The following is a 60948-nucleotide window of genomic DNA, read 5'->3' as shown; positions in this document are numbered from 1 at the left end:
TTCAGTCATGCCTCAGACAAGATGGCCATTTCCTCCACTGAATCCTCACTTCACCCTGCGCAGCCTTCTCTTATGGAATCTACAACGGATTGACCATTCATTCCCCAGCATGAGTTTCTCACTTGTTAGTTTGCAATTAACCTTAGGGAAAAGGCAGGCTGATTTGGTTACATCTTCAGTGCCTCCGTTTTGATAGGTACTTAACAAATCTTATCTGTCTAAATACTCTTTAATCACAATGCGAAGCGAATTTTCTAACGATTATCTCTAATAAGAATATGCAAAAAAAAAAAAAAAACAAATCTAGTGATTACTGAAGGTAAATCTTATCAGAAAAAGATTTTTGGCTACACACCATCATCTATTCAGATTTTCTTAGGATAGCTAATTGCTACATAAATTTCGCTACATAAGTGGGAACAGAGAATCTCCTTGGTTTAGTTAGTGAGACGATTTCTAGTGTGGGATAGTCTATTTTTCGGAAGTGAGTAAAGTCTTTCAAAACAGCCATCATGAGAAGTAAAGCACACTGGGGTGGCGGGGAGAGGAGAAGCGCCAAGCCCCACACTCCGGGAATGGGTTGGCTGCAGCCATCTACTTAATGCATCCCCAGACCCAAATGTTTGCAAGGTGAATTAACAGTTTCTTTGGGGATTAATGTGACAATTTAACAATCTAAACTCTTTGGAGCAATGATGACTGGAATTCTTAATGATAATCTTGGGACCTCATAAAACTCTAACAATTCCCCCCAAATCATAGACAGTTAGATTGTAGCTGGTAGTTTTGGCATTGAGCATACTATCATGTCCTCATTTGAATAAACATTTGCTCATTGAAAAATTCGACAGATATTAGAATAAGATATGCTCCATGTATGTATAATAGGTCAGAATATTCTCTATTGCCGTGTATATCTAAAAAGAACAAATTTTAAAAAGAGAAAAAATAAAATAAAAGGATGGATCCTTAAATCTAACCATGTGCAGGTGACTGAAGGCAAAAAATGTGGGGGTGAATGGAAGAATTGATCAGAAAGCTAGAAAGGGAAAAAAAATGTTTGAGGCACCTGTGTCTGTTCTGCAGATGCATCTTCATTTTGCCCAAGACATTGTAAAGTCTCCGATCACAGAAGCACATGCAGATATGAACACAGAGTGCATACCCAAAAGTCAATGATGATTTTGGATTATCCATGCCCATATGTGAGCCTGTGTGATTAGAGAATACTTTCAGGAAGACCAATGGAGAATCGCCTCATGTCTCCTACAGCAGGGATCCCACCCATGCACACTCTCCTACTGGGGGGTTTTCTCTGGCTCTTGCTGTACCTGGTGCCATCCCAATATCCCTCACTCCACTTCCATGATCTGATGGTGTGTCATCTGAGATTCTTAAAACGCCTCCAAATTCTATAGCTACGACATGGGTAACGAATGAAAAGAAGAGCCTTTGGTTTCTATCTGCATACGGCTTCAGTCTTTTCTCTAGCAGGGCTTGCATGCACAGTTATGAACTGTGCACATCTTGGCCGATGGCCCAAAGAAAAAGTTTATCAATAATCTGCACAATGAATATCTTCAAGTCAGTTGCTTTCTTTGATCTTTGACCATGCAACTGATAAGAATATAATCGAGTACCATCAACATTCCATGTAGGTAAAGGATATCTGAGTTTAGCAATAGGTAATTACCAACATTTCTCTGTCAAATAATCAAGTTCTCTTTAAACAGACCTACCTAAAATAAGTAATTTAAATTGAATTGCCAAGCAAGCCACTCACAAAAACAATCCAGTACTCACCCCTCACCCCAATCCAGGGTCTGGCACTTTTCCTCTTTAATTGACTCAGTATCTCTTTCAGTTGATTTACTCCAAATCAAAAGGCCTGCTTCATCTCCAAGTTTTAGGGCCTAAGGTTTCCATTTTTAGTGATCCATTCATTCAAAACATTTTCTTCACCATAAAATGATCATAAAAAGCAACCAGTAGTTTTTGCAACAATAGTAATTCTACTTTCCAAATCTATTAAACTGTCTTGGTTTCCATAAAAACACGACAGGTTGTTGTTTTGGTTTGGATGTGAGGTGTCCCCCAAAAGCTCATGTGTGAGACGATGGCAAGAAGGTTTAGAGGAGAAATGGTTGGGTTAGGAAAGCCTGAACCCAATCAGTGAATTAATCATCTAATGGGATTAACTGGGTGGTGACTGGAGGCAGGTAGGGTGTGGCTGGAGGAGTTGGGTCCTTGAGGGCACACCTTTGGGGTGCATATTTTGTATTTGATGAGTGGAGTCTCTCTCTCTGCTGCCTGACCATCATGTGAGCTGCTTCCCTTTGCCAGACTCTTCCGCCATGAGGTTCAGCCTCACCTCAAGCCCCAAGGAATGGAGCCAATTGTCTATGGACTGAAATCCTCCTCTACAGTTGTTCTGCTCAGGTTCTTTGGCCACAGCAGCGAAAAATGCTGACTAAAATGGTTGTCTTTAAGAGGAAATCAAATTTATGCAAGAGTGAAAATGTTCCCTTACCAAAAAAAAAAAAAAACTTTTTAGATTGAAATAATCACACAAAAGAAAGAAACAATATACAATTTGGGATCTCAGTTTATTTTCCATGTTTACAGAATAAAAAATGTTTTATAGTTAATTGAGATGGGGGAGGGCTATCACTGGAGGACCCAAAAGGGAACAAAGTAACTTGGAGACCAGCTATACCGTGACCACGACAGATGCTAACACTGCTACTAACATCACAATGAGAAGAGGCCTCGTAGCATAAACTTGGAGATGTAAATGGACTTGCATAGATGGTTGCTGGTGTCTAATTCATTCCTTTGCACATTTAGGAATGCCCCAATAGAGCCCACCACCCAGTTAATGCAGCAGCCCACACTCAGGCTGTCTTATACATAGAGTGACCAGTGACCTTCAGCAAAGCCAGTTTGCAAAACTGTCCCTCCCAGTTACAAAGTACGGAACTAATTGGAAAGAACATAAAAGGTTACTGACCACGTTTTTTTGCAATTGACTCCATCAGAAATAGATAGAATGATTTTATCACTGAACTTTCTGTTTGATGCTGGAGTAGAAATTTAGAAATGTGGAGTCCTGCTAACAAAAGCAACTGTCAATTAATCTCTTCTCAAATAATCCCTGGCCCAGGCCTCTCTGGGCCTCTCATTAGCACCGTTGTCGAGGATGTGACAACCACAAAGTGAGTCAACTACCCTGGGGAGTCAGTATATGTCCTACATCTTCCTTGCTGGTGTTCTGCCCTCTATGCAATAGTTGTATATATAAATGACAGCTTAGAAATCAAATCTGGTTAAACATGTCAAAATTTAGGGGGTCCCAGAGTAAATTCATCGTAAAATAAGGAATTATCATTAAAGTTTAGTTTTTCGTATGTTCCCCCCTAAGTACTAACACATAAGTACTAGTACTGACATAATGCTAAGTACTTAGTACTAAGCACTTAGTACCTAAATACTAAGATATAATACTTCAATTTTCTGTGTATGTCTGAATATTTCTGTATTTCTGGAACTGAGGGGCACTTGCACACGAAAGCCACGGCCACCTCTTTCTTCCTGGTCCCTAGAACAGTGATGAATGCGCATCTATCTAAATCTCCCACAATAAGTTGAACTAGACTTGTCACCTGCAGATCAGATGCCCAGGTCCCATAGATAATTCCCTGAGCCATAGTTCCTTGTCCTCTCAGATGAACCTTTCCTAGACTTCTTAGGGTTTAAAAACTCCTAAAGGATGAACAACTTCACAAATGAAGGCTCCTGGCCACAAGTGAAATTTCAGATACATAGAAACACAGGTAAGTCCAGGCGGCTGTACATTCAAATACTGCGGTCCACATCCAAATCCAGTGCCAAAAGAAGTACCTAAGACACAGTTCAGATAATAGCTTGGGGGCTTGTTGCATTTGTCCTGGGGGCTTAAGAGGAAAGTCTTTTATTCTAAGATTAAAAACACTGATGTTTCTGAGGGAGACAGAACTGGTAGGCTGGTCGTGCCATATTGAAAGCAAACTCTTCTGTGCTGCCTCAGGCTTTAGGAATCTTGGGGAGACTCTAACAATGCATTAAAGAGATTTATTTCGCAGGTGAAACAAACTGGGTTATCTAGGAAGAAACGGGACAGGACCTAGCCAAAAGGACTCGCAGAGTCCTAAAGTCTGATTTTATTCAGTAGTTTTACATTTCTTACCCACCCTTTGAAAGCTCATCTTCTTTCTGTAGGAGAAGCAACCCTGAGGGATGAGCACCCCACCCTCCATCTCCTGCCTCCCACGGAAACAAGCAGCTGGGCAGAAAATGGTTGACGCACAACTGAATCCAAAACTTAAAAATAGTTCCCCACCCTAGTCCCATTTTCTGTCTGTTTTGTCAAGTCCTGAGGGCAGGTGTGGGGAAGTAGTGGGATGCAAATTGCTTGCTGAGAACACTTACGTCAAGGAGCCAAGATCCCCAGGCTCCAGACCTCCCAGGCTGCCCTGCAGACAGCCTCTCTCCCACCAGGGCTGAGCATAATGGTGTCCTTGCACCAAGAAGAGGCCAGGCCAGGTGCACCGAAGGCCCAGATGCCCATTCTGCACCCAAGGCCCAGATGGATTCTGCCCAAGCCAGCAGGGAGGGGAGGAAGGTGGGGAGGCAAAACTCCAGGTGGCTGCTGGGACCCACAGCACTCCTGTGTCTGGCAGCAGCTGCAACACTGGCTGTCTGGCAGGCTCTCCAGCAAGAAGGGGCCTTTTTGAGTTCTTTCCATGGACTACCCCAGGAAACCTTCCGGCCTAAGGGAGAAAATTGAAGGGATTATATAGTGCAAACCCCAAGTTGAAAGAAGTGATCCTGGCTCCCAAGCAATGCCCCACTGCAGGTTCTGATGCAAGGTGTGTCTCTAGGTCCCTCCTCCACATTCAGAAATGCCAAGCCACTTGGGTCATGCTTTGGGGTATAGTGGACAGAGAGGGACTGGTATCAAACACCTCTTTGAAATTCCACCTACTGGCCATGGGTCCTTGGGCAAGTACCTTCCTGTCTGACCTTCCTTTTCTCTCACCTGCAAAACTGAGTAATTCTTATCTCAAAAGAATGTGGGGATTGCAAGACTGTGCAGAGCAGGATCTGATATACAATACCTGATAAATATGTGTCAGTGTGATTCCTTTTCATCTGTGACCAACACACATTTTGTCAAAAAGTGACCCAAAATCTAATATTCTGGGCATCCGTGTGATTAAAGCTAAGAACAGTGGTTCTGATGGAGGATCTAACCATTCAAGAACTGCACTAGGGGCTCAAGAACAATCCACATTTTATTTATAATGGAATATGACATGGTGACATAGTCGTAAATTCACAGTCGTGATTTATTCTCTGTATGTAACAAGATCCATAAAGCAAAAACACTACTCAGAAATACTTAACATCACTTTATTCTAGCAGGGTCTCTGCTGCAGGCTGATTTAAATAAATATACTAATATTTCTGTGCTACTTTTAGTGACCAATCACTGGTTATTTTTTTTTCTTTCTTTCTTTTGGTAAGTTATATTAAGAAATAGATAGTAAGGCTTCCAGGGTAGTGAAATTTGAGTAGTAATTCTCTTAGAGCTTGACCTTTCTTTGTTTCTTGCCGTTTTCAGGTTATAGGATCCCCATGCAAGAATCTAGCTGCTAGGAAATCTCTCAAATAGGGCATCTGTAGCAACACAAACACCCTCAGGCATCCAGCCATACACACATTCACAAGTATCCGCTGAGACATACACCCACCTGCTACAGGTAAGACGGAAATTAAGATGGCTATGTACACACACATGCCATCTGCCTGTTACGCAGAGAAATGCTCACATCTATGGGGAAAAAACATCCGTGTGTGTGTGTGTGTGTGTGTGTATACATACACACCTTGTGTATACACACACACACACATACATATATATATATATATATACACACACACACACCATGTAGGGGCCTTTCACAGCAGAGATCAGGTGGAAAAGGGTAAACCAAGGGCTTGACTTTGCTGGTTTCACTGTGTGTCTGGAACATTCACTCGGTCCACAGGGTGGTGGTGAGGGGAAGCAGGCAATCCATTCCTATCATCCAAGGTGCTGGTGGGATACCAGAGGTACAAACTGTGTAAATATGTGCACTTGAGAAGATGACAGGCAAAAAAGGAAACAGGCCACCACCACTGACTGCCCCCAGAAGGGACAGGGTGAGCACCTCATTCCTCTCCAACACATGCTACAAGGCTGGTCTCGAAAAGGGAGTCCCTAGCTCCCAGCAAGGAACAGCGATGCAGCCAACACCCCAGGGCCACCTGGCTCTCACCTTGTGCTATTAAGAACTGGTCATCTTTGTAGATTTCAAGAGGACAGAGGAAGAAAGGCAGATAATAATAGTTCAGCCCCAAATGGGTGGTCAAGCATTTTCTCTACAGCTTACTTTATGAACTTCAGCAAAACCATGATGCATTTTGATTTAATAGTACATGATAGTACAAAGAATGGATAACTATCCAACTTTCTCTTTTCCAACTCCCAGAAGGCAGGCTTTTACAAAAATCTAACATTGAGTACATGGACTATTAAAAACTGTCATATTTTTTTGAAAGTACATACTTATTATGACCAAAAGTTCCCTATTGGTTAAAACTTCACCAGGGAAGCCAGCAATCTGAGACCTATACTCCTCATTAAGTTCTTCTTTCACATTTAATGTTAGATTTTAATAACTTAGGTTGAAAGTTATAGAAAATCTATAAACATTTAAGGTAAATGAAATCCTATCTCCTCTCATAGGAACATACACTCTACTAGCCTTGGGGCACCGTTTTGCCCCATTAGAAAGAACAGCCCGCTGTTTCCAAGAACTGAAATAAAAATTTATTGTGTTCAATTGTGCGATGCAGCTTTCTGCAACCTTACATTTTTTAATGCCATCTACATAGTTCCCAATGCACCAGTAACTCTAGCTATTAAGATGTCGAAAGTACCAAGGCTTTATAAGGATCCTGTATTTCATTTTGTTACTCTTTCAAGAAGGACTCAATACAAAGTTTGTGTAAAAAAAAAAAATCGATATTCAATTTAAAACAGAAACAATAATTTCAGAAAGTCTGACGTTCTCCTGTACAAAGAGTGGAAGAGGGAGACGATGGGGAGAGGAGGAGAGAGAAAATAAATTCCTTAATTTAAACCTTTCTTCACCCTGCTGGGAATGTACATGCCAAAGTGAATGAATCCAAATTAACTCCTTCCAGACTGGTAATTCAAGATACGGTTGGAAGCCCAGTATTTTAAAATGCCAATGAACAGTATCATTACTGACTCTAGGTACACACACACGTTCACGGCACTTCCCAACTGCACCGTATTCATGGCACAGCGGCTGGTCTGAGATGTTCTCTTTACGTGGCCCAAATCTCACATCTATTCACCCTCTCTTATCCTACCTAAGAAATATTTCCTGAGAAAGACATCATAAGGAATTTCCAGTTTGAAGGGACCCAGAGGCAAAAACGGGGAACAAAAAGCACCATGGTTACATGGTATGTGTTTTTCATAAACAGAACCACGCTGTTGAATCGTACATCCTGGCTCCACGCCACGCCCACGGCTTTCTCCTCCTTTCTCCTCCAGCCCATCTTTTTGAGCTGAAGGCTGCTGAATCAAGAACAATGTTAACTTGATTTCAGGTACAGTTGTAGTTACAGATATCCAAAGCCAATTTTAATTTTTAAAAGGACCCACAAAAATACCCTGCCGCTTGCCAAATGCATGGAATGGCAAGTGCGTGCGCAGACACATGGAACAACAGACATTTTAACGCTGCCATCCTCCACTGAGACGAGATAACTGGTCACCCTAAATATTGGGGAAAGGGAAGAATGATTACTTTTAATAGGTTCGCTGCAGATAAAGGAGGGTAAACAGAAGCACAAACCACTGAAAGGTATCTAAATGTGGCTCCTGAAGGCACTCCCCTGCAGCAGGATTTTGCCCAAGACAGATCCCCTGCCCACAGTTTGTGCAGCTTGGGGAGAGCCCTCAGAAGCCAGCTGCCTTTAAGAAAGAGATCACAGAAGAACCATTTTGAACTAGAAGATTGGCTCCCTCATCTCCTTGCCCCACACTCTGTAGCCTCCTCCACTTTTCCTCTCTCCACCTGACCAACAATTGAACAATTGATATATCAGGAACCAAGCGAGCCCCCAAGCAAGTAGCTGAGGTGATAAGTTGCACAGTGACTGTGGTCAGGAAACACAGGGACTGGCCAGCAATCGTTGCCAGTGTGAACGGCATTGTTTGGTCCCCCTTGGCAGGGCAGGTTGAGTTGCATGAGAACTTATTGCCCTAGGAAATCAGATGGCTTCAAATGGGCACCTGCCCACCCCAGAGTCACAATGTTAGTCTCCCCTGGTTGGTATGGATCTGTGGGGGAGAAGGATGGGGTAGGGTGGAGTGCAGCTCCTGCTGCAGCCTAGGAGGGCGTGCCAGTAGGTCCGCTCTACTGGGTTCTACCTGGTAGGCCATTCTTCCCTGTGGAAACAAAGAGCCTGTGGGCACACGTGGAGATCTTTGGAGAGCTGAGCTTGCCTAGACAGGGTTGCCCATGGGGTAGGGCCATAGTATGTATGTATGCTACAGAGGGTGGGATGGAGTGAAGTCCAGCTGGGCCATCCCAGGGACAGGAAAGGGCTCCCTGGTTGAATGAGCAGAGGAATGGGATCAGGAACAGAGCAGGAAGGTTTTCTCTTTGAAAAAACAAAAAAAGTAAATCACTTAATAGCTGTAACCTGATAGTGCACATTTTGTGTGTGTGTGTGTGTGTGTGTGTGTGTGTGTGTGTGTGGAGGGGAGATCTTTCTCTGAGGCATCTAAGGCAACAAAGAACAAAGATGAAGGCTAGGAGTCTCTGGAACTGCCTGTGATTCCCACACGGATGTGCAGGGTCTGGTGAAACAGAATCAGATGGGTCCCCTAGAATCCAGGAAGAGGTTGACCAGAAGCAACGGGGGATGTGGTCCTGGATCTGGACGAGAGGCAGGGACTAGTTGTAAGGCGAGGCTCCCGAGGATGCAGCAGCTCTGCTTTGGTTTACAGCCGTTGCAGACTCCAGAGAACGGCTTTTTGAGAAGTCCCCTCTATGAAAGTCAGGGGCCACCGGTCACTTTTTGTCAGGATGGCTCTCCCCTGCTTCCTTACGAATAAAGTGCAGATGGTCAAAGGATACTGGTCTATCATCTGCCAGTTTCAGTCATCAATGAAGAATAAAAAAACTTTTTTTTTTTTTAAAAAAAGACACCCCTCTGGACATATATAATTCTCTATATATTCTTCTTTTTATATAAAGACACAAATATAGGACTTTTAAACTGATGTCTCAGATTGTAGGCGAAGAACGAATTTGTGAGATTTGGGGTCTATGAACTCTTCGGAGAGGACGATGAATGGAATTTTCTTCACATTGACTACGAGGCTGAAGTCCAAGCATTTAAGGACGAAAACGATCCCATCCCGTAACCCGTTCGTCACCGCCTCGTCACTGATCAGTCTCCACTGCGTAGACAGCCAACGCTCCTTGTCATACTGCAAGGTGGGTCCGGCGCTGAGGTATCGTTCTAAGAAGGCCTGAAAGGAGAGAAAGATGGTGATGGAGGAAATAGAATCCCAGGGGAGTCCTGCCAGTAGCCCTCTGCACACCTAGGAATATGTTTTCCAAGTTCAACAAGGACCTCAGAGCGGTGCTTTTCTGGCCACAGCAAATTCCCACCAGATCCTCCCAGTTGAGTCATTCCTGAGGAGGGGAGACTTCTTGGACTTCCTCATTCCCCTGTGCCAATCTCCAACCAGAAGGTGAGGGGGTGGTTCCCACAGACGTGGGAATGTGGGGTGGCTGGCAGCCACGGTTACTTGGAAGTCATTGTAACTCCAAGGGCTGGACCCCACTGCTTATACTCCTCTACCTCTTCCAACTAAACCAAGCATGCCTTAGGGTCAGGGCAAACAGCAGGCTCAGAGAAGTACTCGATATAATCTGAATAGTATACTGAAAAAGCAGATCAACCTTCTAGCATGGACCAAAGTGCGTGTTCGATGACTTACTGATAGCATGACCTTGCTCCAGATATTTCCCTTCTCCTTAGGGGGGCATAACAGGGCTTCCAGGAAGAGGGGAGGGTTAGTTCTCAGAAAGCACTCAGAGCCCTGCCTGGCGTGCAGTGAGCTCGATCACTGTGAACACTGGTTACTGCACGTTGAACAGAGTGCCTACTTAGCCAGCCAATGTTCCCCTTCCCTCTCCTGGGCTCTTGCTCCACGATACCTAACTCCCTGGAGTGTTCTGGCTGAACTCCATCTTCCTAAGTATCATTCCTCCTGCTAAACACTGTTGTTTCCAGCAAATTCCTCCCTGTCCTCCAAATCTTCTCAAACCATGTCTCTGAATCTCTCAAATGGAATTCACATGCCCTTCTCAAAGCTCCTATAATCACTGGCATGGTCCCATGTGACATTTATTTTCTGGACAATTACTGATGACTTGCTTGTCTCCTCCCCATAGTAGACTTCACTGTATCGGAGAGCAGGACCTGTTTCCTTTTCTTTTCTTTTTTTTTTTCACATTTGAATTTCCAATCTGTGTGGCATAGACTAGGAGCGCCATAGCAGATATATGATATCAAATGCAGACACTGATTTATCTGTGAGAAGAAACTAAGAAGCAGGCAGAAATACATATAGAAAAATACTGGGATATATCCATCTAGTCTTAAATAGAGATCAAGGACAGTTTTTAAGTGGTCTCCCCTTCCATCCATACCTCTCTGCTACTGCCAGGTACATTATTTCTGATCTGTGGTGCGGCATCTTTTCTAAGGCAGAAAGTGGGGGTCCAGCTTAGTTTCTCACTTCTAATATAAAAGTAGCTCTTATGGATCATAAGAAAAAGAAATAACTCATAATTAGAGAAATGATGCTAATAACCTATAGAAGAATTATCACTGATGGAAAATAACATGAAAATTTTGCTATCACATTAATAACTAAAGAAATCTATAATAACAAAACATTTCCTCCTCTCAGATGGTCAATGATTAAAAAGCATGATAATGCCTCATGCTGCCAAGAATGTGGGGAAATACAAATTCGCAGATGCCACAGGCAAATGCAGGAAAAGAACCCCGCCCCCCCCGCCCCCCCCCCCCCCCCCCCCCCCCGTCCAGAGAACATAATTTGGCAGAATCTGTAACTTTGATCCTGCTGTTTCTCTACTAGAAATGTATCCTTCAGATATGAAATACTGGCAGAGATACATATGTAAAAAAAAGTCTCTCACTTCAGCCCATTAGGCCAGGGGTGGAGAGACTTCTCTACAAATGCCAACAGTTGCAGCTTTTCCAGCAACACTCTATCCAAACTCCTCCGCTGATAGAGCAAAAGCAGCCACAGTGGTATGTCCAGAAAGGGCGGAGCTCCATCCTATACAATGTGATTCACAAGAACAGGCAGCCTCTGGCTTTGAATAATGAACCTCTTAATCCAAATGTGCATCAAGAGGCAATAAGTTAAACAAATCATGGTATCTGGGAAAAAAAAACCATAGAGCTTTACATGAAAAAAGCAAGTTTCCAAAATATATACATGGAGTGTGATTCCATTTCTGATTTTCAATTTTGTGTGTGCACACACACACACACACACACACACCTATACCTGAATGAATACACATCAACTTAACAGAAAGAACTGTTGGAGGTGGGAGATGAAAATGGCAATTATTCTACTAGACTTTTCCTTAGTATTTGGATTTTTATGCTAAAAATACTTATTTTTAACTCGGAGAAGTATAGGCATTTTAAACGAAACAGGAAGCAAACAGGAAACTAAAAAAATCTTGAAAAAGGGAGAACAACTATTTGTTCTACAGGATACAAGCCAAGGCTCTGCACACTGCAGACTTATTTTCTTCATTTGCAAACAGTGTAGGTACTTTATTGCATTCTGCCTTTTTTTGTAGCTTAATACTCTTAACAAAAATTTTCCCCCACATTTCAACAGGTAATATGCCATAATTTGTCAATCACTGTTCTGTTTTTAAATTATTTCCAGTTTTGAGTTATGACAGGTTATTTTGCAAAATAAATAAATAGAACTTTCATGTATATTCTTGTATATAATCATCCCTGCGTATCCACAGAAGGACAGGTTCCAGTCCCAGTTCCTCTTCAGATACCAAAATCAGAGTAAGCTCAAGTCCCTCATAAAAGTAAGTAGTGTTTGTATATAAGTCACACACCCTCCTATTTATTCTTTGAATTTACCACTAGATTACTTACAATATCCAATACAATGTAAGTGCTATTCAGATAGTTGTTATTCTGTATTGTTCTGGGAATGATGATAAGAAAAAAACTGTGTGCGTGTAAAGATGCAATTCTTTTTCCTGAATATTTTTCATGTATATGGAATTTATAGGTGTGGAACTCACAGATATGGAGAGCTGATCGCTTATCAGATTGTGCTGAATATCTTTCCTAGGAAAGGGATTAGTGAGTCTCATATGGAAAACCTTATTTCTTACTGAATATTTCAGTATTTCTTTCCTACAGGCTGTAGGGCAGATAATAGAACCACCAGGATCCTCATATGGTACAATATGCTCCTATTTATAAATAGCTTCCAAATGTTACATATGCACGATGCCAAGCTCATTCACTTGTACCATGTGATCTACATTTACATATCACCATATTTGATATCATTCTTAACAATCCAATGAGGTATAGATATTATCCCTATTTTATAAAACAAGCCACAAGTGTAGAATAACTTGTGCACAGCCACAAACCAATGTGGTAGGTGGGACCAGAATTTGAATCCAGCACTGTCTAAAGAGATGGCATATGCTACTCTGACTCTACTTTGCCTCCTTGGCCACAACTCTCTACTATTATATGGATGTTCTTTAATATCCCTAAAAGTGTATTGATTCATATCCAAAAGACCATTCAGGAAAATGAATTCTACAATATTGAAAACTCCCAACAAAGTGATGGCATGATTTTGATCAACAGCAATGGCTCTTTCATTGTCCTTATCGTGACAGGTGCTATCTTAAGCACTTCATATAAATTAACTCTTTTATCTCTCATAGTGACCAAGAGAGGTAGGCATTACTTATTATCGCCAGTTTTCAGGTTAGAAAACTGAGACACAGAGACATGTGGTATTTGCCCCAGGCTGCACAGCTAGTTGGAGGAGGAGGAGCCAGGTTAGAATAAGTCAATTCAGCTCCAGCACCCACAGAGCAGCCCTGACCACCAATCTCTCCTATTTCTAGGTAGAAATTCTTTCCTCTCCTAGAATGCAGAGGACTTTGAAAGGCAGATTTAGAAAACAATGGTACTAAGGTAATAGACAATGAATAAGAATCACTAATTCTTATTCCTTGGTGTTTTAGAGAAGGTTTTCATTTTGTCATCCCTTTTACCACCTGGATTAGGCTGAGCATCTCTAATCCAAAGATTCAAAACCTAACATGGTCCAAAACCCAAAACTTTCTGAGCACTGTCATGATGCCACAGCCTGACGGCCAATGTCCAGAAACTCTGCTTCATGCACAGAATAATTTAAAATTCTACATGAAATCACCTCCAAGCTCTGTGTATCAGGTGTTTATAAAGCATAAATGACTTTCCTCGTTAGACTCGGATCTTATGCCCAAGATATCTGATTAGGCTCATGTGAATGTCCCAAAATTTGGGTGAGGGGAGCCCAGATGTGAAACGTTTCTGGTTCCAAGCATTTTAGAGAAGGGATCCTCAAACTAACAACCCCCTGCATCCCGACTGGTCATGTCTGGTGATGAACTGGGCCGGCCGAGGAGCGCACCTTGGGCGTCATGCTGTTGGTGATGCAGAAGGCCAGGTGCTGCAGGATGCTCTCCATGCTGTGGTAGTGCTGCTGCCGGGTGGTGCGCAGATACTTCTGCAGCGCCCTGGCCATGGAGGGGAAGATGGCCTGGGCCGCCTCCCGGGGGTCCATCACCTCCCCTGGGGCTTTCTGCTGCTCCTCAGCCTGGAGGCGCTGGATGTGGATGAAGGCCTCTTCCACTGCCACCACCAGCCTGAGAAGTGATGGGACACAGTCATCAGGGCAGCACCCACTGCCGGCTTCAGAACCGTCCCCCAGGACCTGGGAGGGCCACCTGTCCCACCGACAGGAGCCTGTCCACCACCAACTGGGCCAGGCTCGGTCACACAGCTTGCACCCCTAGCTGTTCTCCAGAGGGTTGAGGGAGAGGGAGAAAAAAGAAAGTTAACAGCAAAAAAAATTAGATGTGGGAGGCAGGCACTGGGCCTGGCATGTGAACTCTGTTCTCCGTTTTGCTACCGATGGAGCTTGGGAAACTTACTTTGATCCGTTTTTTCCATCTCTATGATGAAGGTTGAGATAAAAAGAGTTGTAAAGCCCCTCAAAGGCTGGCTGAAAAGACATCAGCACACACCGAGAGGTAGCTGTTGTGCAGAAGCAGCTTTCAAAGTACCAGAGTTTTGTCCCTTTCATCCAGCCACCCACCCTGTGGCCACGGGAAAAGGGAAGGAAGCGGCACACCACCCACACAGGAGAGGGCCATCACCTTTGTCCCCTACAGTCAACAGAAGCAGATCTGGAAAGCCAGCAAGGATTGAGGGCGTAGAACAGGACCACTTCAAAGCAGGCCAGGCATCACCTGGAAATCTACTAGAAATGCAGATTTCCGGGCCTCATCCCAGACCTACTGAGTGCATAGGGATGTCCTGACCCCGTGACCTGTGTTCACAAGCCCTCCTGGTGCTGGCTATAAAGTCTGGGAAACACAGGAGCCAGGTACACTCCAAGGGCGCAGGCAGATCGTTTGTAAATAGAATGTTCGTTTGGGCAGCATAAAAACAAAGGGGAAATAAATCCACAACAAAGGGACGTGGTGTGGGGAGGCCCACATACCTTGCCCTCCGCTTCTTCACCCGCCGTTCATGCTCAGCCTCTTCGTAATACAATTCGTTGTGGCTGGAGTCCCTGCGCCGAGCGGCCGCAGCGATCATGGCCCGGGACTGACCTGTGGCGTTGTTACTGGGGCCTTTGGGGAAAAAGCAGATAACTAGAACCGCAGTCCATCAGCATGGTCCACCCAGCCCCCAAGAAGCCACAGACAGTCCCGACAAGTAACTTCCCAGGAGGGGGAACAGGACCCCGGCTCCACTTTCCCTATGACCAAGGCAACGAGAGCAAGGACATCTAACCCCAATCTGATGAGGGGAAATCGAGAAGGACCTCAGAATGCTCAACACTTAAAACACGGGCCAAAATACAACACCCAGAGTGTGCTGAAGATGTCACTTACCATCTGTTACACAAAGTTTCAGTTTGGCCATAAGGGCAGCTGGGACATCACATGTCAGCAAACAATGAGAGAGAATGAGCGGGGATGGGAGAACAAGGACAGACAGAGAAAAAAGAAAGTCAAGGGACATGAGACACTGGTCACACACAGGAAGACAAGCTAGGCTGGAACGTCACGGCAGCCACCACGTTTACAGAAAATACCAATGCTTTAAGGACATGCAAAATGGCCCATCTGTTAATTCAAACCACCGTGTTCTATCACTGCTGACCTTCTTATCCGAAAGACACGGCAGATTTCAGGCTTTCTAATAATGGGCGGCTTACTTGGCTGGTGGTGACTTGTTGCATTCACTAGGGAGAAATCTACCTGAGTTTTTAGATCACAGGTGGAATTTACCAGACCTTCAGGATCTACCAGGAAGCTCTCACCTTGTTCACTGCCCCGAAAAGGCAGGAAGGATATTGCCACCAGAAATGGACATAAATAAATCGACTTGTGGACAGCATAATCCTCTTCTAGAGTTGCAAAGCTCTTACCCTGACCTAAGGTGCCCTGCAAGAACGACACTGGGGTCTTGTTTCTTGCCCTTTACCATCTGACACCCTGAAACACAACTTGGACTTCCCCAGCCTGGCCACCAACCTCCTGCCATCTACCTCCTAACCAGGACTGAGAAATGTCTCCGAAGCATTTCACCAGGTGCCCGAACCACCGGAAATTTCTAATCTGAATGGATCCGGGTAGCTTTCTGCGTCTTTTTTATAACTTCTTCAAATTTTCAAAAGTTGCCCCTTTCCTAACAGCTTTCAATATATGGGATTCCCAGCAGGAGGCAGGAGACACACCCACTGTTGTATTCAATCATAAAAATCCCCAAATGAATAAACTTCCCACATAGTCAACATTCCTCTGCAAATGTTTGCCTACATTCAAAAAAAAAAAAAAAAAAAAAAAGAGAAAGAAATTGTTCTGGAATGAGAAAGTACACAAGGTAAGCACAAAGAGAAGGTAGAATCCAAATATACCATGACATTTAAACTACACCATCACTCCAACGTGCCCCTGCACACACCGGACACGGTTTCCAGGTACATACCGTCTACGTTGTAGACTTTCAGCCCGGCCATGTGCTTGGCTGCCCGGAATTTGGAGGCTGTGAGGAGGTTCGGGTTATAGATGGTGAAATCTTTGTAGTAATTTTCCAGAACCACTAAAGCTGCTCGTTGGATACTGCAGAAAGAAATTGAGATTGATAGAAAGGCTTTTTCAAGGGATAAGTAGGTCCTCAGTGAAAAATCCTCCGAGTCAGGCTATGTAACAAAATATAAGGATAATTTCCCTCCAAAGTCGGCTGAGCTGCACACACCCTGTGTCACCAGGATGAGAACTGAAAGACCACACTGAGTCTCATTGACGTATGGCTTCCCTGTCTTTCTCTGGGCTCCGTGATTAGCTGTATTTCATCCGGCCAACAGTTGGAAGAGGAAGAAGTGACAAATTGTGATGCACATTTAGATACAGGTTGCATAGAGATTTTCCTATTTTTCCTCGGTTTACAAAAGAGAAAATTGAGGATGCCAGAAACGGCAAGACACTTAAAGATGGTCACAGAGCTCATGAGCGAAAGAACAAGAGACTGAGAGGTTTCCAAGGACCTTGTTGAGTGCTCTGTGTCATACATCACCCTGCCCCCGGGGAGTAAGGAATCCTGGGGCTTAGGTCTATATACATCAGCAGCACAATGGCAGTCACATAAGGGCAGAGTCTACTTAAAGACGGCGACAGCTGAGATCACTTGAGCTTCATGGTCCACAAGGCCCCTGGACTGGCTCTCAGCAGGATGTATGCAGAGAGTGGCCATCTCTCTCCCAGCGCTCAAGGTCTCCAAGCTTTCATCTGCTAGAACCATGGGTGATCCATGGGGAAGCAGAGGACAGGTAACGTCCACAGGGAGGCGTGTACATGGGGGAGGGCACCCATACTCAGGAATGAGCAGGGGGTGACACAGGAACACACTCCTGGTGCCAGATGCAGGATACACATGACCTCAAAGAGGAGTTTGCTACAATAAGACCAAGAGTTTTACATACCCCATCTCTCTTGGCCACATAATCATTCAAGGTAAGAACACTGAAGCTCAACAATGTTGGGTCAGACACACAGGAGGGCTGGGATTCTGATGCAGACTCCCACACCTCCTACCTGGGCTCTTTCTGCTATAAGATGGAGCCCCTAAGTATGAGGGTATCCTAATATCTGCAGATCTCCAAGCTCTTCACCAACTATCAGGGTACTAAATACCATAACTCTGTTTTTCTCTTGCCCTTTTGATTCTCATTCCTAGTACTCTGCTGAGTCTTGTGAGGGTGATTTATAATGGCTGGAGCACCCGGGGGGTGGGGGAGGGCAGTGCCTTTGGTTCCTGGATGACCATGCTGCATTCCAACGCTCTCAGGGTAGCTCAGGGATCTCCACTTCACACCAAGACAATGAGGCCCCTGGCCTACCAGCTGGACAGCAGAGAAACTGCCCTGTCCCTCTGCTTTAAGAGTTTAACACAGAGTCCAAAGACAATCTAGAAGTCAGTCAGCTAATCTCCTTGAGAGAGCAGCCTCAATTAGTGATCTGCATATAAACACACAACACACACACACACACACACACACACAGAGTCATGTAAACCAAAGGAACACTGTCAGGGGAAATTTGGTGAGATCAACTTTGTGTAATGAAAATCTAAGATTCCTAAAAGCCAATTCCTATTTTGAAAGTCCTAGTCCTCCCATCATTCAGTGACTCACTCACCATTTTTTTTTTTTTGAGAGGAGTAGGGGTCCTGGGGGCTGAACCCAGGGGTACTCAACCACTGAGGCTGTTTAGAGCCTCACTAAATTGCTAAGGCTGGCCTCAAATTTGAGATCCTCCTGCCTCAGCCTCCTGAGTCACTAGGATTCAGGCATGTGTCACTGTACCCAGCTCAGGCACCATTCTCATACTTAGGGACCTGCATCCGCCAGCACTGGGGACTATAAGGATAGAAGAAGGATAGCCAGGTGCATGGAATGTGGCCATGTGACAATGAGCACGCTCTTATTCCAGAATACATGGGGATTGCCAAGCACACAGAAGAGCTAATGAGGGTGCAAGATCAGCTTTCCTGGGGAGGTGGCCCTTGAGCCACGTTTTGTGTCACCGTGGACTTCTGTGCAGACGCCCACCCTGCTTGTCCTGAGCTCTTGGTGGCCCTCCAGTTGACTGTGCTCCCAATCTTCTCCCTCACCCTCTACCTGTGGCATTCTCCCAGGGGGGCGGGTACTTCTCCATGCCTACTGCACCCAGAGGCTTGCCTTGGCCCCGCCCTGGGTGGGGCATGCGCATGCGTCCTTGCACACTTCACTCCTGGCCCTGTTCCAGGCTGATTTTCCAGAGTCTTTGGGCCTTTGTGGGACAGGGAGCTCCTCTGCAGACATGAGCCTTAGCCACACAGACAGACACTGGGGACCACGCTGTTTCATCCCTCGCTCCTACACTGACCTAGACTGTCCCTGGGTGCCTGGATTCCAGCAGAAAATTATTTCCCTGATCAAAATTTTAAAATGAAAAGGCAATTTTAAAGGTTCTCCTCAGGCCCAGTTTCAAAGCACAACTCTCCTGCGGTTGTAGGTTTTGCATTTCTACTCAGCAAGGCCACAAGGAGGGGCCCAGGAAATCCCACGAAGTCCATCAGTGAGGAAATAACGGTGATCTGCAACACGGCCAGCCCACGACCACCGACCACCGACAAGTACCCTGTGCTGCCTGGAGAAGGGGCTCTGTCCCAGCAGGACTCCCATCCCGCTGACTTCCAGCGGACACCCTCCAAACTGGGGCAAGTCTACTGTCCCTGGCATCTGTCCCTGGCAAAGCCTGGGCATCCCCTGGAAAGTGCACCGGGTTGGGACAGGTACCACTGGACAGAGACCTGTTAAAGTAGACGTCTGCGTCTCCTGAAGGCCTGAGACCTGCTGCTCTGAAAAACCACGCAAGGGAAGAAGTACAGGCATCTTCCTCTCGTCCAGCACCTCCTCAGAATGACTCAGAGACAGCAGGGGACCTGGCTGGCCGCCCAACTGACAAGCTAAGACTGGCGCTGAAGGACTCTCAGCGTCTTTTATAAATGCCTCCAAGAGCTGTGCACACTCTCACCTACAGAGAATGGTCTGACTCTCAACACATCTAGCAATACTGGGGAACGAGAATTTCCACGGGACTCAGATAATACTTCACCAATATGCCTGATTAAACAAACCAACAAACAACAACAACAACAACAAATAGTTGTGATCTTCTGGACACCATCTTCAACAAATGGTGCTGGGAAAACTGGAAATTCATAGGCAACAAAATAAAATTGAACCCCTATCTCTCACCATGCACAAAAGTTAACTCAAAATGGATCAAGGACCTAGGAATTAAACCAGAGACTCTGCGTCTAATAGAAGAAAAAGTAGGCCCTTATCTTCATCATGTGGGATCAGGCCCCAACTTCTTTAATAAGACGCCTATAGCACAAGAATTAAAACCAAGAATCAACAAGTGGGACGGATTCAAACTAAAAAGTTTTTTTCTCAGCAAAAGAAATAATCTGAGGTGAACAGGGAGCCTACATCCTGGGAACAAATTTTTACCCCTTGCACATCAGATACAGCACTTATCTCTAGGGTATATAAAGAGCTCTTTAAGATAAGCACCCCCCCCCCAAAAAAAGAACTAATCCAATCAATAAATGGGTCAAGGACCTGAACAGACACTTCTCAGAAGAGGATATACAATCAACATATACAAAAAAAAAAATGCTCATCATCTCTAGCAATCAGAGAAATGCAAATCAAAACTACTCTAAGATACCATCTCACCCCAGTAAGAATGGCAGCCATGATGACGACAAACAACAACAAGTGTTGGCGAGGATGCGGGGAAAAAAGGGTACACTCATACATTGCTGGTGAGACTGGAAATAAGTGCAGCCAATTTGGAGAGCAGTATGGAGATTCCTTGGAAAGCTGGGAATGGAACCACCATTTGACCCTGCTATTCCTCTTCTTGGACTACACCCAAAAGACCTAAAAACAGCATACCACAGGGACACAGCCACATCAATGTTTACAGCAGCACAATTCACAATAGCTAGACTGTGGAACCAACCCAGATGCCCTTCAAACAAAAGCAAACCCTTCCACTAATCCCAATCTCTAGACCAGGTCATCTCTGGGGAAGGAGGGAGGTGAGAAAAATCAAGTTGGTGAGAAACTGCCACCGCTCTTACTATGATTATGTTCCGAGAGCAAAGGCAGGGACCTGGCTCAACAGCCCCCCACGTAGACCTGAACCACAGTCAGGGGGAACCAGACTATGGAGATGGCTCCATCAAAGCCCACGGCAAGAAGCCTTCTCCCACGATAGAGAACCCTGAGCTCAAACATGGAGAAGCCTGAGCTCAATCAATATGACATGCCAATATATTCTCCTCGACCATTCTCCAAGGAAATATACCTTCCCAGAACACACAGATTCGTGGAGAACAGCATGCAGAGATGCGCCTGGTCATACCAAAAGAAATTCATTCAACATCTACATGTAAAAGCAGAAACTCAAGAACCCCAGATACACGCATGAAGACAACATGGACCAAGAGGAGGGTGGTGTCATCCGTGGAAAAGAAGCTCCTCTGTTGGACTTGGGCCCAACCGGAACCCAGGGGAAGGAAGAGGGATAAAGGGATCAGCACAAAAGCTGAAGGAATCTGACAGCTACGTCGTCACTTAAAACCCATTATGACCAGCTGGCCTTACTGGACTATTTTCCTTTTTCAAAAAAAATTTGCTATTATTAGTTATACATGACAGTAGAATGTATTCTGACATATTATACATATATGGAGTATAACTTCTCATTCTTCTGGTTGTATGTGATGTAGAATCACATTGGTCATGTAATCATATATGCACAGAGGATAGTCATGTCTGATTCATTCTACTGTCTTTCCTATTCCCATTTCCCCTCCTTCCCTTCATTCCCGTTTGTCTAATCCAAAGTACATCTATTCTTCCCCCCCCTCCCTCCATCATCGTGAGTTAGCATCCACATATCAGAAAGAACATTCAGCCTCTGGCTTTTCGGGATTGCCCTTCAACAGATGAATGAATAAAGAAAATGTGATATAGATATAGATATAGATATGTGTGTGTACATGTATATATATATATATATATATGTATATATATATATATGTGTGTGTGTGTGTATGTACACACACACACACACACACACACACACACACACACACACACACACTGGAATATTACTCAGCCATAAAGAAGAATGAAATTATGGCATTTGCTGATAAATGGCCTATTTTATTTGAAGGACAGAGAAAGATGGAATATGAAAGGATGTGGTCTTTTGTGTTTACACAACCACAACACTTCCAGTGTTGACAACTCCACAGACCACAGTGGCAACAGGGAAGAGGGGGGCTCACCTTTGTACCAAACCTGGAAAGATAGTCCAAATTGTGGTTCAGAAAATCTGAAAGATCTGTCTGTGAAAGATAAACTAAGAAAACAAGAACACAAACCCTTCCGCCCCCAAATGTTCTACATACCTGTACCTTGCCCTGCCTCCCCCGAGCTCTGTGCCCACCTGAGGGCTGGTACATTGACAATGGAAGGCAGCGTCACAGCAGAAATGGTGCCGATGACATGCAGCCAGACTCTCTCACCTTTTCTTGGATCATAAAAAAAGTCATTGATTTCTCCAAACCTCAGATTCTTCATCTGCAGGATAGGAACAGCGACCCCGAATGCCTTGTTACAACATGGTAAATGGGATCCCAAATACTCACTGGTATAAAGTACATTCCCAAATCTACAGAAACGATGGGGACGTGGCACTATGGCACATTCTGGGAAGAGATGACGGGATCCAAACATAACAGATACGGGTTCAGGCGGCGACGGCATGTGGCAGCTGTTCATGAGCTTAATTATCACTGGGAAATTCTGAGTTCTAGTACTTTCCAAGACTTCAAATTTAATTGGCATTTAAAGCAGGAAAAATATACTGGAGCCTTGGGAGTTCACCATCTATTTTCCTGCTTCCTAAAGAGGAGCTGCTGGCCTGATTTAGGTTTGTTCTAAACATGAAGGAAGATAATCGATTTTAAAGTGCTTGGCTCAAAGGAAATACCTCATAAGTGGAAACCATCACAAGCTCACCAGTAGACATAAGTTACGGAGGCCAGCCTGTTTCCCCTATGCACCTGCGTCCACCTCCCCACCAAAGCCTCACTGCAAGGGTGTTGCCACAGGACATGAGCCATGGTGGGTCCCTCTGCGTGGTTATCCTTAGGGCCAGGGAGCGTAAAGTTAGGTTACTCTTTATTTCAGTACTTCCTCCCAACTCTAAGCTTCCTGGAAATAAAAACTCCCCCCAGGGAGGAGTCCACAGTGCACAAGATCGAAACAGCACGCGCCTTAGTGTCGAGAAGGTCTGGATTCCGGACCGGATCTTGCTACTCTAGAACCCTCTATAAATCATTTCCCTTTCTTGGCGGGTGATGGAGAGAGAATCCCCACCACTGCATGTGGTTGCTGAAAAGAGCAAATGAAATCATGCCAGGGACAGCATTTTGTAACTTCACAAAGCATTCTGCAAATAAAAAAAAAAATGAATCCTATGGCTAAGGATGGGCATGCGCACCTTGGAACAGGGATGGGGCTGGTTGGTGGCTGGAGGATTCACGCAGGGCCTGGGCATAAAAGCACAATCCAACTTCCACCTATTTGGAACCTATTTGGAATCACTGTTATGGTTTGGATCTGAAGTGGACCCGAAGGCCATGTGATGTCATTGTGAAACCGGTAAGAGGAGTGGTCTGGTGGAAGGCAGTCAGGTCACAGGAGCACACCCCTTGCTGGGCACCTGGGGACACCAGCCCCTTCCTATCTGACTCTGCTTCCTGGCTGCCAGGAGGTGAGCCGCTTTGCTCTGTCTGCCATGTGCTCCCTGCCATGGTCCACCTCACCTTGGGTCCAAAGGAATGGGACCCAGTGACCCTGGAGTAAAACTGTGAGCCCAAATCCACCTTTTCCTCCTAATAAGTTGATTATCTCAGGCCTTTGGTCCCAGAATTCTAGAAATGGAGGGAATCTTAGTTCACCCAGTGGTTCAAGAATTGAGAAAAGTGGAGTCCACTGGGCTTAATCTCCCAATCCATCCATACACCAAGCCTATTGATAATGCCTTGACCGATCTCCAGCCTCAGACTGAGAAGAAAGTTCTCTCTCACATGGAGCTAGAGTAATCTTTCTTCTCCTGGCCTACCCACAACTTCCTCTGGGCCCAAGTCCCTCTTTCTTGTTAAAGTACATCAGATACTTGAAGGAAACAACCGTGGCCATAAACCATCTCCTTTAAAAAAAAAAAAAAATATATATATATATATATATATATATATTTTAGTTGTCAATGAACCTTTATTTTATTTATATGCTATGCTAAGAATTGAACTTAGTGCCTCACACATGCTAGGCAAGTGCTCTACCACTGAGCCCCAGCCCCAGCCCCAGCCCCATAAGCCATCTCCTTTTAACCTCTTTATTTTGCATATAAAGGCACTGTGGCCTAGGACCAGTGTGAGCAGACACACACACAGACACGCCCACACCCACAGGGTTCCTGTGAACTACATCCTATTTGTTCACTTTTCCCTGGACTTTAATGTGGCTTCTGCAATCAAACTAGTGCACATTATTAAAGTCAGAAATTAGCCCTGAGCTTTGGAGTTCATCCAGGCTCAAGTCCTCACTTCTTATAGAGCAGGGAGGAGAAGAGAGGACATAGCCAAGTGGCCCCGGAAAAAGCCCCTTTCAAGTTGTAACCACTTCTTAAACATTAACGGGAATCCCCCTTAACTCTATTAAAAATAGCTCTCTTCACGTGTGGAAAATGTGAAAACCCATCTTGCACGCTAAGGCTGCACATCAATGCCAGGCCACGATTCTGATGACCTAGGTAGGTGCCGACAGGAAAAGCACTGAACAGTTTTCTCATCACACAGTAAAATCCGGAAAGACTTCCTTTTAGAGTACGTAGTCATTACCCTGTGAGCCGACGAAGGATGCTGACATTCAGAGAAACCCTAATAACCAGCCTCTCCTGCTCCATCCCAAGCAATTATGAATTATGAGCACCTGCTAGGTCCCAAGTGCAGAGATACGGATGTGAGTCAGACCTTCCAAAAGGCTTCCACTCCAATCAGTGGTGACAGCCACCCAAGCAGCAAGTACAATCAAGAGATTCAGAGGCAGTGGCAGGACGTGTGTGTGTGGGGGGGGGGGGTTTAGCTGACGTCCATGAAGGAGGGAGGGTAGAGTTTCTCAGTCAAGTCTGAAAAGATGAACGATGATCCTCCTGTGTGGACTACAGGCTATCAGGCAGATTCCAGGCAGAGGAAGCGGTGCGAGCAGATACAGGGTTAAACAGCCTGAATATCTACAAAAATGGGAGCAGCGGGGGTCAGCATCCAGTCAAAGGACAGCTTTGAGAAACCCATCCCATTGGAAGTGTCTCATGAAATCTATATCCACCCCAGAACCTTAGTATGTGACCTTGTTTGGCAACAGAGTCCTGACAGATGTACACTGGTGTGGTTAGAGGACAAGGGGACACACGGGGATGGAGGAGGCAGAGACTGCAGTGAGGTAGCTGCAGGTCAGCGATGCCAGGGTTGTCAGCAGACACCAGGAGCCGGGAAGAAGCCGGCCAGGATTCTTCCTGAGAACCCTCCCAGGGAGGGTTCGTGGACTGGCCAACACCTAGGTTTCACATTTCTGAGAAACTGAGAGAGGAAACTGCTTTTAGGGACCCATTTGTGGTCATATATTACAGGAGCCCTAGGAAGCCAACACATGTATATTTAGGGGAAAAGGAATGGGAGCAGGAGAGGGCAAGGCGGGGCTCAGTCACTGCCAACTGAGGCTCTGCACAACGCAAAGGTGAGAAAGGATGAGGCACGAGACAGTGGGACGGAGTGTGAGCAGGTGACTATGTTTCCCTTACTGCCACTTCTCCCCCAGAAACGTCTATGAGAGCCGAGTCTACCTGTGCGTGGGGGGGGGGGGCTTCACTGCTCCCCAGACCTGAAGTAAAACGGACAGTCAGTTGGGACCCCTTGCAGCAATGTTCCTGCAAGTCGCAGAGAAGCAAATATAATTAGCCCCTGAACGCTGCCGTCTGTACGGACAACCAGACACATGCGTGTTTACGTCTCCCGACCCTCTGCCTTTTAATTAAAATGTTCGTCTTGCGGTTGCATCTGGGAAGTTGGCATACCCCAGTCTCACCCAGATAACAGGCAACGATCACCTTAGAACCTGAGGGGACCAACTGCAATTGGCTCATTTACTGACCTGGCAGAAAGGTTAAGTTTTCTGGGACTCTGTCAGGGCACATCCAGCAGGACACACTGCTTAAGGTCTTGAGACAGCAGGCACAATGACTATCCTGAGAAAGGGAGCACACTAATGGCTCTGTCCTGCAGTCAAGGCCTGCAGGAAGTCCCCTACCCTGGTTACCTGGATTTATAAGTGCCCCGGCGTGCTGGCTTCCCAGGTCCTTTGAACTGATCACGGCAAGCTGCAAAGTGTGCAGGTCTCTGCTTTGAATACCAGGCTGTGGACAAGCCTCGCAGGGCATCCACTCCAAAAGACGAGCAAGCGGAGTGGAAGCCTGAGAGACCTCATCCCAGAGCTTGAAGGGCACAGAATCAACAGGACTTAGTCATCATGGAATGGCCTCCAAGTGCAGGCTGGGGGACACCCACGGCACTTCTTCATGTTCTTTATTTCCCCCCATGTTAACTTTCTAATGATATACTATAGCCTTGGGAAATACCCACTTTAATAACTAAAATAACACCCCAAGCACGTGCAGAGGCGACCACTGTCTCCACAGTGGGAGCAGTCTGTGACATCAAGACGTGCTTCTGTGGGTCTCAGGAGTGAAACATCACAAAGCTGTCACGATCCTACCATGGGCTCGGAGTGAGGGGACAGCCCTATTGAGCCGACAGCCTCCTCCTGAACAGCTCTAGTTATTCCTTCCCACAGAACAGAGACGACGGAGCCCTGTCCCACTTAGTACCTCCGAGACACATCCCCCTCGGTGGCAGGCTTGGCTGTGCCTTGGTCTGCTTGGCAGGCTGGTTGGCAGGCCTCAGCACAGACCCCACCACATTGTCACCTCCCTGCGTGGTCCAGTGTGGGCCACGCCTCCTGCCTGGGATGGGAACTCAGCTTTCTCCGTGTCTTAAATTACAGAGCTGAATCACACCAAGATAAACAGCAGACATCCAAGGATCAAAGACAAGCGTCTGCGGAGGGTGCTCTGACAAGTCCATCTAGATAGGGACCAAGAGCACCTCCCAGAGCCACGTGGGTAGGGAAGCTGTGCTCCATGGAGGTGAGTCCTCTGGGCCTCAGTGTGCAGCAGGGAGCAGACGCCAGGAGTGTGACAAACCATCCAGCTGTGGCCACTGCTGCCAGGAGGCAGCTGTATAAACACAGAGCTTCAGTGTCCGGCATCTTACACACTCATTAAAGCCACTCTCAAACAGGCACCACAGCACAGACCACAAACGGCAGCTCCGTTCCCGCCTTTCAAACCCCCAGCCAAAGAGTCTGAGCAGAAACCTTCACACTTGCATCTTTAAGCTTGCATTCATTTTTTATCCTTCTGCTTTTTTTTTTTTTTTTTTTTTTTTAGGGAGTGGGGGCAATGATTGCTGACTGCTGAATTTATCCTTATTGAAAAGTAGTTACAAAAGTAAAAAAAAAAAAAAAAAAAGACCCACATTTCTAAAAGTAACATTGTACATGAAACCGGGTTCACGGTAACATGAGCCAGAACCTCTGATGGTCATTTTAAAACACTCCCTGCTGTCACAGCCAATGGCTCTGGGGCCTCTGAGATCCGTCCCTGACTGTTGGTGCCAGTCCCAACACAGGAGGGAGGGGCCCGGCCCGGTGTGGCGGTAGGTCAGGTCTGATCAACCATGTGATCGCCGGCTTGGATACTACTCCACATAGAATCGTAAACATAAGATTTCACGGGGAGCTGGAATGTCCTGGAATTACTGCAGTAACTTTAACTTCCCTGGGAGACCTGCCCTTCTTCGTTTTTAACTAGAAAACCAAAGTGCAAGCCTGAGAAGCAAGGCCCCCCCGCCCAAGCTGGGAGGATGTGGATACCAGCTGGAGAAAGAACAAGAGGGGCTGTATCATCAGGGCCGAGCTGCACTGATTTGGGGGGCTCCGGGGTCCAAAACCTCGGGTGTTCAACTATTCCTGTTTTAGCCTGAGCTGTCCTAACAAAATATACAAGATGGGGTGGTTTACACAACAGAAATTTATTTTCTCACAGTTTCGAGGGCTTGAAGGCCAACATCAAGGTCAAGCCATTTGGCTCCTGGTGAGAGCTCCCTTCCTGGCTTTCCAATGGCCACCTCTTTCTATGACCTCATGTGGCCTTTTCTTTTGTGTGTGTGTGTTTGGGGGGAGCAGTGGTACATGGAAATAGAGCAAGCTCTCTGGTGTCTCTTTGATAGAAGGACACTAATCTATCAAATCAGGTTCTCATTCTATGACCTCACTTAATCTCATATACTCCCTTAGAGGCCCCCATCTCCAAATACAGCTACACTGGAGGTTAGAGCTCATATAAATTTGGGGGTGGGGGACATATTTAGTCCTTTATACAGAGCAATAAAACAATCATGCATAATCACAGAAACTTCCACCGTTTGAAAGCACTCCTAGAATCAGTCCAAAGCGCAGAAGGTTCTAGGACTAGTTACTAGAGCTTTGATAAAGAGGTTCATGTTCAAGGCCAATTTATGAGATACTCCTGGTCTCAATGAACGGAGCATTTATTGGGGCTGGGAATGTAGCTCGGTGGTAGAATGCTTGCTTAGCATGTGCCAGGCCCTGGGTTCTATCCCCAGCAACTCCCCTAAAAACCACCAACAACAAATAGTTAACATCTCCTGCTAAATTAGTTACAATGAAACTTAGCAATATGAAAACCCTAAAGAGTAGGTCACCGTGAATAGGGGTTCCCCAGAGTACAGCACATTGTGTCTACTTCTGAGGGTTCTTTGCCTCTTCTTGCTGATGACTATCGGGTAATCCCTTTTCATTGGTGTCCACGTGTCTCCTGAAAGCAGATTCTACTCCCTCCATGTTACTTCTGGCATTTCTAAGGCATAGAATCCAATGATTAAGTCTGTTAGAATGATGTGCAAACAAAGAATAAATAGTCGGGGAATGGCAGCTCAAGGTGGTGGGTGTCTGCTACATTGAAGCAGGCTTCCTAGATTTAGTCCCCACCTGTGTAGTTATCAATCCTTAAATCTGCGGTAGGCTGGGGCTGGCTCTAACCAAGAGAATGTCATAGCAGTAAAACACAGCCAATTCTAGGCCTCAGACTTAAGGGGCCTGGAAGCCTCTGAGTTATGCTAGTGGGAACCCTGAGCTGCCCCTTAAGAAGTGTGAATATCCTAATGTAGAAACAACAAAGAGAGGCCATAGGGAGAGGAAAGCCCCTCACAATGCAGGATAGGAAAAGAAGCCCGGCCCAGCTGACTCAACTACACAGGGACCACCAGCAAGACAACCGCAGAAGAGCCTCCTGGCTGAGCCCAATCCACATTGCAGAACACGAGAAATAATAAAACGGGGGTTGGTTTAAGCTTTTACATTGTGAGGTAGTTGTTACATAGCAAAGGGTAAGATGTCTTCCTGAGACAATGTGAAGCAGAGTGCAAAAAGGTCCGGCCAGGGCTGGGGCTGGGGCTGTCGCTCAGTGGCACAATGCTTGCCTGGCCCATGGGAGGCACTGGGTTCAATCCTCAGCATCACATAAAATTAAAAACAAATAAAGGCATGCTGTCCACCTACAACTATTTAAAAAAAAAAAAAGCCCTATCTCTTCATTCTGTCCACTCCAGCCCTGAAGCTAAAAGTTGAATGAAAAAAAGAAAATGTGTCCAACAGCTAGTTACCCAGCTTGGGACACAGTAACACTCCAACAGTGCTACCACGTGCTCACCAACAGTGCTACCAGAGCTTGCTCACGTGCCGTGGTGTGAAGATGAGCCCTCCATTCAGAGGCAGAATGGTGAGCGCTTAAGATCATTCTGCAGCCAGATCACCGAGGGCTCAAAATCTGGCTCCTCCATTACGAACTTGCTTAACTCTCCATGTCTCCGTTTCCTCATTAAAAATGAGGATAACAGTGCCTCCCCCTCGGGATTGTTGTGAAGATCGAGTGGTATGTTAGGAGCGGAGAAGCCTCCTGGCAGAGTCAGAACCATGCGGTCAGTCACTGTTGAGGTTTTCTTTATCTCTGTTGTTCTCCACCTCGCGTTCAAGCAATGACACCAGTGTCGACATTCCAACGTTCACAGTACTTTCCTTGAAAGATTTCAAAGCTGAGAAATTCTTAATAAGTATAATTACATAGAGGATAGGAAAGGCAGCCGAGTACAACAGACATGAGTATGTCAATAAGTAAATCAATGGAAGTGCAACTGATGTGATTCTGCAATCTGTATATGGGGTAAAAATGGGAGTTCATAACCCACTTGAATCAAAGTGTGAAATATGATATATCAAGAACTGTGTAATGTTTTGAACAACCAATAAAAAAAGGAAAAAAAAGTATAATTACACATCATTTTTAGTCTCTTTTCTCTATTCATCTGGGTTTCTCTTCAAATACAGTCAGATTGAAATTCACTTGTCCCTCTTGAAATGGCAGAAAAGTTAGCAAACCATGGTGAGAATGGCGCAAGACCTGTGGGATGTGTGCGGAGAATTGTGAACCAACGACGCCAAGAGCTCAGAGTCCTCTAGAAAGTCCGGGGGTGTGATGCCCAGCAAGGCGCTGGCTCCTTGTGACCTTGAGCAGGTCCCTTAACCTGGAGAGCAGGTTCTCAACTGCAATAGGGAGACACTATACCCAACTTGCTCTGACTCCTGAGGTGGGGTAAATTAAGACCAAAGGTATGAAAAGCTCCTGTAACTTCTAAGGCACCAGGGGAAGGTTAGGAAGTCTCTTGATCTATTTGTGGGGCATTATATATGGTATAACAATAACCTTTTGCATTTTAAAAAAAGTTTTCAAATAAGCCCCAAATTCTATTCTTGCCAACAAGCTGGGCCACAGCAAGTGCTTTTTATGAGAATTAACAAGAAGCCTATTTTCCTTAAAAAAAAAAAACAAACTAAAGAGTAGGCATTCTTTTGACAACTTTCAAAAATAGCTCGGTGCATTCAATGAAACCATCTTTGAAAACGGGAAAAAAGAACTCCCCATCACTCTGCACCTAAACCCAGTAGGTTGCTGGTGCAGCATAGGCTTTGCATAAAGGGAAAATGGAACGGCCTGTCATTCTGGTCAGGTCTGATGAAGACCTGCTATTCTGATGTCTGAGGCTGGCTTTTGTGCATGCCCATGTGCCTTTCCTCCTGTCTCTACACTTTATAAAAAAGGCTTAGAAGTTATATTTCCAGCCCAGTGACTCTTTCAGCCACTGCTGGGTTTGGATCGGATTTAGCCCAAGGATCGGCGGGTGACCAGGCCCACACGGTGCCAGGAGAAATGCCAACTCTGCTCCAGCCCTTGCAGACTGCCTGTCACAGGTCATCCAACCCCGCTGAGGGCTCTAATTGGGAGGAAAGACATCTCTCCTTCCCCAGCCAATTTTTCCACCTCATAATTCAGGGTCTCCACAGGAAGGACAAAGGGGGCTGGACACAGGGCAGGAAGAGGAAGAAGGGCCGAAAAGAAGATACCGAGAACCATTCCAAACGTTCTCCCCACCTCAGCGGCTGGACATTAGCCAACGCCCAAGTCTCCCTGGGGAGCTGGGGTGTCTGGCTTTGGTTTAGAAAGTAAAGACAGGCAGTACTTGGTCACAGTGAGAGCAGACTGAGGTTTGCAGCAAGCCTGCGGGCCCTGCAGCACCACTGATGTGGCTTCTCCTCCTTGTTCTGACCAGTAGAGCTGTGTGTGAGATGCCAGGACTGCCACCAGTTATGACATTTGGGGGGGCTGTTTGATTTGTTCCCCTCGATGCGACTCAGATGGGGAGTGCAGATCAGATTGACCAGACTTACAGGACTTGAGTACCCATGGAGGGGGAAGTCAGACAAAGTACCCTGGGTGTGAGAAAGGTATCACTCTCCCTATCACAGGTAAGATTGGCACCAACGAGCAATGAAGGCCAAAAACCCAAACCCTGGTAGGTCCCACTCCTGGCCAGTGCACTGGCTGCTCACATTCACAAGCAGTTCCAAATACTACCTATCTCCACTGTGCCCACAGCTGGATGTCTCACCATTTGCCTTAACTTCTCTAAATCCTGTCCTGGGACGTACTGTTCCCTGCTGGTCTTGGTCACTGCCACTGTCTGAGATCTCCTATCCATTGTCCCCGTCACCTGTCTATAGGCCTATTTCATCAACTATCTGCCACAGAGCAGTATTACTGGTCTCTCTCCAAATGACTGCAAACCCCAAGAGTCCTGACACAAAGCAGGCAGTCACCCAGGCTCTGGGCTCTGCACACAGAAGTACTTAACACAAATCTTTGGGTCATTTTCCAAAATGGAAAGAAAACTGAGATTAATATATAGCAGTGACTTATTTGCCTTCAGAGCCACACAGGCATCTTCAAGACCCTCAAAACACCATATGTGGTGTGCAGAGCATGTGAATCAGACACCAATTCCCTCTAAGGATCCATTAGGGTGGCAAGTAACCTTGAACGCTAAGTCACCCAGTCCTCCGGGTGGTAGGAGCAGAACCAAAGGAATGAAAGAGGTGACTGCCAACTCAATGGCTTAAGTGTGACCTGACTCCAAACAGGGGCTGAGCCACCCGCCTGGGCTCTAGCCAAAACTCTAGCCAAAACAAAGCCAATTGTTCTGTTTTCTCACCAAGATGCCCTTGCTGACCTTGGCCACTTGGCCAGCTTCACTACTGCAGATCACACACATCAGCACATTCTGTCCAGGAGTCAGAAGGGCCTGAGGAGTGAGAAGCTTCAAGTCAAACATCCCAGGGACCATCTGAGCATGTGCCATGCTCCACGCTGGGCACTGAAGACCCCAGGAGAGTAAGAACCAGGTCCTGTCCTCAGAGAGTTCATTGTGGAGGAAAAATAAGCTCCTAACACCAAGTGAGAGATGCCACAATGGGACATGAACTCAGCCGTGACATCTGAGTGAATTCTAAACAAGACTAGCCATATTATTTTGTACAAATTACTTAAATTTCCTAAACCTCAGTTTATCTGCAACCATGGGATTGACAATACCTGTATCACAGGTTCTGTGAAGACTAAATTTATATGAAGTGCTTACCTTTATTTATCTATAAAATAAATGATGATTCTCACTCTTGTAGCTAACCCAAAATAATGGGATTTTTATGCAGAGGCTTAAACTACGACACCCCAGTTGATTTCTAACTTTTTCTCATGAATATATTTTCAAAACACTCAACCTGTACACATCTGGGAGACTTTAACCTGTATTTGATTCTTTATTAGAGGATCAGTAGTGTGACCATATAATTTACTGCCCAAACCAGGATATCTCTGAGAGTTTAAAAAAAAAAAAAAAAGGAGGGAGGAATGATTAATAATTCCACTGGAATACCACAGTAAATCAGATGAACCATTTGGGGCAAAATGGAATTAATAGTCACTTTATGCACTGCCCAGAAGACAACTTCATGGTCAAGGCATCACTAGGTACACCCTTTCTGCACCACTTTAGGAAGCTGGCAACAAGATTTGAGAATAGTCCTGACAAAACTTGATAGGGTTTGGATGTGAGGTCTCCCCAAAGAAGTTCATGTGTGAGACAATGAAAGAACATTCAGAGGGGAAATGAGTGGGTTATGAGAACCTTAAACCAATCAGTGAATTAATCCCCTAATAGAAATTAACTGAGTGGTAACTGGAGGCAAGTGGTGTATGGCTGGAGGAAATGGCTGACTGGGGCATGGAGTCTCTCTCTGCTTCCGGATCATCGTGTAAGCTGCTTCCCTCCACTACCCTCTTCCATCATGATGTTCTGTCTCACCTTGAGTCCCAAGGAATGGAGCCAGCTGTCTATGGACTGGGACCTCTGAAACCGTGAGCCTCCCCTCTCCAAATAAACTTACTCCTTTAAAATCATTCTGGTTGGATCTTTTAGTTGCAGCAGTGAAAAAGTCAACTAAAACAAAACCTGACTTGGCTGGCCCCATCCAAAAGTCCAGCTAACCGATGCACATAGACACCCCCACTACCTACACACAGGTTCATGCACACAGCTCCTCCCCCAAACCAGAAAGGAATCCAGCCCTGGTCCTGGCACGTGCATCTGTCACACTGACAACCAGCTATCTTCCAGGGATACCAGTTGGCCTTTCTGCCCCCTGCCCTTACCTCAGGTGTCCCAAGCTGTAGAACCGGGACTCTCCATCAGTGGAGCGGACCACCTGCAGCGTGAACATGGGCTGCAGCTGCCGGAGCTCCAACAGGACGATGGCCAGGTAATGGATGAAGAGGAGGGCATCCACGAGGGAGACCGCGTATTGCACAATGCCCTGGTAGTTTCGGTCCCGAGAGTCCAAAATACGGACTCCATAAAAAAGCCAATAGGAAACCACAAAGAGGAAGATGAGGACCAGTAACAGGGCTCGGAACACAAACACCCGTGGCACGTCGGCTCTCTGCTTGCGGAAGAAAAGGGCCCAGGTTCCGATGAGCAGAATGAGGAGTTTGAACGACACGGAGATAAAGAGTCCCTCGCAGATGGTGCCACAAGGTTCCAGCTCGTCCCTCCACAGGATCGGGGGTAACAGGATGAAGGCAATGGGGGTGAGGAAAACTAGGAGTCCCAGAAACGAGGCGATGGTGAGGCCCAGGTAACGTTTACAATCCAGCCCCACGCTGTCCTCCATGTCCTTGCTGATCCTGGCAATGTCCTCTTGGGATATGCTGTGCTCCGAGGTGCCCGTGATGGCTGTGGTGGTCTCGCCCCAGTTGTCATCCTGATGGGAGAGGCGACAATGAGGATGATGAGCCCAAAGAAGCAGGTCACTTGTGAAAGCCACCAGAAGACACGGGGTATGTGGAGAATGCACCCCATTTACCCAACTCTACATGCTGGGCTTTCTAGAAGATGGGAACTGAATAAACATGTAACAGAAGAATTTTAAACCTTAACAATTTTCACTGAAATCTTCCACATGTATTATGTATTTACCTTTTTTTAAAAAAAATTTATACCATTTATTTATTTAATTTATTATTATTATTATTATTATTTTTTTTTTTGGTACCAAGGATTGAACCCAGGGGCACTTAACCCACATCCCCAGCCCTTTTTATTTTGTATTTTGAGATAGGGTCTTCTCTAAGTTAGGGAGGAGGGCTTTGAACCTGTGATCCTCCTTGGCCTTAGCTTCCCTAGCTCTGCTGGCTTGTATTTACCTTTTCAAACAGAGAAAAACATAATTAAATCTTGGTATTGTTTGGGTGATTCATTAGCATAACTCTGATTACCATCCCTGGCATTGACAAGTCTCAAGAAGCTCTGGGCCTGGGGCTATTTGCCCTGCAATAAAGACCCAGCTGTTAGATTAACCTTGTGAGAGATCCCTTATAGAAGAAGCCCCCCTGTGTTTTCCTCCTCCTGCATGCTGAGCTCTAAAAGCTTACAAAGTCCAAATTCTGGAAGTGGGGAACATTACTACACACTCCAATAGCTCTGTGGAGCAATAGCTCTGTGGCCCAGAAAGGGAACTTACATCACTATAGAAATCCAAGCTCACCTGTGGCTGGTACTTGCATTTTTTTTTTTTTTTTAAGCTCTGTGTGATATCTGTAAGACCCTCTCAGGAAGTAGCAATATAAAGCACTTGCTGACAGCGGTTTTCACTGACCAAACTAAGCAAATTCAAGAATCTATTTATGCCAGGACAGCTCAGAAATTCTTTCCAAAACACATGTTCAGGGCAAACTAAACACCTAGAGCATACAAATAACCAGCATTATTATCCTGTAGTTTTACTCTCTTGCTTTCTCTCTCTTTCTCTCTCTCTCTCTCTCTCTCTCTCTCTCTCTCTCTCTCTCTCTCTCTCTCTCTCTCTCTTAAACTTCTAGGTAGTTGCTAGCTGGAGCAATTAGTCTATTCATTTAACAAGATCCCGTTGTTAGGGTCTCAAACATGTCTGCTATTTCCCTAGCAGCTGTGACTTCATTCCAAAGCACAAAAAAGCAAGAAGGGACCAAAAAGCTATGAAGTCCAAAGAAGTTTTGCCTCAGAGATTTGTGCATATGATTTAACTCTTCTCTCTCTCTCTCTCTCTCTCTCTCTCTCTCTCTCTCTCTCTCTCTCTCTCTCTCACACACACACACACACACACACACACACACTGAGTCACAGTAGCAAGATGGGTAAAACGAGGACATCAACTTAAAGAATTATCTACTCAGTTACACAGATCTCTCATAACCAAATAACTCCAAATCTAGTAATAATTAAAAAACAAAACAAAATGACCCGTGACTTATAAAATGGACAGGCTAGGTTTAGAGGTGGGAGTGGTGGTAAAGGTCTCAACCGATGAACAAAAGACCTTCATCTTGGAAAATGGGAAGTACCACAGAATATAAAGGCCATTCCTATGAACAGCCAGAAGCTCCCAGGGCTCTTGGACATCACTGGTGGACGTGTTAAGTCGATAAAAGACTTTTGGAGAACTGGCCTGGCCGTTTCACAGAAATCTGAATATATACCCTTAACTAGGTGACCCAGCAATAAGCTTTGCCTAAGCTTTACCCCCAATTAATTAGAACATATGTCCACAGAAGATTTGTACAAGAATGTTCTTAAATGCTTTGTTTGTGAACAGCCAAAGTGGTGCAACTCCAATGTCCACCCACCAGGAGAACAGATGAAAAAATTGCAGTAAATTCATACAATAGAATACTACTCAGCAAAAAAAATGAAAAAGAATGAACTGTTGAAACATATCAAACCATGGATAAATGTCAAAATCATGCTGAGTGAGGAAAAAAAAATCATATGATTCCAATTACATTAAATTCTAAAACAGACAAAACTAATCCAACAGAGATAGAAATCAAAACAGTGGTTGCCTTGGAGAGGTGGGGATGGGGATAGGGATTGACCAGGAAAGGCCTGGGAGAATCTGTGGTGAAGAGTGTGGGTGGTAGAGGTGAATTCATCTATGAAGACTTCACTGAAATGTTTAAGATCTGTTTTATTTCTCTGTGTATAAATTTAGGTCAATTTTTTTAAAGGAAAAAAAAAATACACCAGCCAGGGAGAAAGATACAAATTCAAAGACAAACAAATTTTGCTTAATAACAGGTGAGTTCACAGTCTATAGGAAACAATTTACTTTGTAACCCTCTTCATAAAGGCAAACACTGGCTTCCAGATTTGTATCAGGGCTAGGAAAAAGTTGCAAATCAATGCTGAAGTAATTATTAGTACCTTGTGATCATTTTTCTTGCCAACCACATTGTTCTGATGTAGCTGTTCATCTTTTTTTTTTTTTTTTGCCAAAGAGTTACTAAACCTCCTGTCCAGTTTAAGAATTTGTGCACATCTGTGCCTAAAACAAAATGTACATGTACAAATGTTTCTCCAAAGCCTGAGGATTTTTGAACAAAAAGAAATGAACTCCTCTAATCCAATCTTCCAGATTTTCAATGAGGCCAGCAGAAGCCCACTCCACTTGATTGCCCAAGGTAATACAGCTATTGAGGTACACAACCTCTGAATGCTTTCCCCACCGCTTCACCCTGCAGTAAACATTAACAGCTTCCCAGTGAGTACACGGTGGTGTAGAGAAGCTACCAACAAAGAAATGTCTTTATGGCATTTAGCATCCACTCCCAGGAGAAAGCTGAGTCCTAAAGCACTTAAGGAAGGTCCAGTCCTAGGACTGGCCCCATTGGTCCATCTGTTCATCTGTCCATCCATCCATCCACCCAACCACCCAACCACCCATCCCCTAAGAGCCAAGGCAAGCAGTGCAACAGTTCTAAAGGCATTTGCTCATCACTGAACAAACCCCACATTCAACCCACGCCTGCATTTTGGGATCCCAGAGCACCATGTGTGCTCTGAGGAACTGCCAGTTCTGTCCATGGATGTGACTCTAAGCGCCTATCTCTGTGTACCTACAGTTGTATTCAGATACAGGCTTATCTGCAGCTCTCTATCTTTACAGCTGTGTATGCACACTTGGCTTTGTTTGTGTGAGGCAAGGCTGGACACGCATGTGTTTCAGGAGGTGCAGAGGTTGTGCAAGCATGCTTCTGAGTCTAGCTCAGATGTTGATTTAAGTCCACAGGCTGCCAGGCAGGGGCCCCGAGAAGAATCCAAGTGATATTTTCAATAAAGAAATACAACTGACCATATTTCAAAATTGGGTGGTTTCCTAATCACCCTAATGCCTGGCTTTTCTTTTCTTTTCTTTCTTTCTTTTTTAATATTTAGTTTTTAGAAATAGTTGGACACAATACTTTTTATTTTATTTATTTATTTTTTATGTGGTGCTGAGGATCAAACCCAGGGCCTTGCACCTGGTAGGCGAACGCTCTACCGCTGAGCCATAACCCCAGGCCCCTGACTTTTCTTAAACACTGCAAGACCCATCAGCACTTAGTCCTTGCATTTCCAAGCAGCAGGTAGTCTCTGGAGCTAAGGGAGCTGCTGTCCCTTAGTAGAAGAAACACCTTCTCCGGTTCGTCATAGATCCTTCTCTCCATCCCAAGGTCTTCATGCTGAGGAATCACAGAGGCCATTACCACCCAAAGTTTGCTTGATGTATTCCTGTCCCTTCTCTTTGATCCAGGGGGTACCTCATTCATCCTGTTTCCCTACCAGGCCGAGTGTCCAGTCCCTGGTTTGTTTCACATGTCCAAGAGTACATCTGAGCTGTCCTAACTTCTTTCCTCATCTTCCCAACACTACTTAGGCTTGTTGGAGACAGAGATTCCTTCCCTAACACTCTTCCATTTTGGAAGGAGTCTCCGGAGACTGCAGCCTATAACTTTTCCCTGCCCTGCCCTGTCGTCAGCAGTCCTGGCTTCTGTCCAACACCATTCAACACAGGCCAACCAATCACACCTCAGGAGAATCCCCAAGCTATCCAATGGCAGGACAGGCTGTCCTTAGACCAACAAGAAACCACAGGACATAGATAAACTAATTAGCATGCTAGAAAAATAAAGGTTAAAAACCCAAGAGAACCTATTGCAACAGGACTTAGGAAAACATTTACAGAAAAGAGACGTGGTCAAGGGGCAGCAGTATACTTACAGACCACCTGTGAGCCTTACCTGAACTTCCTCTGTCCGAGTAGAATCGTTTGCCAACAGGGGCTCTCCGGTGGGAGCCTGAATGGTGACAGATTTTTCTGACCCTCTGCCATCTTTATTTCGGGGTGATTTGTGTCTCTCTCTAGTTCTCTCCCTGGAGGAAAAAAAAATGATAACAGCGAGCACATTTCATGTCACAGTAATTAACTCTCTGGTTCATCAAAATGCCTTATATGTTTCATTCTGAATTTAGGAAAATCGTATACACACACAGCACCAATACTCACCCATCTCCACCCCTTGCAAAGAGTAAAGTGACCTTTATTCCCTACTTAGTATTTTCTTTCTGCCACTCCAAGACCTGACACAAAGACTGTCACTCCTCCTCTATCAACAGTGGTCTCAATTTTCTAGAGCCTCAAATTTTTCAATTCCTGAATTGGAGGCACATTTTATGGTAATAATTACTCACTTGACTTGGTTATAATTTGCCCGAGTTAATTTTCTAGGATTTTATTGGGCCATCACTGTAGAATATCTAAGCTTCGTTCTACCCCCCAAAAATCTGGGACACATTGTCACCCTATACTTTTGGACAAGAGAAGAAAGGAAACTCTAAACCAGGACAGAGAATCATTTTCTCCTATTTCTTACGAATTCCAAACTAAAAGTCATTCCCATAGGTTCTAGGTGAACTCAAAGACACCCACAGAAACAAACGAAGCTAGGACAAATGATACCCAGGTGTGTGTGTGTGGGGGGGTATGTGTGTGTGTGTGTTCAGGCCTCCTAAGGAGAGCAGACTGCGGCATACTTTCAACCCAGATGAACTTTTCTGGGTGGTCTCCCATGCTGACTGAAAGGGCACCCCACTGTGGGGGGTCAATATTGAAGTTATAAATCAATCAATCACCGTGGCCAAGCCCAGAGGTCACAATCTGGTCAATAACCACCTATGGAAAGTAGCACTCTAGCCTCTGGCTGCCAATGGTGAATTCAGGAGCGACCCAGCCACAGAGCCAGCCCCTCAGTGGTCAATAGTCAGTAAGTTCCCTTAGCCTCTTGTCCCCGTAGGCCACCTGACATCAGTCCTCCTTCCTATGACCACTTGCCCTCATTCCCAAGACAGGGAAAGCTTTGCACATAAAGGTTGTGCAAAGAGTCCAATCTTGATCTGTCCCTACCAGATGTGCGACCTTGCACAACCTCCAAAACCTCCATCTCCTCCTGTAGGAAATGGGGAACAATAAAAACAGATAATGTACATAGGCCCAGTACACAGTAGCCATTGTGGCTTACTGTTATAATGGTATCACTACTATTATTAAAGACCAAGAATGGTTTCCTGACTTTGTGAAGCAGAGTTTGTTACCTCGGAGAAAGAGATGCAAACAGAACCATCAACACATCATCAAACTCCCTTCCTTTCCACACACACATCTTCTACTAACCCACCATTTAACAAAACAACAACAATAAAAACCCAAAAAGCAAAAACTATCATGTGCAGGTTTCATGTCAAACGTGCACCTTATCATAAGCATTAGATAATTCTTTCTAAGAGCCAAGAGGCACCCATGGCTGCAGAAGATCTTTCAATGACAACAGTTCTATCCCTAGAATAGAACTAGGAATAGACAGATTCTGGTTAACTCTTTATTTCAACCAGGCAACTAGGAAAAAAGTCATATAAGTGGAGAATTTGTTCACCCAAAGATATTACAACGCAACGTTAATCATCTTTGTCCCATTTCAATTTCAAAGCACTTCGCTACGTGCTTGATAGTTTCACTCAATCCTAGCTATAATCCTCTGAGGTTAGTATTATTGTTCCCATTTTACAGATGAAAAAATTGAGGTTCACAGAATTTAAGTGACTTCCCAAAGGTGTAGGAAGTGGCAGAGTAGTATCCAAATCCAGGTCTGTTGCCACTATCTCTATTCAAACCCACGATGCTACAGTGTTTTGAAAAACAATTTGGAAGATTTTACAGCATAAAATTCCTGATGCTCACCCTCATACCCTCACATTTGTCAAAGCTACAAGAACCATGAATTACGCCTTAAAGATACTACTAGGAGTCCTGATTGCCCTGTGACCTTAGATAGCACAAAGTTGTGTGCCCCACACTCTCTGTTGTCTAATACAATCATTTAAAAAGGAACTCCGTATGAGAAGCAATAAACAGCGTGGGAGAGATTCGCCCATGCATGGCCAGTTTTCAGAATGAGTCGTCAGACAAGGGCCAGAACTGTCTCTCTGGCAGGTCGTACCTGCAGCCAGACAGATTCCCTTCTTACTCTTACTGCTGCCACATTTATCATTGCCTCGGCCATCAGCCAAGTCATATGCTTCCCTAACCCATCTCTCTATTCACAAGCCCCATGGGTCAAATCCTGTGACAGCACAAATTCCACTGGAAATCAAAATCTTTCACTGAGTGCCAGTTCCCGGATCCTGCACACTAGCAGGGCAGAGAGCAGGTGGGGAGGGGAACCACCCAGGCCTGGAAACAGACTCTCTGCTCTCTCCCAACCCCCAACCCACCCAGCCTGGCTCCTACAGAAACCAAGAGGACCCAGACAGGGAACGACTTTCTAACAACTACCCTGCTAACATCTGAGGAGAACCAGATAAGAACCCTTAATCTGATAACTTGAGGGGAGTTTTCCATCCTCCAGAGCCAGAAACCAGTGCCTTGCAAACCCCAGTGTGCAGAGAATCCACTTGGAGCACAGATATAGGTAGACTGGCAGGCTCCACCATCAAGGGATTTATCTGGAAGGGAGGTGATAGGAATCCATATTTTCCACCAGCTTCCCAGGTGTGCAGGATGTAGGCAGTCTAAGAAATTTCCCCCAAGATTCTCCAACCCAACTGGCCCTGGACAGGGGGCTGCTGGAGTGACAGAGTATGCCTTGCACACAGCAGAGGCTACATAATGGGAGCCACGAACCTATGCTCAGCTGCACCATGACACAACGCACAGTGCTTCCTTGTTAAAACAGTGCTAAGTAGGTGAAGGACAGTGTGCAACCAGGAATGAAGGCTGCCCGGAGCTGAGAACTTTCCACGCAGAATGTTATGGTTTGGACATGAAGTGCTCCCTACAAAGCTCCTGTGTTAAGGCAAGAATAGCCAGAGGTGAAATGATTGGGTTTCGAGAGCTGTAACCCAATCAGTCCATCCTAGTTTGAATGGAATAATGGTTTAATGTGGCAGGTGGGGCATGGCTGGAGGAGGTGGATCACTAGGGGCATGCCCTGGAGGGGTGAACCTTCTCTGTGTCCCCTTCCTGGCTTCTCTCTCTCTCTCTCTCTCTCTCTCTCTCTCTCTCTCTCTCTCTCTCTCTCTCTCTGCTTCCCAGCCACCCTGCCCTAAGCAGCTTCCCTCACCATGTCCTTCTGCCATGATATTCTGCCTCACCTTGGGCCCAGAGCAGTGGAGTTTGCCAACCATATACCAAATCTCTGAAACCAGGAGCCAAAATCATCTCTGCCCCCTTAAGCTATTCTTGTCAGGTATTCTGGTCACAGTGACACAAAGCTGATAACACATAGGTCGATTGTGGGGAACATAGAGCAGGTCCTATCACTGCACCAACATTGTGCCGGGGGTCGGCTCTTTGTATTGGTCTTGTTATGAAGGAAGCACACAACCCGCCATACAGCTTTCACAGAAATCACGACTCCTGCATAATTGCTCCAGGTACTAAGTCAGGGTAGGATTTAAGAGTGACTTTCAACAAAAATATGGCCATCCATCCAGTGCTTTCCAGTCTGCAGAACTGCAAGTGGCCACCTCCTGGCAGCAGGGGCCCAAATGCTCTCGATGCTGTCACTCCAAGGAATCTCTAAGGCTTCCAAGTTTCCTCTGGGAAAGTATTCCCCATTCATGGAGACAATGGGTCCACGTGTCTATGAGTATGGCAATAGGAGGTCAGAGGAGTCAACAGTTTACCAGACCAATGAATGAGGTCTTACAAATAAATACATACTTAGGATAGACTTTTCCAACTTGGCCTCATTGGTTGGATCACCTATGTGCCTTTGATGAGCAGCTGTATCATCTAAGGGAATCTTCATGTCTTCATCTCTAAATCTATCCCCACACACTCTCTGCCCAGATAAGCAAAGATAAGTATATGTGTGTGTGTGTGTGTGTGTGTACACGTGTGCATTAGATGGTGGGAAGAACAAGCAGCAGTGTGTAGGAGGCACCTACAAATGTCTGCACCTTTGTGTATATATAAATGCATCTATTTAGCCAATTCTGGAGCTGAGCTCTTGGGGGCTGCTGTAACCAACCCCCTCAGTATGTAGCCAGAATCCCCTAATTCCCACACTGTTTCCACTTACACTCGGAATTTCCTGGGAAGATTATTTACTCTTGTTTCTGTTGTTTGTCTATTTCTATTTGGGGAAAGCCAGCCCCACCGGTTACTCCTCCCTTTCCTTCTCTACCACCACCCACTACCTGTCCTCTCTCTACTGACTGCTGGGTCTGGCTGGCTGCTTCCTCTGGGCCCTGTCTGGGGTGGGAGGGCTGAGCACTGGGCAAACTGGAACCGAAGTGGCCTCAGAACAAAAGAACCAACTTCTCCACTGTCCAGGCAGCCCTCTTTGGGAGGATGCACGTTAATACATCAGTCACACCGGCTGCCCTTCACTTCCCTTGCAAAACTGACATTTCCTTTCTGAAGGATCATGAGCCTGAAATCTGTAGGGTGCTTCAACAAACCTTGTAACTTCAGGCAACAACGCTGTCCCAGAGCCTTGGTTTCATCATCTGTAACAGGGGCTACCACCTCCTACCCTCCTAGGATGGCTGTGACCATGGGAGGAGCCAGCAGGGACTCCCAAAGTGGTTGTCCATATTATTGGCAGCTCTGTGTTTAAATTGGGAAACTTACGCTCTGAACCCCGGGGTTTAGGTGAGGTCGGCTGAAGTTAACTGGACAATCTCTGGAAACCACAGGCATCACCAAACCAGGCCAACAGCCTCTTTGCTACAAGAGTCACCTGTCAGCTCTCCAAGATGGTCATGATGTCATCAAGCATACCATGTTTGGTGCACTTCATTATTCCTGAGTTGACATCGTACTAAAATTACCAAATAGACAAGGCCCTCCACTTTCTTGCTCTTCCATTCAAACACCTGACAGGGCACGGAGGAGGGAGAGCCACCTGCCCAGGGAAACTCCTGGGACAAAATAGATGTCCTTGGCTGTGTCTCAGGCCTGCTCTCATGCCTGTGGAAGGTACAATTACTGCTTAACATTCTTTATGCCCTAGCAAAGCACTCCGTAGCACCCATTATCTACAGATCACTACTCCCCTCCAGTTTCTGTACCCGGCTTTGCCTACAGTCAGACAATTCACCCCCAGGGATAATGGTGTTTTGTAAAGAACCCTGAAATGCACCTCCAAACCCCTTGTGCTCACATGGCTCCACTTAGAGCTCCTCTCGGAGCAGCATTCAGTAACATTCTTTGAGTAATTGATCAGAAGCCTCGGCTTGTATTAACATTTGCCAAGCACTTTCCACATAGGTCCAAGAAGGCACTGAGAGTTCTGCGTGTTGTTTTCATACGAAGTTATAGTTCCTGGAAGTTCCCACAACTGAACTGGGCTATCAGTTTCTGGGGCCTCCAAGAGGCAGAGAGCAGCAAAGGGTCCCAAAGCGTGGAAGTCAGAGTACAAGTGTAGACCAAAGGGGCCAGAGCTGGTTCCAATCTTGCGAGCTGTCACCCCTATTCATCCCCAAGTTTCAAAAGCACCCCAAATTCCTACTTCCATCACTGTGGCGTGAAAGAGGAGAGCCCGGAATGTTGATGAGGGAGTGGCTTTTCCCATTTAGGCCCAGAGTTGATATTTCAAAACAGCCGCGTCTGGTGTGTCATAACTCATCTGGTAAGTTCACCCGCTGGTGGGAATTTGTGATTGGATTTTTATCACCTGAGGTTTCTAGCTCTCTCAGGACCTGGGCTCTGGCATGTGACTGCAGGCTCCCTCACCCCAGCCCTGCAGCAGCCACACTTGAGCACTTCTGTTTTCTTTTCTGATTGGAAAGGCCAAAGTGGGCTCCAGTGCAAAGGGTCAAATAGGTATGATTATAAGAGCCATGTATAAAAACTCAGAAATTGAGGAAAGTTTAAAAAGAAAGTTAGCCACCCATGATCCTATACTCAGAGACAGGCTTGGTCAATACTGATCTTATTACGTGTAGATAGAACTATTATAAGACACAATGTTTTGAATCCCATTTTTTTAATAACACCATCTCGTGACATTTTTCTCATATCCTCAAATAATCTTTGAAAACCTTTCCTTTGTACTTTCTTATTCATTTTTTTTTAAATCACAAAAGACACACTTATAAAAAAAAAAATTGAACAACTACAAAAAGACAGTATAATTGAAGGTCCCATCAGTCACCATCCGTGGCTGACCCCCTTCCCTGGGAACGGCTACTCTTGGCAGCTTGGAGAATATGCTCACAGATCTCTTTCTGTGTGTATAGATCTACCCAGGCTCATAAATAAATTAGCAAATTTGAGATGCACAAAACAAAAGCTCACTCTGCAACAGTTGCTTGTGTGGAGAGCTCAGCAAGGGAAACAAACACCAGGAGCCACCGTTCCCACGCTAGTGCACAACTGTGGCCATGGTGGGCCCTGGGGCTGGGATCAGTGGGTACCTTAACACCGTGGTGCCATGACAAGGCGCTGGTTAGCAACCTCCAACGACAGTGCTAGTTTAAATGCTTTACATAAATTAAGATTAAATCTTGTTTAATCTTCTTAGAATGCTGTAAGGAGGGGATCTCTGGTACCCATATCACAAATCAGGAGAACAGGATAAATGGCAGCACTGCAATTTCATCAGCTCTACTCTCAACCAGCACAGCACCCCCTATGTATTAATTTATTTCTTCCATCATTCACTCGTCCTCCACTCAGCAAGTACTCTGTGGGTCCGTAACACGCAGGTCCTGTGAATACCAGTGCAGACCTGCCATCACTTTGTAGAAGAGGGAGAATCTGGCCCCATCACCCCGGACAGTGCTTTCAAAACCCAGGCTTTATTTGGAAGATTAGTCAAAGAGAAATAAGGGGCCGGCCAATCACGAGGGTTTGCGTGTGAGCCTCAGGGCAAGGCATCATGGACAATGAATCAGCAGCCTGGGGTGACACCCACAGATCAGCACAAGTTTTTAAACTTTTCATTTGCATTATTGGTAAAGCTTTGGGAGAACGGACATCTAGAAGTACCTAGAAATGAAGAACATCCCCACTGCCGGGGAAACTTTAATTGAAAACCAATTGTGAGAAATTGAGGTCATCAATGGTAATGGTGGCTATAAAATGTAAATTGGTGGCATAGCGACTCCCAACACATGTCAACCCTGTTCAGCTTCTCATGCACGGGAGGACTGAATCTCCAGCATGAACAGCCTTGCAAGCAAGCGGTTTGAAAACTGAGTCTAGAAAGCTCCAGCAGCCTGCAGTTTTTCCCCAAACAGAAAAGCGGAACATTTGACAGCTTACATACCCTTGTCTGTGAGATTTTTTTGAATGGCTTGAATAGTATGAATATCCAGAATATGTGGATTCGGTATCCATAGCAATGAACAGCTTCCTCTTGATGAAGGAGCAGGCGCTGTTTCTCCTTCAAGGCAGATAATTTCACCTACTGGTTCCTAAAGCCTCAAGGGGTCTGGGAACCAGAGGAGGAGCTTCTCTCCACCAGGAACGAATTCTGGGAAAGAGGAAAGAAAGAGGGATCAATCTCCAAAGCCAATCTTAACTGGGCTGAAGGACAATGGACCATATAGTCATCTTTTCCCAGGTGCCTAGGATGGGTGTCAATTGAGCTTATCCCAGCAACAGGAAGATGGGTGGTGGGAGAGCCAGGGCAGTGGTCCATTTCCTGAGCACAGCCTCACCCTCACTGGCTTTAGCTGTAGGAAGTGTCTTCTCACACCAATGCTAGACAGAATGCCCAGCCCCCCACTGCCAGTTAGTTGAATAAATAAACAATACCTAGGGAAGGAGCTTTGGGGTCATAATTTCCAAATGTCAATTTAAAAACAAATTCTGTCTCTTAAATTCAAGAATCCAAACACATAAAAATTTACCTTAAAGAGCTAATTCTTAAAGAAGAATAATTATTCCCTGTCTCTAATACTAAAAAGCTAAAAACAATCTAAATGACCTTCCCCCACCAAAAAAAAAAACCAAAGGAATCAGTATGGAAACTCATGGTTCATCCAACCAAAGAAATATCACATACCTGTACAAAGTGATAATGATAAAGAATGGAGACTTTTATGATGAGTGACAAATTCACAAAGCAGGATACAGGATTGTAGATGCACACAGAGTCTAAACATTATAGTTACAATCACATAAAAGAGCTTATGTAAGAAAAAAAGAATTAAAAGGGGACATCAGAAAATGAAAGACCATGATTGATTGATTGCAGGCTCCTGGGTCCTTCCCCACACTTTCATTAGGTATTGCTTTGCAATAAAAATAAATTGGAAACATTTCCAAGTACATTCCTGAGTTCCCACTTGCTAAAGCTTTACTTCTAGGAAATTCTGTCTCTCCCAGCACCCCTCCAGAGCTGGACTCCGCCCAACAGGGCTCCTCCTTCCAGCGCCCCTGGAAGCTGAAACTGCAAACAGAGCCAGTGAGATAAGTGTGAAGAAAACACAAAGGAGTGGCAAATGCCATACCCCTACCCCTACTGGGAAGAGGCCCAGTCTCCCTGACCCAGCTAGCAACAAGTGTCTGAAGGGAATCCAGCAGCGGGTTGGGGCATGAATTGGGCCTGCATGTCACATCACCACACACCAACCCACTCCCCAGGGCTTCGAATACTGATGAGGATGAGACTGTCCTGACTAATTGTGCAAGGTCTGTCTGTTGCCCAGGGTAAGCCTCCTCTACCCAGGGTATCCTGACTCATCATTTCACTTCTCCCTGGCCATGAAGTCGAAGGCGAGCCCTGAGGAAGCCTAAGTTCCGGCCCAAGCTCAGCCACCATGTCTCACAACCTGGGATAAGCCACTAGCCTTCTTGAACCTTGTTTTGCTGAACAGGGATAAATCAACCAGCCACCACCCTTCACAGGGCTAACATGAAGACCCAAGCAGATACTGTAGTATCCAGAGCTGGTTGCAACCCTGTACTTGACTCTCTTCCTAGCTACAAGACCTCAGTGAAATGATTAAATCTCTGAACTTGCAAATGGCAGGATGGCTGTAAGGAGCAAACGTGGCCAGGCATGGGGTGAATGAAAATTGGAGGCCATCAACACACCCTTCAACGGTTCCAAACTCCAAGTTCCCCTTGTCCTCAGTGAGAGAAAAGCTTGGGAAGGAGCCGTGGGGGAAGAGCCTGCTTGGGAGGCTTCCCACCCTGAGGCTCACCTGCAGTCCACCTCTTACTAACCAGTTTCGCACTTGAGCTTAACCTTGGAGCCACAGGTTTCCCACACCAGACCCCCTTTGCGGGGCGGCGGGGTAACTGTAAAGATTAAATGTGAAATACAACAGGCCTTTAAGAGAATGTTAGTTTGGCTCCTGGACTAACATCCACCTTTCTGGGAACTTCAAGAGCACCTTTTTCTCTCCCTGCTCCATCTCCTACCATTATCACTAGGCATTCCAGTGAGCTCTCAGCATCTTACAGTCTGACTCCCTTTCTGCTCCAGGTTTTGGTGCTTTGTCACCAGCTTCATACATGACAGATACCAGCCTTGGGAGATGCAGCCAATATGTGCAGCCTGGAATGAACTGAGTCTCTTTTCCCGAGAGCCCGTGGCCCACTCCCTGTTGACCTGCATGTGTCAAGGTTTGGATCCTTTATTCAGAAAACTGACCACCCTTTTTCAGATTCATAATTAACCGTGCATAACTCCTACACTCGTTTCTGCCTTTCAAACCATAATCCTTAATTCCTTGTTCTACCCTCATATCGAACGTTTTCTTGCTAAATGCTGAGGGGTATCTAAGAGGCAAGGCAGCCCAGGCTCTGCAAACCAGTCATGGAGACATGATCCTGTCTCCACGCTTCCCAACCGTGACACCATAGGTTAGATGTTGACCTCTCTGAGCTTTCAAAGTTCCACCCATCCACCAAGGTCCCCAAATAAAATGAGGTTTATTTAATACTCTCTTTCAAGGGCCGTTGGTAAGGATTAAATGGTGGGGAGCCTCCAGCTCAGAGAACCCAAGTTTCATTCCCTTCCCCCACCCCCCTCTGCCAAAGGTCATCATTCTTTATTCTCGTTAAAACCTTGACTATGCATTAGGGCAACTTCAGGCACGCCTGTCAAAGGCAATCACAGCCCCCAAGTGCCCTCTGGGGAAAGGCTTTTCCTAACTCTACCAACCCCCATGCCCAGTTTCTCTCCCACGCTTCCTGACCATACTTGCCCAAGGGGGATCTGTACATGCTGTCGCTCCCTGTCACCACCAAATCCTCCATCCTCACCTCTCCAGGGAAGCAACCCACTGGAGCTGCCCAGAGACTGCTGTGAGCCAAATCCAAAGATCAAACCTTGTCCTCCTTCTCCAAGTCCTTCTTACCCAGGTGATCCGTTTATTCACCTCTATATTGAAAGAGTCGCCATGAGAGAATACTCTCAGCAAGGATAGGGGTATAGCAATGACAGAGGCACACTGCTGTCCTTTGGGACTCTGCTGCTGGCTGTCTTCCGATTCAATGGCACTTGTACCTCTCCTACATCTCCAAACAGTCCTCCCTTCTCCCATGAGGTCATCCCTTGACACTCAAAACATGCTCCATTCTTCTTCTCCATCTGTGGATTTACTAAGGTACAGGCTCCTTGGACGCTGTGCCGTACTTTGATCATATAGGTCCCCAACAAATAATGCCTGAAGGACAAAGCCCAGATGAATATTTCCTGCTTGGATATTTCTTGTTCCATCTGGGATTATCACTACCCCCTGCTGCTCTCTCAAGTCTTGGCCTAATCTTTCTAATTTCCTCTGCTGCAGTGATACCATCATCCTATTCATCTTCCCTTGATCCCACACCTCTGACCACTGTTAAGCTCTGCTGGTCTGGGGGTCCTGCCCTCATGCTGCTGGTTCGCAGTAACACTATGCCAACCTTAGCAAGACCTCTGGGTTTCCTCAGTTAATCCAATCAGTGAGGAGCCTGGCTCTTCTTCTAAGTCAGACTGTTAAGACTGTGGTTACCAATTCTTGTTCTAAGATCTGAGTGAGGATTAAGGAGAAGCAACAGGTAACAAACTAATAAAATCCACAGTGCACTCCTTTTAAAAGAGGGTTTGAGCTCAGGTTAAGAGCTTCAATCCAGTAAAAAAAAAAAAAAAAAGAAGCATATCCTAAAGCTGATCCCTGCAAAGACATATTTATGAGACAGTTCCCTATATGCACCAGGAATTGACAGCACTGACCCAAGGTCAGAAGGGATCCCTTATCAGGGAAGATTCTAAAGTATAAAAAGGAATCAGTTTCCCTGCGTAATAAGTTTACAGGCTGCTGCAGCAGCCTGAATGCGTGGAGTCATTCAAAGGAGAAAATTTGGACCCTAAAATCTGGAACTGCCTCATTATCTTACCCCTCACATGACCTCTTTTGTTTGGCCCAGACTGGGCAGCAGTCAGAGGCCAGAGTGACCTTTAAAATTACAATGCAGACATCACTCCCCTGTTTAAAACAACTCCATGGTCTCCCCCTAAATTCTGAATAAAATACAAAATCTTCCATTTGATCTGCAATGTCCTGCCCACCAGGTTCCTCTAAGGCACGGGCTCTTTCCAGCCTCCTGTCTTTGGCAGAATGCAGTGTATCTGCTGGTATTCACTCCTCACATGCCCAGTTTTTCCCAGTTCTTCTGAATTTAAATACAGCTTTTTCCAAGGGGCCTCTCGGATCTTCCAATCTAAGTCAGGCGCCCTTCCCAGCAAGCACCCAGCACTCTTCCTATCCCAATTTCCAACCTACTTTTGATTGTATGGTTATTCAGTGTCGGGCTCCTGTATGGACTATGAGCTTCACAGGGCAGGAACCACTTCCAGTACTCTCTCTCCAGTTCCTAGAATAGAACCAGTATCCAATCAACCTTTGCTAAATGAATACTGGGTTCTGCAGCAGATCTCAGGACACAGAGGCATACATTCACTGTGGAAAAAAAACCTTGCAGAAGTAGATACAGCAGTGGTGTCAGAACTACTGAGAGTTGTAGCCACACCACTGGCTCACACCGGAGTTCATATTCCAGATGCATCCTGACCCTCCTGTCACCCACCCCTTAGAAGCTACAGGCACTGCTTGGTAAGGGTGGAAGCCCACATCCGGACAGGAAGGGAACTCTTCAAGCTACAACGCATGCCAGCAAGAGGAACACCGTTTAGACAGGTGCACAGGGTGCTTTTTTCTTAGTGGAAGTGCCTTGAATTCTGGAATTCCCAGGCAAAAAGGCCCAAAGGACCTCTTTCACCACCCTTTATTCAGAGCAAGTGAAGGTCAGTGGCCTCAAATAGAATCTTCCCCTAAAGTCATGTTCACTCACATAAAATACACCTGACTTCTGACTTGAAAGAAAAACAGTGCGCAGCAAATCATGAGGGAAATAATAGGTTATGGTAATGACAGTGGTAAACATAAGCTAATCTTCATGAAAAGCAAATTATAAAAACATCAACAGCTTTGCCTAGAGCTATTAAGTAATTAAGGGGGCTTTGGTTGGGAGGGTAGAACATAAACTGTGCAAGAGGTACAGAGATGTACACGGAACTTCAAGAGTCAGCCTGCTCTCCCAGAGGTGGATGGGTTTCCAAGGGAAAGCATAAAGCACAGTTTATGTATCAACTGTGTTTATATATACTATGTGCATTACTTGGAATATTTTATTTTTACTACACATAGAATTCTAAGGGTTCACTCCATGATTTATTGTTTATATTTTGAAGTGAATATTTTGCTCCAAGCACACACTTTTAATTATATGACCCTCAAGGGGAAAATAACAATTTAAATAATTTTGCTTAGAGCCAACTTTTTCCTCTAGAGAAGACTAGCTTACGAGCCTAGGTTCTGGAGTTAGACCATGGCCATTTAAATCCTGGCTCAGGGTACTCTTTAGCTGGGTGATCTCAGAGCAAGCTACTTTTGCATTCCTCAGTTTCTCGACTGTGATAACAGAATTACATTTTTCACTTACCTTATAAGCTTACTGTGGGTATTAAATGAAATGATTCCAAAAAAAATCATTTATAACACTACCAAGCACAGGGTAAGCATAACCATCGACTATAATTATTCAGTAAAAGTGAAATTCCTGGGTTAGGAAGAATACCTTTGGGTGGCATATGACTTAACATACCATTTTCATTGAATTTTTGCGTGTATCGTTTTGGTTTGATAGTCCACTCTGAACAACTATTATTAACTGTGGCTAAGTAATTTAATAATTTCTACTCTGCCCCTTGCAAGCTTCCTCAGGTTGGAAGTGAATGTCAGAGACATTAGAGAACATGGTGTGGGTGTATCTGGAGGACCACAAGGTTGAGTGGAAGAGTTCAGAGAAGGATGACAAGAACTAGAAAACATTTTTCTGAACCTGTGTTCTATAAATCATGAAACACTGTCCAGGTCACCGGCATGAGGATCTACAGGGCCTGTGACACTTGTGACATACCTAATAATCCTTTTATGGCAACAGAAGTCTTATAAATGAATGGTTCTGGGCCACTATTCACATGGAGAGAAAATATCAACCTCCTTTTACCTGTTTTGACAATGACTTCAACTCACCTTCCCAGAATAACTGCTTCTGGCTTAAATCATTAATTACTTCTGAAATGTCTCCAGCTGCTGCATATAGATTTCTAAGAGCTGTGAAAGGTAAATGCATTTGAGGCTCTACAATGGATATTTGTTTGTAAACAACCCCCTGCCCCTGCTAGACTTTTAAGCTTCAGAGGCAATAACAACAGAAAAAAGAAACACAATTTCATGAGAACTAGCTCTTCTGTGAGTTCTATGGTGCCAGGTCCAATGACAACTGTGCAATAGCTGGGACTCAGGAAAATTCGGGCAGGAACAGTCAGTAGCAGAACATGCAGACTCCTTTTCAGCAGGTTTCACTGAGACCAAGACTGCTTGTAGAAACACAGCCTCGTAAGCAAGCCACCTATGAAGAATAACCGAGCACCATGCCCCAGTCTCCTGCCACATACAGCCATGCCCCCAGTTCACAGAGAGATGATGGCAATTATAGTCCAACAGCTTACATTTATCAAGTGCTTACTATATGTTAGACTCTCAGAAATTATTTGCTTGCAGTATCTCACTTAATTCTCATAACAAGCCTTTAAGGGAGATAAAATATTAATTTCATGGCACAGTTAAGGAAACCAAGGTCACACACCTGATATGTGCTCCAACTAGGGCTTGAACTCTGGGAGACTAATTCCAGAACGTGTGTTCTTCGCTATGGAAAATTTATAGCAATGTAGCAATTACCAGATCTGTTTATTTACATAGAGGAGGGCAGGCAACAATCATAAATTGTTCCAAACCACATTATAACCTCACAAAGAATTTGCAATTTCAACTCCTATTCACAGCTTCAGTGTCCTAACTAAGCATTGCAAGGGTGTTAGTCGGGGGCAGGGTAGGGGGGTAGTTCAGTAGAAAAGAAATGAATCTCAAATAGTTCTAGTTCTTAAGGATCCCACAACCCAAAGACAGAGACCTCCAACTAAAATCCAACCTGATGAAGGCCCATCAAAGCCAAGCAGCAGATGAAGTCTAGGGTAGCTAACAGGGTATGTGTATGTATTAGGAGGATAAAAGAGACGGTACTTTCCTCATTCCGCATGTATTAATTTTTCAATAGACAAGGATGACATTGGAATTGTTGCTTCATAAGGAAACTTTAAATTTCCTTTATGGTTTTTGCCTATTGCTCAACACATAAAACAATAAAATGCACCGTCTGGCATGCAGCCCTTGCAAATATGCCACTCTCAGAATTCTTCTCCTATTTTACTTACAAATTAAGTTGCAACCAAGTCAGGCTGCCAACACTGTAAAAGTGCAAATTTCACACTGGGTGTTTTCACCAATCATATTAAGAGTCACCAACATTTGGAAGTGCTAAACGCTCACGGATAGGTGAAGGGTGTTATTTCTTTGAACTGCAGAATAGAACAGTTTCCTCCCAACAAATCAAAGCCCCAACCATATCACATTGATTTAATTCAAAAAACTCTAATTAGTGGTTACATAAAATAGCTAATTATGTCTCCCTGGATTCAGACAGTTTCTGCCATCTCCCTTAAAGAGGCTGGGAGCTGTGTAATCAAACAACCCACCCACAGGAAAGAGAATGCTAATTAGCATTGTTGATTGGTGACACAAGTTGTAATATTTTTCAGCAACCCTGTAAAATTTATAAACATGTCAGTGAAAACACCAGATTCTCTACAGCTTGCTAGCTTTTGGAATAAGTCTTTAAGAATACATCCATTTGTAACCACAGCCCCCTCAAAAAAGGGCTTTAACGAACTGCACGTACTAGCCATACAATGGCACCCCGCCCTAACACCACCCCATGAGCATGGCACGGAGCCCTTTCACGGCGTGGGCATTATACCTGGTTTGGAAGTGTAAAAGCTGAGCAACAGATTTCTTGGGCTGCAAGTCTCACCAGCTTCTCGCCAGCCGCCAGGCCGCGGCTCCGCCCCACTTCTACCTCCACCACCGACGCGTTTAAATTTTTATAAAGCTTCACACTTTTCTGGGCGCGTTGCTTGGGGCAGTTCAAAGGCTGCAGGAGGAAATGAGGTCCTGCCCGTGGCGAACATTACCCTAGCACAGCGAGACTTCCCAGGGTAGGAACATCTCGGCAGAGACTGGCCGGCACGACTCTGCTCCACCCCGGCTTTTTTGAAAGTAAACTCCTACCTGCCTGTTGCGCTCTCCGATGCGCCACCGGACGCGCCTCCCCAAGGCCTCCGGGCTGGCTCAATTTTGCAAGGGAGGTGTGAAACACAGGCCAGCTCTGTCCCGGTACCTGGCGATTGGCCAGGTGGCACCCGGGCGCTGGCGATTACACGAGTCCAGTCCGGCAGCCGGGTGGGAACCCCGGTGCGCGCCCGAATTCTGGGGAGCGCAGAGCCGCTGAGTCCCCACCCCTTTTGGCCCAGATAACTGCCCCCATCGATGCTCTGCACTCCCTAGCGGCCGGCACGCGCACCCAAGTGGCGCACCCCAAAGGCCAGTCAGGGGTAAAGGGGGGCGTCCAAGATACGCGCTGGAGTCGGGTGCAATGGAGAGCGCAGGGCAGGGGCGGGAAGGCGCCCCGTGCAGGGATGGGTGGAGTGGGGTCCCGGGAAGCGCGATCCGGGAGCGGTCTGGAGGAAGCCCAGGGAGCCACGGGCCAGAGAAGAGAGGGCCGCGAACCGCGATCGGAGTCCGGCGGGGGGAGTGCGGGAGGAGGGCGCAGGGGCGCGCCGAGTCCGGACCGGGCATCTCCCCACCCGAGGTCTGCCTGTAGGCCGCCGCCTCGCCGCGCACGGCCTCCCGCGGGACTCACCTCCGCGCTGGCCGGCTGGGCTCAGCGGCCCGCGGTCTCGGCTCACAGCGGCCGCGTCCCTGCGGCCTGTGCTGGGCTCTTGTAGAGGCAGAGCCCCACCACCGCCGCCGCTGCACTGCTGCTTTCCGCTTCCTGTCCCGGCGCCGCCCCGCAGCCCCAGCCCAGCCCTGCAAGCCCAGCGCGGCCGCGAGCCAAGAGCTGCGAGCGCTGCGGGCCCCGCGGCGGGCCCGGCCCACCTGCAGCGGGGGGCGGGGCCGACTGGACTCGCTAACACAGGGGCCGGGGACGACACCCCCCCCCTTACATACATTCACCTTCATGTACACACTCACACTCAAACACGGACAGACATCCAGCAACCCACTCTTTTTTTGGGGGGCATACACTCACATGCATCACGAATACATGACCCAGGGATTTACCCACCACCCCAGGCTTGCACTCCCAAGCTCATGCACATACACAGATGCACGCATAATTAGAATTATGCACAAAATCCAAATCATTTGCTTTCACATAAGGCCCACATATTCACAAGGCTCAGGAACTAACTTCCACCTCCCCCAAGACACACTCTCAGTTACACATATTACAATAACTGACCCACAAATATTCATATACACCCAAGTCTCAATCCACATAGTATTCACACTTAAACGCACCAGTACCTCCAAGAAATGACTCCACAAATAAATAGCCATACATACTCACACTACTACAGGCTGTCACTACTCCTCCCCTAGCAGAGCAGGCATTCCCCGCTCCAAGTCTCCTAGAAATTGCTGAAAGAGTACATTTCTGGTGACAGGTAGTCCAAGGTTCTGTGCTGATTCAACCTCGTCTACTTTTTTTTTCTGCACCTTTGTTTCCCTGTCTGAAAAATGACAAGGATGCTAATGTGGACCTTGCAGGATTGTGATGAGGTTTATGGAAAGTGGAAATGCCCAACAGGGGAGGAGCAGTGGGCAACTATTTTCGTGAATATTTGCATTCTTAGTTGCCTGGTGTTGTTAGGGTTAGGGATCCAGATTAAGTATGTCAGATCTAGCTGGACCCAGAGTTGCTGCCATGACAAAATTTTCTAATGGAGGCAGTGTATAATGAAGTGCTGAATTTGCAAGCGTTGTCTACAGGAGTATTGTGAACATTTGGGCTGCGAAACTCATCAAATCCTGAACTGTCTTAGGGACCTTTAGCCCCAATCAGCCCTTAATCCCCTATCACTTCTCTCTTATCCCCTCTTGCACTCATTTCTCCCTTATATATTACACATCCTAAGGGGAAACCCAGATGTTCAACTTTACTGATTTTCACCACTCCCAGGATCAGGATCCACTGCCCCCCCTTGGTACCCCAGACCATTTGCACCCCCACACCTGACCTCTCTGGGCTCCTTAAGAAGATGCTGCAGACTCCAGCACAGCTAGATTCCCCCAGGTAAGACCAGTTGACTGTCCACCATGACTGGGTGTAAAACTGTGGGGCTTTGCCAAAAGTATCTCATTTTGACATGAAGAATCTTTAAAATTAAGCAGTTTTTGTTTGTTTGTTTGTTTTGTTTTGTTTTGTTTTACTCAAGTTGTGATGCTGCTGTAAAATAGAGTCCTCAGTGAATTTTCATGGAAAGTAATTTCAGTTTATTTCGGTTATTACCTCTAGTCACCATACAATGTTTTTGTGGGAAAGAAGTATAATCTCAAGCTATTTTAAAATATTAAATTCACTTTTAAATACTATTTACTATTTGTTTTTATCCAACAATGTTGGATTTTAAAGTTGAGAAGGTTAGCACTGGAAAATTCTGGGGCACTGAGTGATTGTCAGATATTGTTACGGCTGTTGACTGGTGAGGAGTCCTTGCTTCCGCCAATGCTGAAGTATAACACCAGAGTCGCACACCAAGGCAAGTGTAGAGTGGAAAGTAGAAGGTTTATTAAAGGATAACAGAGAGGACTTCTCCCAGGAGGAAGGAGGGGACCCAAAAGGCCGTGGAAGGGGGAGGTCTTCCCTTTTTTTATAGCTTAGGTCTTCTTCCAGTTTTCCCACACTCAGGTCTTTTGTTTCCCTTTATCTTTCAGCGATAGAATGCAGGTGGGAAGGTCCAAAAGGTGGGAGACAGCTAGGAGCTGTTTCATTAACAGTTCCTTAGAATGGGTTCTAAGGGCCTTGGGAACATTAACATTTCAATTTCCCCAAGTGCTGCTCTGGTTTCCTGGACTCCATTCTCTATAAAGGCCTGCATTTTCTTTATTTTACTCCATGTTAGACCCGATTTACCTAACTACACTAACTACCTATCTTTGAATCTAGCTTCAGTATCACCTAGAGAAACTGCCTGTGGCAGTTTTCAGACATTGTTGGCTCTCCCCTGAAGGTGAGTCCTCCAATTTAGGCTAAATCAATAATAAAGGTAATATTGTGGGCACTCCTTTGTCTCACTCATCCATTTACTGGAAACTCAACTGGGGAGGAGAGATCCTGTGTAGTGGGTGCTCTCACGTCTTCAGCATGGCTGCATCCCACGCTTGCATGTGAATATTTCATCCTCTTTGCCGTTCTCATAGTTTTCCCGAAGTCTAGAATGCTACCTACTAAAATTCTTCACATTGCCAAGATCCAAATCAAATGTCACCTGTTACACAAAACCTTCCCCAGTTCTCCCAAACAGAATAGTCTCTTCTTCCATTTAAATTCTCAAAACTCTCTGATTTTTTTCTGCCTACTTTCTAACCTTGTGTTGGCTATTTGCATCTTATCTCTTCAATAATATGTAAATATCATGTCTTATTTGCCACCCCCTTTTTTTGTATTACAGATCTTTCCACATAGTAGCTGCTTTAAAATATACTTAGCAAAGGAATGAATGACTATCCAAGACTTCTTGCCCTTGGGAAACTCATAACCTAACCGGGGAATAATCTTGTTGAAAAATCCTGACATCTGCACATAAGATAGCTAACAAGAGGAAACATATAAAGGCTGAATGCTCTAAAATCATACTTTTTGAAAAGTTAGACATCCAACCTTGAGAATTCTGAATAAAGCCCCCAAATGGGAGTTCAGTGAGGAAAAAAAAAAACCCCTCTGATCAACAAATTAACTTACAGAAGTCTATGTTTTAAAGCAGATAGACTTATCAATAGAAGATTCTTGCCTACATTGAAATACTTGTACACTGAGTTTGCAGACAATTCTAATAACCTTCATTATCTAATTCCTAAGTCCCTTATAGATTAGAAACACATTCAGAGAAAGTCAGAAGCTGGTGGCGGTGTTTCACGCCTGTAATCCCAGTGGTTTGGAAAGCTGAGGCAGGAGGATCTCAAGTTCAAGGTCAGCTTCAGCAACTTAGTGAGTCCCTAAGCACTTTAGTGAAATCCTGTCTCTAAATTGAATATAAAAAGGCTGAGGATGTGGCTCAGTGGTTAAGTGCCCCGGGTTCAATTCCTGGTACCAAAAAATAAAAAAATAAAATGAAGGGAGTCAGAGGCGATCTCAGAGGGACACCAGCGACTGCAAAGGGGGTCATTATGAGGATCATTTGATTCCAATGCTCACAGCCTTCCTTTTACCAGGTATTCCTCCTGACACAAGACCATACCACAGGAAAACATTCAGTCTCCCAGGAACGAGCCTGCATTGTAAAAGCCTAGAGGGATGTTCTCTATGCAGTATTATGTTTAAGAAGACAGGGAAGCAGTGAAGCAAACCTTAGTAAATAAAGTAGTGATGAGATGCTACCATACGGGTCATGAGTGCCCAAAGAAGAGGTTCACACAGGCCGGAATGGTCAGGGAAAGATTTCTAGGGGAGAGTCAGTTTGTCTTCACCTTAAGAAGAGAGAAATGAAATATTCATCGATGGAAGACGGGCACTGGAAGAGCAACGGGTCTAACCCAAGCACTCAGTGTCTTCATGTTGAGTCAATGGGTCAGCAGTATTTCTGTGAAGTGTGGGTGAGGGTGGGGAGAGAGAAATGTTTGGGAGCAGGGCAGTCAGAATCGGGATAAGGGCTTTATCCAGAGACACAGAGTCGTCAAAATTGAGTGACTAGGATTAGAAAGTATGAGTGTTTGAACTTTTTAAAACAGGCTAGCAAAATGATAAAGTATTCATTCATCTAAGAACAGATACAGACAGAGGGTTTTAACTTGACTTAAGATCTACTTGCAAGTTTTCAACTTTGCAGTGGTGCAAAAGCGATATACATTTCATAGAAATCATACTTGGAATTTTGGATTTTGAACTTTTCCTGGGCTAGCAGTCTATGGGGACCCTCAGTGAGCCCCATGATCAAGAGAGTGAACAGCTGAGCAGTGTACTATGTGGCCACAGTTTTGTTTGGGGTTTTTTTGATACATATATCTAATAATAGCCAGTACTCTAAAATGAATTTTTTGTTAGATGCTTTTTCCCAACTGTAGAATAACTTAAGTGTCCTGAGCATATTTAAGGTAAACCCGGCTAAGCTATGGTGTCTGGCATTTTAGGTGTATTAAGTACATTTTGAGCCTCCCATATTTTCAGCATATAATGGGTTTATCAGGATGTCACCTCAAGGTACATCAAGGAACATCCATGCTTAGAATTTACTATGTGCCAAGCAAAATGTAAGCTGCTAGAGATAAAGTTAGGTAAAGAAACATTGACCAGTGATCCAACACTTTATTCAGCAAATATTTATTGGGCACTTACTATGTACCAGTCACTACTGTAGGCTCTGGAGACACATCAAAACAAACAAAAGCTTTTACACTCATAGAGTTCACATTCTAGTGGGGAGAGATGGATAGATGAGCAGTAGAAACACGTCCTCCCTCGCAGCATGAGGGCTAAGGAGAAAGCAAAGCAGAAAAGACCACAGGAGAGGGGGCAGTAAGGGTGTGTGCAACCCGCTCCTGGAGGAGCTCAGGCATTCCTGGGAGAGGCTGCTATGTAAACAGAGACTTGCAGTAGAATATGATAGTGCTGTGACAGAAGCCAGGGGCAGGATAGGAACATCACGGGAGCAGAGAGGCGGAGGACCCAGCTCAGCCTGCAGAAATGGTATGGCTTCTGGCTGTGACCATGAGACTATGAGTATTTGGCAGATAAAGAGGAAGGGGGCATTCTGGCAAACGCACAGACCTGTGACAACAAATGCCCAGGTTCACTGACGGCCGTGTGCAGTAGTGATGAGCTGGTAAAGGGCAGGGGCAGGGGCAGGGGCATTCCCCTTGAGGCTGCTGTAGAACTGCAGGTTTGGAGGGGTAGATGCTGGAAATACTGATGTTTGGGGAGGGGGCAAAGGAGGCACCAGGTGGTGAAGTGGGAGGGCTCCTTAGGACCTCTGTCTGGCCTGGGGAGAACATAGAGGAAGCAGGGCTAGGATGGGTGGGAGGCTGGGCAGAGTCTGAAAGAGAGAGGCAGAGTCCAGAGCTCAGGGAGCCCCAAGTGTCAATTTCATGTAGTAGGCAGTGGGGAGCCAT

The 60948-nt window shown here is 45.6% G+C and overlaps 1 protein-coding gene across 3 annotated transcripts; it reads right to left on the bottom strand.

Moving 5' to 3' along the window:
• Positions 1-2587: 2587 nt before the first annotated feature.
• On the bottom strand, positions 2588-55644 carry Vangl1 (VANGL planar cell polarity protein 1). 3 transcript variants are annotated; one of them, XM_078027068.1, is made up of 10 exons: positions 55481-55644; positions 50881-50971; positions 46428-46634; positions 38895-39027; positions 33957-34564; positions 16513-16646; positions 15414-15452; positions 15017-15149; positions 13922-14156; positions 2588-9661 (listed from the first exon to the last, which is right to left on the bottom strand). In XM_078027068.1, exons 3-10 carry the CDS (start codon positions 46496-46498, stop codon positions 9401-9403), a joined length of 1614 nt encoding a protein of 537 aa, XP_077883194.1. In that variant the 5' UTR covers positions 46499-46634; positions 50881-50971; positions 55481-55644; the 3' UTR covers positions 2588-9400. The 3 variants fall into 3 exon arrangements, with proteins under 3 accessions (XP_077883194.1, XP_021588651.1, XP_005334969.1); XM_021732976.3 differs by lacking the exon at positions 50881-50971; XM_005334912.5 differs by lacking the exons at positions 15414-15452; positions 50881-50971 and having other exon boundaries at positions 55481-55641.
• Between the last annotated feature and the right edge of the window lie 5304 nt (positions 55645-60948).

Source organism: Ictidomys tridecemlineatus, chromosome 11 (assembly GCF_052094955.1).
Source record: "Ictidomys tridecemlineatus isolate mIctTri1 chromosome 11, mIctTri1.hap1, whole genome shotgun sequence".
In the NCBI taxonomy this organism is placed as follows: Eukaryota; Metazoa; Chordata; class Mammalia; order Rodentia; family Sciuridae; genus Ictidomys; species Ictidomys tridecemlineatus.
Note: the sequence above shows the minus strand (reverse complement) of the source record. Positions and strands in the feature narration are given on the sequence as shown.

Excerpts from the sequence above, each read along its gene's own strand:
- Vangl1 (XM_078027068.1), bottom strand. The coding sequence starts at position 46,498 with ATGGATACCGAATCCACATATTCTGGATATTCATACTATTCAAGCCAT. Across the intron at positions 15,453-16,512 it reads GAAAGTCTACAACGTAGACG|CTGCCCTTATGGCCAAACTG; the intron begins GTATGTACCTGG and ends GTGATGTCCCAG. Across the intron at positions 14,157-15,016 it reads GTGAAGAAGCGGAGGGCAAG|GCTGGTGGTGGCAGTGGAAG; the intron begins GTATGTGGGCCT and ends ATCACTTCTCAG.